This window comes from Panthera pardus, unplaced genomic scaffold (genome assembly GCF_024362965.1).
Source record: "Panthera pardus isolate Hobbes unplaced genomic scaffold, ASM2436296v1 HiC_scaffold_24, whole genome shotgun sequence".
NCBI classification, from domain to species: Eukaryota; Metazoa; Chordata; class Mammalia; order Carnivora; family Felidae; genus Panthera; species Panthera pardus.
In genome coordinates, this window is record NW_026526810.1 from 15,520,414 (window position 1) to 15,592,502 (window position 72,089).

A 72,089-nucleotide genomic window follows, 5' to 3' on the forward strand; every position below is an offset into this window, starting at 1 on the left:
CCCTTGCACCCCAGGCCCTGCCCGAAGCGGCCGCCCCACCTGTTGCCCCGCTGGTTGCCCCTCAAGGGGAACGGGGGCGGGGGGTGGGAAGCAGCAGCTGTGCCAGAACCAGGGAGGCTACAGGCAGCAGCCGTGCCAAGCCCTATTGAAAATGTAACCAACCTTAAAGGGCCAGCCGGCCAAACTCGCCGGCGCACCCAGTGTGAGCCAAGCTCTCGCCTCCCCGACTCCACTGTAGCCCTACCCCTGTGGGAAATAGGACCCCCCCGATGAAACGGGCAATCCCCGACTCCAGTATTGGCCCTTCTCCACCAGTGACCTATATAATTGAAAAACCCAAAATGCTCGGTTTTCTGATAACCCTAGAGATCTTATAGCCCTCCTAGAGAGCATAATGTTCACCCACCAGCCTACCTGGGATGACTGCCAACAGCTTTTGCGAATCCTGTTCACCACGGAAGAAAGGGAGAGAATTCAACTTGAGGCGCGGAAACTGGTCCCCGGGGAAGATGGTCGACCCACTGTTAACCCTGACCTCACTAATGCTGCATTTTCCCTGATTCGGCCTAATTGGGACTACAACACGGCAGAAGGTAGGGGACAACTGCTCATTTATCGCCAGACTCTAATGGCGGGTCTCCGGGCTACAGCACGCAAGCCCACCAATTTGGCCAAGGTGTACTCGGTAATACAAGGTAAGACAGAGAGCCCTGCCAACTTTTTGTTAATGGAAGCCTTTAGACAGTACACTCCCATGGACCCTGAGGCCCCTGAAAATCTGTCTTTTGTAAACCAGGCTGCCCCTGACATCAAAAAGAAACTCTAAAAAGTAGAGAATTTAGAAGAAAAACAGATCCAGGATTTACTCCGCATTGTTCAGTGGGTATATAATAATCGGGACGCTCCAGAGGATAAGCAGAAAACTCGCCCCCCTAGGCGCCCCCTAGACAAAGACCAATGAGCCTACTGTAAAAAAAAAAAAAAAAAAAGGGACATTGGATTCGTGACTGTCCCAAAAAGAAGCAACTGCGCTCGGGGTCAGAGCCATGGCAAACCAAAGCGGCCCCCATCCTATTTACCCAGAACTGAGGAATTCCTGGGGTCTGCGGGATTCTGCCGGTTGTGGATCCCAGGTTTTGCTGAAATGGCCAAACCCCTTTACGCAGTCTCTAAAAACCAACCATCATTTGAATGGTCTGCAGAAGCTGAGCAGGCATTCCAACAGATAAAGAAAACTCTCCTATCGGCCCCAGCTCTAGGACCGCCCGATATCTCTAAGCCCTTCCACTTATATGTGGATGAGCATAAAGGCATAGCCAAGGCAGTGCTAACCCAGCATCTAGGTCCATGGCCCAGACCAGTGGCCTATCTCTCAAAGAAACTGGACCCTGTAGCCGCAGGATGGCCCCCTTGTCTCCGGATAATAGCGGCTACAGCCCTAATGGTTAAAGACACTGATAAGCTGTCCCTGGGTCAAGAGTTACATGTCACCACATCCCACGCCATCGAAGGAGTACTCAAGCAGCCCCCCGATAGGTGGATGAGCAATGCTCGGATGGTCCATTATCAGGGACTCCTGTTAAATCCCTTGCGGACCACATACACCCCTCCCCGAACTCTAAACCCGGCCTCGCTGCTACCCGACCCTGACCTGGACTCCCCGCTCCATGACGGTGCCGACATCCTAGCGCAGATCCAGGAAAGACCTACAGGACCGGCCGTTACCTGATGCTGAGGTCACCTGGTTTACTGATGGAAGCAGCTTCGTCCATCAAGGACAGAGGTATGCGGGGGCAGCAGTGACATCTGAGACTGAAGTGATATGGGCAAAGGCTCTGCCCCCAGGGACTTCTGCCCAAAGGGCAGAACTAATTGCATTGACCCAAGCATTAAGAATGGGGCGGGACCGCAAAGTGACTGTATATACAGACAGCCGGTATGCCTTTGCCACGGCCCATATACATGGGGCAATATACTGTGAGAGGGGACTACTCACTGCTAAAGGCAAAGACATCAAAAATAAAGATAAAATTCTGGCCCTATTGGCCGCTATTTGGGCCCCTAAAAAATTGGCCATAGTACATTGCCTGGGTCACCAAAAAATAACTGATCCAGTCTCTCGAGGGAATAACCTCGCTGACCAGACTGCACGCCAGGTAGCACAAAACCCCATTCAAGTACTCCCTGCGCAGCTACCAGACCCAGGGCCCCGAGATTTACCCCCAGAGCCTGAATACGCAGAACATGATCTTATTTGGATGCGCAAGCTCCCCATGACCCAAGTTACAGATGGATGGTGGAGGGACTCTAGAGACCGCCTTATCCTTCCCAAAAAATTGGGCCACGCAATCCTGACAAAAATACACCACTCTACCCATTTGGGGCCCCGAAGACTTCAGGATCTCCTCAGACGATCTCAACTGGTATTAAGAAACATCTCTGACCAGACAGAAAGGGTTGTGACAGCCTGTTCCACATGTCAACTCCAAAACGCGCACCCACACACCACAGCCCAAGGCCACCGAAAAAAAGGAACCATACCAGGAGCCCACTGGGAAGTGGACTTCACCGAGGTAAAGCCCGGCAAATACGGTTATAAATACTTACTAGTGTTCATAGACACTTTTTCAGGATGGACTGAAGCCTTTCCAACCAAGAAGGAAACGGCACAGATAGTAGCCAAAAAGATCCTAGAGGAAATCCTGCCCAGGTATGGTTTTCCAGTCATGATAGGGTCAGACAATGGACCTGCATTCGTCTCTAAGGTAAGTCAGGGATTGGCTTCTGTACTTGGGGCAGATTGGAAATTACATTGTGCCTACCGGCCCCAAAGCTCAGGACAAGTAGAAAAAAAATAAATAGAACATTAAAAGAGACCCTTACTAAATTGACTATGGAGACTGGCGCTAATTGGGTAAAGTTACTCCCCTACGCTCTGTACAGGGTTCACAACTCCCCATACAAGTTGGGCTTTACACCCTATAAAATCCTGTTTGGCCGACCCACGCCTATCATACCTACCTCATTCAATTAGACCAAGATAACAGCCTCTTGTCTTCTCTCAGGGCTCTACAGCGGGTTCATGAGGCCGTGTGGCCTAAACTAAAAGAACTGTATGAGACGGGGCCCCCACCCACTCCTCATCAGTATCGTCCAGGAGACTGGGTCCTCGTCAAGCGACACCGGCAGGAGAACCTTGAACCCCGGTGAAAAGGACCTTACCAAATCATCCTGACGACTCCCACCGCCATCAAGGTAGATAACCTCCCCACCTGGATTCACCACACCCACGTGAAGCCTGTCGACCCGCTGTCTGACCTCGTGGGACACACTGATAAAAATACTACTTGGACTGTAGACCGGAGTAAGAAAAAACCCCCTCAAACTAACCTTGCGCCGTGCCTCCCCTAGACATGTTCAAGATAGTAACCCTTGTCCTACTAGCCCTCAACCTCAACCTCCTGGAGGGAGGACTAAATGCCCCCGTTGACAAACAGAAATTGTACGGAGCTCTGTATAGAAGGCCCTGTGATTGCAGAGGTGGCGTAGTTAGAACCCTCACCCTGCCACATGGTAACAGACTAGTAGCCGGCTCTGTAGGAAGGGGTGGTCACTATCAGCGAAGATACACTCAAACCCAAGACTGTGGGACCACAATTGCTCACTTAACCCAGACCTATGACATCACGGGACCCCCAAAACAGCAGTGGTTATGTGTTGACAAACCTAAGCCCCTGTCCCCCCACAGCAGAATGTCCTCGCTCTACTTTCCAGGAGTCGATGCATAGCTCTTGTTATGACTCCTATCAGCAATGTATAGGGCCAGACAACTCCACTACCTACTTTACAGCTATCCTACAGAGTAACAGGGCAGCAAAAGCTAGTGATAATAATATACAACTTCAAGCTGGCTGCCGTGGCTCAGTTGGAAAAGCCGTCCGCTGGAACCCCCATGCCCATCCCTAGTTTAAACTTTGCAACTGGCAGATCCAAACGAGCTGTGGTTTTTATCCCCCTCCTGACAAGCCTAGAAATTACAGGTGCATTAACTACTGGGACAGTGGGATTAGGAGTCTCCATACACTCCTATCTGGGACTCTCTCGGCAACTAATTAACGATGTCTAGGCCTTGTCAGGGACAATCCAGGATCTGCAAGATCAACTAGATTCCCTAGCAGAAGTGGTGTTACAAAATAGAAGAGGGTTAGATCTGTTAACCGCAGAACAAGGCGGCATCTGCTTAGCCCTACAAAAAAAATGTTGCTTTTATGCCAATAAATCAGGAATAGTTCGGACCAAAATTAAACAGCTCCAAGAGGACCTCGCACGCCGACGAAAAGAACTAGCCGAGAACCCACTGTGGTCAGCACTCCATGGGTTTCTCCCTTACCTTCTCCCCCTTTTGGGCCTCCTACTAGGCCTCCTCCTCCTTTTTACCATCGGCCCTATTATATTCAACAGAATAATGAACTTTATCAGAGATAGATTAAACACCATTCAGGTTATGGTCCTTGGACCACAGTATCAGCTCCTCGACATGGAAAGCGAGTTTGATTAGGTAGCACTGTAGGACCCAAGATTGGGTCCTCAGGTACTTGAGAAAGGGGGGAATGAGAGGCCTGAGAAAATTAAAACTTAAAAGCTTAAGTTACGGGAAACTGAAACCTAACCAAGCTTAACCAGCTTGTTCCGCTTCTGTACAATTGCTTGGCGCGCCCATGTATTCCTGATCAATCATTGTTGCCTGGCACATCCGTATATTCCTGGTCAACCATTGTTACTTGGCACATCCGTGTACTCCTGATCAATCATTGTTGCCTGGCACATCCGTGTATTCCTGATCAATCATTGTGATACCCATACCCCCGGTTGTGGTCTGACCTAAAGGCAGGAACCAATCGAATACTGTTAAGTGTCCAACTTTAAACACCAACCAATCGCAGCTCTGTAACTGTGGAAAATTCCTGATTTCCCCATGACTTGTTTGTACCTGTCTATAAAAGGGGTGTAAAAACCTCTCTCAGGACCTCTCGGCGTCACCGGCAACGAGGGCGCAGAGGTCCAGGTTCGAACCTGCAATAAATGACCCTTGCTGCTTAGCTTTGACTCTGGACTCTGGTGGTTCGTTTTTGGGGGTCTCTTAGACTCTGGGCATTTCAGAGCCTGCTTCAGATTCTGTGTCTCCCTCTCTCTCTGACCCTCCCCCGTTCATGCTCTGTCTCTCTCTGTCTCAAAAATAAATAAACATTAAAAAAAATTAAAAAAAAAAGCCTGAGCAGCCAGAGAGCCAAGTCAATAACTCACCATCAGGCTTCAATTTTGGTGCTTATAGATATGGATGAATCACTCTCACCTGGAGGTCCCCAATATATTGTGTTTCCTGGGCCTGTCTGGAAGTGAAATTCCTTACTCCCCTGTATAGCTAGGAACCCTGTAAACCATGCACCAGGCCAGGTTTTCCAAGAGGCTTTGTAAGCATTATTTCCATAAGTTCAGCCTTAGTTCTTGAAAGCTGTCTGATCATATCTGATTTCATGCACACCATGCTCAAATATGACATTCTAGTCAAGTCATGGGAAATAACAAATATTTCCAATTGTGCCTGATACAAGGAAGAAAAATTCTTCTTTTTAATGTGTATTTATTTTTGAGAGAGAGACAGAGAGAGACAGAGAGGCAGAGTGTGAGAGGGAGAGGGGCAGAGAGAGAGGGAGACACAGAACCTGAAACAGGCTCCAGGTTCTGAGCTGTCAGCACAGAGCTCAACTCCACATAGAGTTGGGGTTTGGGGCTCAAACCCACAAACTATGAGATCATGACCTGAGCTGAAGACAGACACTTAACCACCTGAGCCACCCAGGCACCCTGGAAGACAAATTCTTTTTGAAATTATAGAACATCAGTATTGTCACAGAAATAAGAATATTTAATAAGAGTTTCTGAGTTCTGAAGGGGTCAGGAAGAAAAAGATACATGATTCAATTTTTGCTTATAAAGATGTGGTCTATAACATTGCTATAAGATATAGATATCTCAAGAGTGCAAATGTTTTCTTAAATATGAAAAACAAAATATTAAAGGACTAGCAATATTTCAAGCAAAAAGTTATTAAAAACTGTAATCGTTGCTGTGACTTTGCTAATACAGCGTTGGTTAAGTAGAGCTCTGCGGTATCTGATGGTGATCCATGGTTTAACAAAAGGCCGTGAAAGAAACAAAAATATAAAATTTATTACTCATGGGTCTTGGAGGAGTTACACACAGCATACCTCAAGGATGCTGTGGGGAGGTCGAGGCAGGGCGTTGGTAGAGAGAGAAAATGCCAAGATCTGGGGCTCATCATTCTATTAGGGTCCTTGGTTTTCTGGGCTAAAGCTGGATTGGTCAATTCAAACAAACAAACAAACAAACAAACAAACAAACAAACAAACAAACAAAAAAGCAGGGTTTTAGTAAGCTTCCCAGAGGTCTTATCCAAGAGCTACAAAAGAGGAAGGCCCAGGGAGGCAAAGGAGACTATTTATCACAAGGGCTGTTGGGAAAGTCATTTAGGGACCTTACATTTACTCATGACTCTACAGGCAGTTAAGTCACACGCTTGCATGAAAGGGGATAGTGTCAGCTCACAACACTCCAGGCCACACAAAATGGATGCCAAGGCAGCAATACCATGGAGTAGCCAAGGTAAATCGTCTACAGTCTACCCTATGATGCCTTGCGATCAGGAATAGCAACCGCTTGTGTAGCAGATGAGTTAAAGGATATAATACATTGTTTTCTGAAGCCATTGTAAAGCACAATTGACCAAAGTAATAATGATGAAGCCTCTGATGAATAGACTCACTACTACTTCAAATCCCATTCTCATCATTGGCCCCAGGTGGATGGCAAGAGCCATGAAAACAAATTGGGAACCCCAGAGAGTGTGGGAATTTGTTGATGTATTTTAGGTATCTTATGCATGACCTCTATAACTTGAGATATTTTCTGGAGGCTGGCCTGTACCTGTTTTGAATTGTTAATGTACATGCAGCAAGAGGGACTCTATATAGAGCAGATTTCACCCCATTCAACAGGAAATCCAACACCAGATACTTATCCATCACTGTTTGTGCTAGTGAGTCATGCTATTGCTGTGTCAGACTCAGAGTATAGCATAGTGTCTACATGTGGTAGGTTAGAGTGGCTGATGATTTCTGAATAGCTTTTAATATTTGATCTTATTGAGCTATGATGGTAGCACTTCTTCCTATGCTTGCCTGTCCAGTAATGATGACCAGTGCCAATAGCAAAAGGATGTAAAAAAAAAATCCCTTTTTGAATGGTCATGAAATGTCTCCAGGTGAGGTAACAGGAGGCTAATGGGTAGTGAGAATAGTAAAAGCAAAATAGTGTAATAAGTGTCATCTTTGTGGACACCTTGTGAATGGGGCAGGGTTATGTGCACTTGCTCCTTTCCCCGAGTCAGGTCCCCAGTAGAATCAAATAAGACATTATTTACCAGTAAGGGTCAGTGAGTGCACATAGTGAGGTCAAGTCTTTGTACTCAATTATAGTTGGTAGAAATTTCCTCCATGGGTGGTTAGTTTTATGCTCACCCACAGGTGCCCTATTTTTGGAGTATTGAATAGAGATTTGGTCTAGTCTAAATGAGGCTTGGTGTGCTTTGGAAGGCATTAGCACAAGGGATCATCACTAAGAGCAGTGGGACAGACAGTGACATGGGGCTGTAGGTCTGGCACTGCATGGGAATAGATCCAACATAATTTTACTTGTAAGGCTTAGGCTGCTATCTCAAAGGTTTGTATTAATATATTTTCCATGTCCAATCTGGCCTACTTGCCTGTGGTGTGAGGCAGGGTCATGGTGTACAACAGGGAAAGACTTATGAATAAGATGTGGAGAAGAGCAGAGGTGGAACTTTGGGGTATGAAGGTGGCACTGGCAGTGGTGATGGAAATAATGAGGGAGAGGGTCTGTCATGGATACATGGGGCAGAAAACAAAAAGCTGTAATCTAGAATCTAATAGTCTGAACAGCAAGCACTGTAGCAAGAGGTCCCTGACCATAAGGTGTAGGAAGGTCAAGCTAAGGATGTTATAAAGAAGTATCTTATTGTGACTAGTGTAGGTTAGAATACATTGTTCATCTTGCCATAAAGGTGAAATGATTTTTAGTGCTTCCCAGAAGTCAGCAGGGAAATTACAGTTTAGTAATCATTTTGACAGAGGTACTGTTCATGCAACAGTTAGCTATTTTAGAAATATAGGACTCTATAGGGTTACCAGAATTGATCAACCGGAGCCACTTTTGCCATTTGGTCTTAAAGTTGACAGTAATTTCCCTCCTGGTACAAAACAATCTGAGGGTGGAAATTCTAATGTCCAGTGAGGTTGGAGTGCATTATCTTTTGTCACTCACTTGAGCCAGGACAACATTGTCTGAAGAGTTAGTGTGCTTAGAGGTAAGGGAGGCCAGGCTGAGGAAAGGTGGACTGCCCAGGTGGAGACCTATGAAGGGTAGGAGTGACTGATTGGTTGTAAATTCTGAGTGTTTGCTAGAGGCCTGGCTCAGAATGGAGATAAAAGTATAATATCTATAGCCTGTTGAGCAGATCTCAGTGAGCTCCATCAGATTACCAGGGGTACACCTTGCAAAGGAGCAGGTGGTGCTTGCAAGTGAGCTTTGTGGGGACTCCATCCATAATGCATATAGATTTTGTGCACATTGATGTCTCATTGTAGATACATTTTGTGGATGGCAGTGTTACGCTCAGAATGCCCCCATTAAAGTACAGTAAGATCATTAGAGTACAAACCTCCCATCTAGATGGAAAGGATTTGGTAACATTGGGAGGGCCATTTTGCCAGGATATAATTTCAGGTGTAGAATGAGGAGGGAGTGACTCATTTGAGCATTACGTCCATTGGAACCCTTTAATGTAGTTAGAAGTGAGCTCCTAACAGGGCCTGCCAGCACCTGGTGCTTAGCCATCCTGTGGTACAGAAGTGCACCTGGCTGATTTTATTCCAGCACATCTCCTGATAGAGGGTTAGGCGCAAGTTATCTACTAGAAACCCTGTTATTCAAGCTTTACACTGTAAGAGTAGCTACCACAACAAAAGAGGGCAGATACATTTGACTACCTTGAAGGGGCCTCTTTGGACCAAAAAATCTGGAAGCTGAATAAAGGCAGATTCTTGTTGCTTTGGATCAAGAGATTTTTCACCTCCTTCTCTAAGGTGGTTAGAGACCTGGACATCCTCTGATTGTCACTGGATTCCAGGGTTCCTCTGTGGATTTCATGTCTTAATGTGACTGGCATCCACTAGGTGGAGGGCTTCTTTTCTGTTCTCTGAGATTCACACAGTTCCATTAGTGGGTCCTGAAGATATAATTTCCATCTCCTATAAAATTTTTGACAAATTTGGTTTAATTAACCAGATTTTATGACGTAGATAATGAGGCAGAGTTGGTGATGTTAGCACTGCTGGTACTGAGCCATCATATATGGGCCAAGAAAATCTGTATAATAATCATGATCTCTAAGCAATTTTGCAGGGGTTTGTTTCTTGGGATCTTTATTATAAGGGGGTTATATTGCACAGTCTGCCCTCAAATGGGTCCTCAATATGTGGAAGGTACTGAGATGATAAAAAAATCAAAATGACAAAGGAAACATCCACTTGGTGAGGAGATGTGAATGGCATCCTATTTAAGGTCAGAGGAATAGGTCTTCACAATAAATACCAGCAGGGAAGTATTTGGAGAATACTGGTAGTTTGTGTGTAGTAGTAAGGAGTTAAGCAGTATTGGGATAAAATTTCTGTCCATTTGGGGGATGACTTACTGTTTAAAAGCTTGAGGAGCATTCCTTGAGTAAGCCATTGTGCCTCTCTATGAGGCCAGCTACTTGGGGCTGGTAAGTTAGGTGGAAACTCCACAAGGTGCCATATTCTAAGGCCCTTGATTAAACTGCTTGGGAAGTGAAATGGGTACCTTGATCTGAATCTATAATATCTGGTGAGCCAAAGGGGATCAGCACATATCTGGTTAAGAAGGAAGTTACATGACGAGGGGTGTCTGGAGGACTCAGTCTGTTAAGCCTCTGACTCTTGATATCTGCTCATGTCATGATCTCCAGGTTGGTGGGTTTAAGCCAGAGCCTGTTTGGGATTCTCTGTCTCCCTCTCTCTCTGTACCTCACCCACTAGTGTTCTCTCTATATATGTATCAAAACAAATAATAAAACTTAAAAAAAAAAAAAGAGATTACATGATGAGAAATAGCACTTCTGGAGAGAGTGTCCTGCTGGAATTCAGTGACAGCCATTGATGATAGTGGTTGCATACCTACTAATTCCAGCAGAGGGCAGCAGAGAACTGATAAAATCAATTTGCCATCTAGACTAGGGTCTGTTGCCCTGGGCAACATGTCCCCAACTGGGTGCCTTCCAGACTTTGAGAACAAAGTGGGTAACTATTGAACACGACTTTGGCTACAGTCAGGATGAAGGGGATGCACACCTGTATGCCCTATCTGTGAATGCAGTTGTTCTCCTATGGCCTGATGTAATATGGGCCCATTTCTGCTAGTGGGGATGGCATCTCTGGAGGAATAGTTGTGTTTAGTACTCTGAGAAGTGGGTCCTGTGGGTCTTTGGAACAAGTATGTAATTTGAATAAGCATTCTGCAATGTTATAGTGTGCTCTTGGTACTTGTTGGCATATGTATGCACAGACATGAGTGACCATAATTGGCATGTGTGAGTTGGATTTTTTTTTCCAAATGATGGCACCCCAGAAAGGTTTTCCTCCAATCATGGAATTATCCTTTTGCCGTTGTTCCAATCAGACTGTGAGCTCATTGGCTACTTCCAAGAAGGCAGTAAAAATATGTGTCCTCAGGAGTCAAAAAGACTTTTGTAGAGCCAGTCACATTACCACTAATTCTCCTAAGTTGGGCAGAGCTAGGAGAGTCACACTAGCAGGATGATATGCCATGGCCTTCCAGCAGGGCTGCACTGTGTAAAGTGGCTGTCCTGCCATCATCAAGAATAACTCCTTTTCAGGGGCACATGGGTGGCTCAGTCAGTTAAGTATCTGACTTTGGCTCATGATCTCATAGTTCATGGGTTCAAGTTCCGCATTGGGCTCTGTGCTGACAGCTCAGAGACTGGAGCCTGCTTTGGATTCTGTGTCTCCCTCTCTCTCTTCCCCTCCCCTGCTCATGCTCTCTCTCTCTCTCTCAAAAATAAATAAACATTAATTTTTTTAAAAAAAGAAAAACCCTTTTCCATGTCAGAAAATTGGTCCCAAGTACCCCCCAAATGCTGAGGGGCTGGCAGTGGAGGTGCCATTAGCTGCACCTCAATGCCAGTGGCAATGGGCTGAGTATGGGAGAAGCCACATTCTCCTATAATCTGAGAGGCCCTTGACATTGGGTTTAGCCCTTTCCTGAGGTATCAGTTCCATTTTAGCAGTGAAGCCTCAGTGGAGCCTCAGTGGCCATGCCAACCAAGCCTCTTCTGGGTTGAATTCCTGAACCAAGGCACAAAGGAAACTTGTGTGCAAAGCAGCACAGGCTATGGGCCCATTAATACCTCTTTTTTCTAAAAGGGCTTAGCAGGCTGCCAAAATTTGGCATTCTAGTGGTATATGCTGGCCTGCTCTTTGGAGAAGACATTTGGTTCAGAAACCCATGGGCAGCCAAGTAGAGCAGTGCTTAGTCCAGAAATCTGTGAGACAGAATCAGAAGTGTCCAGTGATTCACCTCAGAAATCTGAGCCTGCAGTACTAAGTGGAGGAGCTGCCATATGGGTCACTGGGCCAGCCACAAAGCAGTTTGTCAAGGTTCTCTCCAGTGGAAAAAAGAAGCTGATTTGTGTATAAAACCGTAAGAAGGCTTAACTGGAATAAGTAAGTGTAGAATGTGTTTCCTCCAAAAGGTAAAGAGACCTAATATGTGCTGTGCCTGCTGTACTGCAGTGGGAAACTTGATTGTAAGGAGTTGCTGTCTTACAGTGAGACTAATTTCTTAGCCTTTAGCTGACCACACTATGCCAAGAAACTTGACGGAAGTCTGGTCCTTGTAACCTATTTGGGACAATAAGTTGTTACTAGGTGTAAATTTTCCTGCATGGCATCCTTAGAAGGTCCCCATGGTACAATGCCATCTATATAATGTCAAAGGTGGCAATGAATTAATTTGAGTAAATTTAGATCTTGTCTGTATAGGTTATGTGCAGTGGCAGAACTCTTTAGATAATCCATGGTCAGCCAAGTTAAAGGTATACTGAGTGCCCTTGAAACTAAAAACAAATTGAGGCTGTAAGTACAACATGTTGACTAAATAGGATAGCAAAGTAGAGGCTCTGAGACTTTTTTTAATGTTTACTTATTTTTGACAGAGAGAGAGAGACAGAGCATAACCAGGGGAGGGACAGAGACAGAGGGAGACACAGAATCCATAGCAGGCTCCAGGCTCTGAGCTGTCAGCACAGAGCCTGACATGGGGCTCAAACCCACAGACCGCGAGATCACGACATGAGCTGAAGTCGGACCCTCATCCGACTGAGCCATCCAGGCGCTCTGAGGCCCTGAGATTTTTAATGTCATCTATCATCTCTATATATTGGAAATGAGAGCTTTAATGGAAAAAAAATTACACACTTACATTTTGATAGCCAATTGTTCATCTCCATTAATTGGTGGCCAGTTTGTTGGCCAGTTTGTTTTGTTTTGTTTTTTTTTTGTTTTTTTTTTCCCAAGAGGATATAAAATACTTTATTGTTTTAGTTTTTTTTTTTTTTAATATGAAATTGTCAAATTGGTTTCCATACAACACCCAGTGCTCCTCCCAACAGGTGCCCTCCTCAATGCCCATCACCCACCCTTTACTCCCTCCCACTCCGCATCAACCCTCAGTTTATTCTCAGTTTTTAAGAGTCTCTTATGGTTTGGCTCCCTCCCTCTAGAACTTTTTTTTTTTTTCCTTCTCCTCCCCCATGGTCTTCTGTTAAGTTTCTCAGGATCCACATAAGAGTGAAAACATATGGTATCTGTCTTTCTCTGTATGACTTATTTCACTTAGCATAACACTCTCCAGTTCCATCCACGTTGCTACAAATGGCCATATTTCATTCTTTCTCATTGCCAAGTAGTATTCCATTGTGTATATAAACCACAATTTCTTTATCCATTCATCAGTTGATGGATATTTAGGCTCTTTTCATAATTTGGCTATTGTTGAAAGTGCTGTTATAAACATCGGGGTACAAGTGCCCCCATGCATCAGCACTCCTGAATCCCTTGGGTAAACTCCTAGCAGTGTTATTGTTGGGTCATAGGGTAGATCTAATTTTAATTTTTTGAGGAACCTCCACACTGTTTTCCAGAGCAGCTGCACCAGTTGGCATTCCCACCAACAGTACAAGAGGGTTCCGGTTTCTCCACATCCTCGCCAGCATCTATAGTCTCCTGATTTGTTCATTTTAGCCACTCTGACTGGCATGAGGTGGTATCTGAGTGTGGTTTTGATTTGTATTTCCCTAATGAGGAGCGACGTTGAATATCTTTTCATGTGCCTGTTGGCCATCTGGATGTCTTCTTTAGAGAAGTGTCTATTCATGTTTTCTGCCCATTTCTTCAGTGGATTATTTGTTTTTCGGGTGTGGACTTTGGTGAGTTCTTTATCGATTTTGGATACTAGACCTTTGTCCGATAAGTCATTTGCAAATATCTCTTCCCGTTCTGTCAGTTGGCTTTTAGTTTTGTTGATTGTTTCCTTTGCTGTGCAGAAGCTTTTTATCTTCATGAGGTCCCGATAGTTCATTTTTGCTTTTAATTCCCTTGTCTTTGGAGATGTGTCAAGTAAGAAATTGCTGTGGCTGAGGTCAGAGAGGTTTTTTCCTGCTTTCTCCTCTAGGGTTTTGATGGTTTCCTGTCTCACATTCAAGTCCTTTATCCATTTTGAGTTTATTTTTGTGAATGGTGTAAGAAAGTGGTCTAGTTTCATTCTTCTGCATGTTGCTGTCCAGTTCTCCCAGCACCATTTGTTAAAGAGACTGTCTTTTTCATTGGATACTCTTTCCTGCTGGCCATACATTTGTGGGTCCAATTCTGGAGTCTCTATTCTATTCCATTGGTCTATGTGTCTGTTTTTGTGCCAATACCATGCTGTCTTGATGATTACAGCTTTGTAGTAGAGGCTAAAGTCTGGGATTGTGATGCCTCCCGCTTTGGTCTTCTACTTCTTCAATATGACTTTGGCTATTCAGGGTCTTTTGTGGTTCCATACAAATTTTAGGATTGCTTGTTCTAGCTTTGAGAAGAATGCTGGTGCAATTTTGATTGGGATTGCATTGAATGTGTAGGTTCCTTTGGGTAGTAGTGGCCAGTTTTTTTCAATGTTTATTTTTGAGAGAGAGAGAGAGAGAGAGCAAGAGCAGGGGAGGAACTGAAAAAGAGAGGGACACACAGAATCTGAAGCAGGCTCCAGACTCTGAGCTATCAGCACAGAGTCTGACACAGGACTAGAACTCACAGATCACAAGATAATGATCTGAGCTGAAGTCTGACACTTAACACACTGAGCCACCCAGGCACCTCTGGTGGCCAATTTGAAGACTGGTCAGATGCAGCTATTAAAGGGAAGATGGTAGGGCTAATGACCCTAGTCTCATGTGTATCTCTCATTATGGGCTGAAGTCAGTTATTGTTGTATTTACTGTTTTTACCAAAGACGTTTAGTCGGGTAGGTTTTATTTGGCAGCTCTCATGAGAAAGGCCAGAAATTGGGGTTTATTTTACCAGATGTGTCACTGGATGAGGGCATCCATACCTATGACAGGAAAAGAGAGATCCATGGGGGCTACCACCACAGGCACCTATCTTAGAAATATGGTGCTGACGTACACATTCAGCTTAATTTGTTCTCTCTTTATAGTTGTACCTTCTGTTTTGTACACTGTACATAGTTCCCTTGGGGAATGTATAAGGGCTACTTGGAATTACTGTGTCTAATAGATCCAGAAAAGTCTGGTAATTGTCTTTGTCTAAGTAAGCCACCAGAGTTCATAAGTCAGTGATTGTCCCCAGGAGTTGGGACAAACTCCAGGGAGTCACTGACTCCCTAGGGTAAAGCTCTAGGTGGCTGCCAAGCTCAAAGGGGCTTGTTTGGGGCAGAAGAAGCCTCAGGAACCTCTCAAGGCCTCTGAACCATTGGAATTGGACTCCATGGTGAGGTGATCACTTGTTTTAAAGAGAGGAGCTTATACCACTGCTCCAGATATAAACTCATTGGAAAAACCCCACTGGCAGAGCTGCCAGTTCTAAAATGCTCTGCTGTTTAGAATCATCCTGACAGCTGTTTTCTGATGAGGATTACATGGCTCTGGAATCAGGAAGTGCAAAAGGTGCTCTGCTAGGTGGAATGTGGACCTGCCACCTGAGGGCTGGCCTGGAGGTTGTGGGCTACCTTTGTATTCTGAAGTCTGAGAATCTGGATGAGCATCTCCTTCGTGATTGAAGGAAGGGAGGATGTATTCCTTCCAGGGCTTCCTAAAGTTTATGGGTAGTCCCATCACAGTGGAGAATTGCAGCTCTGTAATTCAGGGGGAGCTCCTTTTAAGAAGAATTATCTGGACCAGGTCAACTTTTAAAGATAAAATCCAGGTCATCTAGGTTGCTATATTCAAAAGAAGTAATAGACCCGTTGGATCATACCAATCTTATGAAAAAAGTGTCAGGATTCATTTAATATTTTCCACTGGATTTAAGCCTTTAGGGTAATAATGAGATAGGAGGAGTAGGATTGATACCAAACCATAAAAATCCAAGTATGCAGGACAAGAGATTCTTTTGCTTTGAGACTTTTCCTTTGTGTTTGGACTCCATCTATCTCATCATTGGAAGCCTCCATTATGGTATTGAGATCTTCAGCCTCTGCTCTAGTTCTGGTTGACTTAATCATGGGCAGACCCTCCTGGGTGAATGTTTGAGTCACCCATACCCCTCAAGAATTTGGCCCTTTGTTTCCGGGGATTTTTTACTTGTTTATTTTATTTTTTAGGTTCTGAGAGTCTTTTAAAAGTTTGTACATTTTGGGATACTTATAAATACCAGCTAGTTGCCTTATATCTGCAGTGGTAATAGTTCAGAGCCAGTATCAAACACCCTTAACAACCAGTCATCCCATTTTTCTCCCTACTGCTGTACAAAGTCTTTTAAACCATTTTGAATGTTAAGATGTATACAATTTTGAGTTTCAGTTTCTAATTTTCTATTATCCCTACTGATTTGACCTTACAAATTGTTACCAGGAAATTCTGTCATGGACATCCCCTGTGGCCAGACTCAAACACAGCCTCTTCTTTTTGCCAGGGGATTTGAACAGACCTCACTGGGATTGGGGTCAGCCTCCACTAACACAGTGGTTATCAGGATCACTGGGGCTGGCACAGAGCACACCTTGGCATGTTGGTGTGCAGCAGCACTGAGTAATGAACAGGCTGCTTCTATGGGACATTTGTATTTAGTGAGGAGGCTACTAACTTTTTCCAGTGTTTTAAGCAGTGCAGACACCAGGTTCTCAGGCTGCTTATGTAGGTCCATTAGATCTTGTACCACCATGTGCCAGAGGTGGGGCCCATGTATCCCATAGAATCTGGGGATAAGGTGCAACAGCAGAACAATATACAGCAACAGAGGGTCCACAGGCTTTGGCTGCATATGCCTTTCCCAGAATCCATGATTCTTCAAGTTAGGGTGCCCTAATCACACTGGCTAGGATCCAGAGTCCTCATGCCTTTTGAAAAAACAGCATTCAGGGAAAGGAGAGTCTCCTTCCCCAACTTCCAAAGACATCTTTATCTTCTCCTTTCCTTTCCTGTACCTTTACATGGTAGCCTATACTGAGAGAGGGGTTGACACTCATTTGTCTATTCCCTTAACTAACACCATGGGAGTTTGTGAAAATCTTAGCCAGTTCACCGAACAGTTGGCAGTTGGGTCCATGCTTAGAGTTGGAAACACATGGAAAGTCTAACACCTGCTGGAGAAATTCACCCTTCCCCGGGTGTTAACAGTCAGAAGATATATCTCTAGAACCTCAAACTAGACCCAATGAACAATGCTCTGAGGTTTGGGAGAACTCTGGTTGCTTTTTTAGAGCTTGATTGAACTTTGGGATAGAAAGGTGTGGCAGAGCTCTGAATAGGCAGTATGCAGTAGTGTAAGCCAGTGTAACTAATTGGCAGAAGGCAGGGTACCCCTCCCAGACAGAATTACCCACCTGTGAAAGCCAGTCTGTAACCCATTTGCAGCTAAAAAGGCATTTCCCATAGTTGACCTCAAGTGTGATTCAATCCATCATGCTCCTGACATCATTTGTGACTTTGTTAAATTAATATTTGTTAAGTAAAGCCCCCACATGTTTGCCTTTCCCAGCATCCATGATTCTTCAAGTGAGGGTGCCCTAATAATACTGACCAGGATCCAGAGTCCTCATGCCTTTAGAAAAACAGCAGTCAGGGAAGGAGAGTCTCCTTCCCCAACTTTCTCTGTGATCAGGGCTCCCTCCACTCTACAGCACCTGCAATCCCCCACATGTTGGGTTGTGAGCTGTGGTTCAACAAAGGACCACAGGGGATTAAAACACAAGTGTATTACTTATAAATCCCAGAGGGGGTACACAGTATACCTCCTGGGGCCACACTAGAAGGTCAAGGCAGGCTGCACAGAGAGAAAGGCAGAACCCACAGCTCATTTTTTTATTAGGGTTTATGGGTAGAGGGATTTGGGGCTCCTAGGCTCAGGCTAAATTGGTCAATTCAAAGAGTGGGGTTTTAGTAAACTACAAAGAGGTCTCATCTAAGGGGCTCACAAAGAGCCCTGAGAGGTGAGGAAGAATGCTTATCATAAGGCTGTTTGGAAAAGTCATATCAGGACTTTATTTGTGACTCTACAGTCTGTTATCCAGGAGAGGATAGTGTAAATCTGAGGCCCTTGCAGATAGACCACGCCAATGCCATGACAGCAATATCACAGAGTAGATTAGCTTAACTCTTAAGGATCATTCTCCTCAGTTCATTTAATCCCCTGTAATTAATTTGTGCTCTGCTTGATTTTGAGTTAGCAGTATTGAGTTATGAATCTATCAGTTTTCCATTAAGATTCTGGAAATTCTTACTCAGTTCAGTGGTATGTTTTTTTTTTTAATTTTTAATGTTTATTTTTGAAAGAGAGAGAGACAGAACATGAGTGGGGGAGGGGAAGAGAGAGAGGGAGACACAGAATCCATAGCAGGCTTCAGGCTCTGAGCTGTCAGCACAGAGCCCAATGTGGGGCTCGAACTCACAGACTGAGAGATCATGACCTGAGCCGAAGTAGGACACTCAACCGACTGAGCCACCCAGGCGCCCCTACTGGTATGGTTTTTAAGTTATTAGAAACCTATACTTTAGAGTACTTGTCAGAGTCTCTTCCATCAATTTCTTTGATAGGAAGCACTTTTGGTGTAGTCAATTGCAAAAGCTTTCATGAAAGCATCAGAGTGAAAAAAAAAAGAACTGTCCATGAATGACAGAAGAATTAAAATGGTACTGATTACACATCTTATGATAGCTCATTATGTAGCACACAACATTTTAAAATAATTGGAATTATGGGGAAGCTATGATGGCAGAATTGTACAAGGACCTTAAGCTTGCCTTCTCCCTTGAACACAGGTAGATATTTATCAAAATCATTCTGAATACCCAAGAAATTAACCTGAGGACTGAAAGAACAAACTGCACAAGTAGAGGGGAAGGAGAGGCCACATCTAGGAAGGCAGGAAGTGAGAGACGTGGTTTGGGGGAGAAATGGATTGAAGGTGTTGCAGAGGGGAGGGAGCCCTGATCACAGAGAATGGTGAGAGAGAAGGGCACACAGGAATACTCACAAGGAGAACTTTAATCCAAAGCCACTGGCTGGGAAAATGAGAGGGGCTGATTTTTTTTTTTTTCCATTAGTAGGACTCAAAGACTGGAGTTTTAGAGATATGCAAGTTTGGCTGGGATAGAGCCCTGAGGGCACTGCCCTACTCCAGAAAAAAAGGGCCACAAGCAACCCTAGGGCAGAAGGCATAATCTAAGGATCACCTAAGGCACACAGGGAGAAATGTTTGCTTTTTTTGGAGGGAATCCATGACAGGTGCCACTCTCAGAGTCCCCTCTCTGATAACAAAAAAAAGCCTTCAGGCACCATTTCCATTACCCACCCTTTAGCGTAGGCACAGAGACATCTGCTGAAGGTGGCTAAATCTGACATTGGCTGTTTAGCCTGCTTTGCTCCAAATACCATGCCTCTGCCCTCTGGCATGACTGCCCTTTCTGGTCAAACCTGCATCGATCCCAACAGGGGAAGACTTTCCCCCAGAAAACCAGTACAGGTCCCTGCCTCACAAGGTTTATAAAGTTTGGAGTTTTAAATGGGAGGCTTGGCTTGATAGAAGCCAAAGTGTACTATGCTGCTCCAGGCAGCAAGCAAGGCAGAGACAGACAGAGTGAAAACAGTGAGCTGAAAAATGACTGGGAGTCACAAAAGGAAATTATTTGCTCTTCCAGGAGTGCTTCCCTGAAAGGAGCAAGCACAAGTACCCTCTCTGAAGACGAAAGAGCTGTCTGGTGCCATTTCCCTCCCCCACCCCTCAGCATAAACCAACTGCAGTAAATACCACAGCACCAACACTGGCTGACTAACTTGCTTACACCAAGTCCTGCTTACCTGCACACTGCTGACAATGTTTTCCTCAGGAACTATGCCTAAGGACCAGCACAGTTGCCACATTCTCTCAGAAGACCAGAAGAACACCCCCCCTCCCCACCACACACACACACACAAACCATGTCTACTGACCATAGAGTCCTGCAAGGCTTCAGTTTTAGTGGAAATAGCATCAGGTATCTTTTAAACAGCAGACCAAAACACACTTAGTTAAAACTCACCAAACTCTGGCCAAGATCCAAACACTGTCCACTGCAGACAAGGAGAAGCTCTGTAGATGACTGACCTGAGGGACACAGCAGCCAAAACACAGCAGCAGAGCACATGAAGCACACACCAGACACTCCCTGAAGCACCAGCCCCTGGACACTATATGATCTCTTCTTCATAAAGCCATTACTCTGAGGAGAAGGAAAAACAAAAGGCCTTTCTAAAACACAGAAGACAGAGACATAAACAAAATGCCAAGAAGGGGGAATTCATCCCCAAGAAAGAGCAAGAAAAGGTCATGGCCAGAGATCTAATTAAAAGAGATATAAATAATATGCCTGATGGAGAAAATAAAGCAACTGTCATAAGGGTATTAGGTGGGCTTTAGAAAATCATGGAAGACATCATGGGTACACTTACAACAGAGAGAAAAGAGTTAAAAACTCAGGCAGAAATGAAAAATAATAATAACTGAGATTTGAAACAGACTGGTTGTAATGGCCACAAGAATGGAAGAAACAGAAAAATTAGTAAGTGATCCAGAAGGAGGATAATAGGAAATAATGAAGCTGAACAAAACAGAAAAAAGAATGATGGATAACGGAAGTAGACTTATGGAACTCAGTGACTCCATCAAATGAATAACATTGTATCATAAGAGCTCCAGAAGAAAAAGAGAGAGAAAAGGGATCAGAAGGTTTATTTTAGAAAATAATAACTGAAAACTTCCCTAATCTATGGAAGGAAACAGAAATCCAAATCCAGGAGGCACAGATAATTCCCATCGAAATTAACAAAAGCAGGCCAACACCAATACATATTATTGTTACATTTGCCAAATATAGTGGTAATGAAAAATCCTAAAAGCAACAAGACATAGTAAGTCCCTAAATTACAAGGGAAGGCCCATAAGACTAACTGAAGATTTCTCAGCAAAATTTGGAAAGCCAGAAGGGAGTGGCATGACATATTTCATGTGCTGGAGGGAAAAATATGCAGCCAAGAATACTCTATTCAGCAAAGCTATCATTCAGAATAGAAGGAGAGGTAGTTTCCCAGACAGACAAATGCTAAAGGAATTCATAACAACTAAACCAGTCCTGTAATAAATGTCAAAGGGGACTCTTTCAAAGGGAAGGAAAGACCAAAGTGGCAAAGACTAAAAAGGAACAGAGAAAATCTACAGTGACAACAACAAAACAAGTTATAAATGGTACAAAATACATATCTGTTAATAATTACTCTGAATGTAAACAGACTAAATGCTCCAACCAAAAGACATAGGATGTCAGAATGGATTAAAAAAATCTATAAGCTGCCTACAAGGGACTTATTTAAGACATAAAGACACCTGCAGATTAAAGGTGAGGGAATGGAGAAACACTTATCATGAAAATGAACATTAAAAAAAAGGCTGGATTAGCAATACTTATCTCAGACAAACTAGATATTTTTTATCACTTATTTATTTATTTTGAGACAGAGAGAGTGAGACAGGAAGGGACAGACAGAGAGAGGATGACAGACATTCCCAAGCAGCCTCCATGCTGTTAGTGCAGAACCTGATGTGGGGCTTGAACTCACAAACTGTGAGATCATGACCTGAGCCAAAATCAAGAGTCAACCCTTTAATTGACTGAGCCACCAGGTGCCCCAGACAAACTAGATTTTAAACCAAAGAGAGTAACAAGAGATGAAGAAGGGCACTATATAATAATTAAGGCGTCTATCCATCATGATATATCCATCAGATATAATAATTGTAAATATTTATACCCTCAACATATGAGAACACAAATAGATAAATAACAAACATAAAGAAATTTGATGATAATAATACAATGGTAGTAGGGGACTATAACACCCACTTAAATCAAGGAACATATCATCTAAGCAGAAAATCAACAAAGAAACAATGGCTTTGAATGACACACTGGATCAGATGGACTTAACAGACATTCAGAACATTTCATCCTAAAGCAGCAGAATACACACACTTTTCAAGTGCACATGAGACATTCTCCAGAATAGATCACATATTAGGTCACAAATAAGGCCTCAAGAAATACAAAAAGATCAAGATCATACCATGAATATTTTCTGATCACAACACTATAAAACATGAAGTTAACTACAAGAAAAAAAAAATTGGAAAGACCACAAATACATGGAGGTAAAACAACGTGCTACTAAAGAATGGGTCAACCAGGAAATTAAAGAATAATTTTTTAAAAAGTGCATGGGAAAAAATGAAAATGAAAACATGATGGGGGCATCTGGGTGGCTCAGTCAATTAGGTGTGGACTCTTGGTTTTGGCTCACGTCATAATCTCACAGTTGGTGTGTTTGAGCTCTGCATGAGGGTCTGTGTTGACACTGTGGAGCCTGCTTGGGATTCTCTTCCTCTTTCTCTCTGCCCCTCCCCTGCTCATGCTCTCTCTCTCACTCTTTCTCAAAATAAATAAATAAACATTAAAAAAAAAGAAAAGAAAACATGAATAACCAAAAACCTTTGTGATACAGCAAAAACAGTCATAAGAGAGCAATACAAGCCTTTCTCAAGAAGCAAGAAAATCTCCAATAAACAACCTAAACTTACACCTAAAGGAGTTAGAAAAAGAACAACAAATGGAGGCTACAGGCCACAGAAAAAGGGAAATAATAAAGATTGGAGAATAAATAAATGATATAGAAACCAAAAAAAGAAAAAAAAACCCAAAACAGAATAGATCAATGAAATCAGGAGCTGGCTCTTTGAAAAAAAAATAATAAAATTGATAAACCTCTAGGAAGACATATCAAAAACAACAAAAAAATGATTCTGTGAATAAAATCACAAATAAGAATAGAAATAACAACTAACACCACAGAAATACAAACAATTATGAGAATAGTATTAAAAACAATACACCAACAAATTGGACAATCTGTAAGAAATGGATAAATTCCTAGAAATATATAAACTACCAAAACTGAAACATGGGGAAATTAAAATCTTGAACAGACCAATAACCAGCAATGAAATTGTACTAGTAATAAAAAAAAAATCTCCCAACAACAAAACTTCCAGGGCTAGATGGCTTCATAGGTGAATACTACCAAATATTCAAAGAATAGTTAATATCCATTCTTCTCAAATAATTCTAAAAAGAAAAACTGAAGGAAAACTTCCAAACTCATTCTATGAGGCCATAATTACCCTGGTTCCCAAACCAGACAAAGACTCCCACAAAACAAGGGAACCAGAGGCTAATGTCCTGGAGGAACATGAACGCAAAAATTCTTAACAAAATACTAGCAAATCAATTCTAACAGTACATTAAAAGATCATTCACAAAAGGGAGGGGGGGATGCCTGGGTAACTCAGTCAATTAAGCATCAGACTTTGGCTCAGGTCGTGATCCCATGGCTTGTGAGTCTGAGTGCCATTCTGGGCTCTGTGCTAACAGCTCAGAGCCTGGAGCCTGCTTCAGATTCTGTGTCTCCCTCTTTCTCTACTCCTCCCCTGCTCACACTTTGTCTTTCTCTCAAAAATAAATAACCCTATAAAAAAGGATTATATACCACAATCAAGTGGAATTTATTCCTGGGTTTCAAGGGTGGTTCAGTATTTGCAAATGAAACAACATGGTACACTACATTAATAAAAGAAAGGAGAAGAAACATATGACCCTCTCAACAGAAGCAGAAACAGCATTGGACAAAGAACAACATTCATTCATAATAAAAATCCTCAACAATTTAACTTTTTAAAAAAATTTAATGTTTGTTTATTTATTTTGAAAGAGAGAGAGCAGGGGAGGGACAGAGAGAGAGAGAGAGAGAGAGAGAGAAAGAATCCCAAGCGGGCTCTGCTCTGCCAGTGCAGGGCCCAACGTGGGGCTTGAACTCTCAAACTGTAAGACCATGACCTGAGCTGAAATCAAGAGTCAGATGCTTAACTTACTGACCCACCCAGACATCTTAACAATGTAAGATTAGAGTGAACATACCTCAACATAATAAAGGCCATACATGAAAAACCCACAGTGAATATTATCCTCAATTTTGAAAAACTGAGAGATTTTTCTCTAAGGAAAAAGACAGGCATGTCCTCTCTCACCACTGTTACTTAACATAGAACTGGAAATCCTAGATTCAGCAATCTAACAGCAAAAAGAAATAAAATATAACCCAATCACCCAGAAAGAAGTCAAACTTTCACTATTCACAGATGACATGATACTCTGAATAGAAAAGTCCAAAAGACTCCACCAAGAAACTTCTGTAACTGATATACAAATTTAGTAAAGTTGCAGAACACAAAATCACTGTACAGAAATATATTGAATTTCTATACACCAATAATGAAACAGCAGCAAGAGAAACCAAGGAAGTGATCCAATTTACAGTTACATCAAAAACCGTAAGATACTTAGGGTAACCTAACCAAAGAGGTAAAAGATTTGTGCTCTGAAAACTGCAGAGCACTTATGAAGGAAATTGAAGAGGACAAAAATAAATGGAAAAAACATTATATGCTCATGTAATGGAATAATAATAATTGTTAAAAATGTCTATAGTACCCAAAACAAAAACTATACAGTAAATGTGTAGACATTTAATGCAATCTCTATCAAAATACCACCATCATTTTTTCAGAGAGATAGAAAAATAAACCTAAAATTTATATGGGACCACAAAAGACCCCAAGAGGCTAAATAATGTTGAAAAAGAAAACAGGGGCACCTGGGTGGCTCAGTCGGTTAAGCGGCCGACTTCGGCTCAGGTCATGATCTCGCGGTCCGTGAGTTCGAGCCCCACGTCGGGCTCTGTGCTGACAGATCAGAGCCTGGAGCCTGTTTCGGATTCTGTGTCTCCCTCTCTCTCTGACCCTCTCCCGTTCATGCTCTGTCTCTCTCTGTCTCAAAAATAAATAAATGTTAAAAAAAAATTTTAGAAAAAGAAAACAAAAACACGAGATAACCTAACTCTTGACTTCAAGTTACCTAACAAAACTATACTGATCAAGATGGAATGGTACTTCCACAAAAACATACAAACAGATCAATAGAACAGAACAGAAAACCCTGAAATGGACCCACAACTATATGATCAATCAATCTTTGACAAAGCAGAAAAGAATATCCAGTGGCAAAAAGACTGTCTCTCCAACAAATGGTGTTGGGAAAACTGGACAGCAACATGCAAAAGAATGAAACTGAATCACTTTCTATAGCATACATAAAAACAAATTCAAAATGGATGAAATACCTGAATAAGTGACAGGAACCATCAAAATCCTATAGAAGAACACATGCAGCATCCTCTTTGACCTCGGCAGTAGCAACATCTTACTAGATCTGTCTCCAAAAAAGCAAAACTGAACTTTTGGATTTAATTAAAATAAAAGTCTTCTGCATAGCAAAGGAAATTATCAACAAAACTAAAAGGCAACCTACAGAATGGGAGAAGATATTTGCAAATGACATATATGATAAAGGGCTACTATCCAAAATATATAAAGAACTTAAAAAACTCAACACCCCCCCAAATATAATCCAGTTAAAAAATGGGCAGAAGACATGAATAGACATTTTACCAAAGAAGACATACATACAGCTAACAGACACACAAAAAGATGCTCAAGATCACTGATAATCAGGGAAATTAAAATAAAGCTACAGTGAGATACCACCTCACACTTGTCAGAATGGCTAAAATCAACAACACAAGAAACAATGTGTTGGAAGGGATGTGCAGAAAGGGAAACCCTCTTGTACTATTGATGGAAATATAACCTGGTGCAGCCACTCTGGAAAACAGTATGCCAGTCCCTCATAAAGTTAAAAACAGAACTCCCCTATGATCCAGCAATTGCACTGCCAGGTATTTACCCAAAGGATGCAAAAATATATATTTGAATGGGACACATTAACCCTGATTGTTATAGCAACATTATCAACAATAGTCGAATTATGGAAAGAGCCTAAATGTCCATCAGTTGATGAGTGGATAAAGAACTGTGCCTAATCTTTGGAACACAGCTAAATCAACATCAAATCAGTTTGAAAAACTAGGATATCAATCCGAGGATTAAGAAAACAACCTGCATGATTGGAGGGACAGAATGTGGAAGATGGAAGCTTCAGAGCTGTGGATTAGGGAGAGAAAAGCTGCGGTGTTGCAGGGAGAAGGGAAACCTTTTCGAGGAGAGTGGTCAGGGAGAGAGTGAGAGTGGTAGGGAGTGAGTGACCTGTAGGATATGTGCAAGACTCCGTGGTGTGGGGATCTCCTGGGTCACACTGGGAGAGATCATTCCCCTTCCAGGTATACATTTGGAAGAATGATTTTTGCCTCTCCAAGGACAAAAGTCCTTGAGAGACATTGAGTAGCTTATTCAACAGCAGGGAACAGAGACATGTGCAGATGGAAGATATCCTAGTCACAGCTTTTCACTGTGTGCCACAATAGACTCCAACCACTGGGTGTGCACTATACAACTACTTTTCTGGGACAGAATGGTGAAAGGTGCTCCATGAGTCTCCCTCTGGAGGAGGGAGGTGGGTCTGCATTTTCCTGGGCCCTTTGAGATTTGGAATTTTGAATCTGAGATGCTTGCCGGAGATAAAACACAGGAGCACTGTGGAACTCGGCGTGCTCTCAGGCACAGACAGGTTAAGGACAGGAATCTGATGAAAGCCTGGAATACTTTTCTGTGAGGGTCTCCTGAATAGAGACAGACCTGAGTTTCCATCACAGAAGATTAAGAGGGCAGGATGACGCCATTTTCCACCCACCCCATGCCCACCAGCATGGTCAGACTTCAGAAAAAAACATAGCACTGTCTAGTGGAGGCCTGAGTCACTTACACCAAGCACCACCCACTTCTGCGTTCCAGGCACATCTCAGCAAGGCAAATTAGCTTCAGAACCAGAGGAGCAGGCCCCTTACTCAGAAAACCAGGACAAATCCCTTCCACCCACTTAGTCCATGGATCATAGTGTGCTGCAAAGTCTCACCTCTACCGGAAACTGGATCTAGCTTAATTTAGGTTTCTTTTTCTTTGTTCATTTTCTTTGCTTCTATTTTTATGTTTTTTTCTGTATTGACTTTTTTCCTACCTTTCTTTTTATTTCTTGGATACAGCAAAAGCAAAGATGTTTTATTATATTTTATTTTCTTTATCATTTTTAAAATTAATTTTTAATTTCTTTTTTACTTTTTGTCTCTTTTTTCTCTTTTCTATCAAGCTTCTCTTCTTTAATTTTTTTAATTTTTTTTAAATTTATTTTTGAGAGAGAGAGAGACAGAGACAGAGCATGAGCAGGGGAGGGGCAGAGAGAGAGGGAGACACAGAATCCAAAGCAGGCTCGAGGCTCTGATCTGCCAGCATAGAACCTTATGTGGGGCTCGAACTCATGGACTGTGAGATCATGACCTGAGTCGAAGTCATATGCTTAACTGAATGAGCCATCCAGGTGCCCCTCTGTCAAGCTTCTCTTAACAAGAAGACCAAAAAACACCTAGGATCTAGTTTCCTTTATTTCATTTTTTTTTTTAATTTTAAATTTAATTATTTTATTTTATTAATTTTTCTTCCTCCAAAATGACAAGATGGAGGAATTCATCCCAAAAAATAGAACAGGAAGAAATGATGGCTAGGGATTTAATCAACAGTTATAAGTAAGATGTCTAAACTAGAATTTAAAATGATAATTATAAGAATATTAGCTGGGGTTGAAAAAAGCATAGAAGACACCAGAGAATCCCTCTCTCCAGAGATAAAAGAGCTAAAATCTAATGAAGCTGAAATTAAAAATGCTATAACTGAGATGTAATCTCGAATGGATGTCATGACAGTGAGGATGGGCAGAGCAGCAAATCAGTGATACAAAATATAAAATTATGGAAAATAATAAAGCTGGAAAGAAGAGGGAGACAAAGGAAAAGATAATGAAACAAGACTTAGAGAATTTAGCTACTTATTAAAGAGGAATAATATTCATATCATATGAATCCCAGAAGATGAAGAGAGATAAAATGGGAGATAAGGTTTATGTGAGAAAATTATAGATGAAAACTTCCCTAATCTGGGGAAAGACACAGGCATCAAAATCTAAGAAGCACAGAGAAATTCAATTAAAATTAAATTAAAATCCCATTAAATTCAACAAAAGCTGACTATCGTCAAGGCATACCTTAGACAAATTCACAAAATATACAGACGAAGAATAAATCACAAAAGCCACAAGGGTAAAAGAAAAGTACATAACTTACATGTGAATACAAATCAGATTGCATCAGATCTGTCCACAAACTAGGCAGGCCAGAAAGCAGTGGCAGGATATATTCAATGTGCTGACTGGGGAAATTATGCAGCCAGAAATTCTTTATCCAGCAAGACTGTCATTCAGAATAGAAGGAGAGATAAAGAGTTTCCCAAACAAAACCTAAAGGAATTCATGATCACTAAACCAGCCATGCAAGAAATTTTAAGGGAGACCCTAAGAGTGGAAAGCAGCAAAGACTACAAAAGACCAGAGAACAAAGAAACATGAAATCTACAGATAACACAGTGGCACTAAATTCGTATCTTTCAATAATCACTCTGAATGTAAATGGACTAAATGCCCCAATCAAGACGTAGGGTATCAGAACAGATCAAAAAACAAGGTACATCTCTTTGATGCCTATAAGAGACTCATTTTAGACGCAGATATGTGCAGATTGAAAGTGAGGGAATGAAGCACCATCTATCATGCTAGTGGACAATAAAAGAAAGTTGGAGTAGCCATACTTATATCAGGCATACTAGATTTTAGGCCAAAGTCTGTAACAAGAGATGAAGAAAGGCATTATATCATAATTAAGAGGTCTATTCACTAAGAAGATATAACTATGGTAAATACGTATGCCCTTAACTTGGAGCACTCAAATAAATAAATCAGGTAACAAGAAAAATAAGGAAAGTCATTGATTATAATACAATAATATCAGGGGACTTTAACATTCTGCTTACAGCAATGGACAGATTACCTAAGCAGAAAATCAATAAGGAAACAATGGCTTTGAATGACACACTGGACCAAATGGATGTAACAGATATATTTAGAACATTTCATCCTAAAGCAGCAGAATACACATTCTTCTCAAGTTCACATGGAACATTCTCCAGAATAGATCACATATTGAGTCACAAATCAGTGCTCAACAAATACAAAAAGATCAAGATTGTTTCACGCATATTTTCAGACCACAATGCTATGAAACATGAAATCAACCATAAGAAAAAAATATGGAAAGACCACAAATACTTGGAGATAAGGTACATCCAATAAAGAATGAATAGGTTAATCAAGAAATTAAAAAGGAAATAATAAAAGGGTGCCTGGGTGGCTCAGCTGAAGTGTCTAACTTCAGCTCAGGTTATGATCTCGTGGTTCACAAGTTCAAGCTCTACATCAGGCTCTGTGCTGGCAGCTCAGAGTATGGAGCCTGTTTCAGATCTGTGTCTCCTACTCTCTCTGCCCCTCCTCCGCTCATCTCTGTCTCTGTCTCTCTCTCTCTCTTTCTCTCTCAAAAATAAATAAAACATTATTTTAAAAAAAGGAAATAAAAAAGTACATGGAAGCCAGTGAAAATGACAATATGACAGTCTAAAACCCTTGGGACGCAGCAAAGGCGGTCATAAGAAGGAAGTACATATCAATCTAGGTTTTCCAAAGGAAGGAAGAGATGTCTCAAACAAACTAATCTTCCACCTAAGGGAGCTAGAAAAGGAACAGCAAATAAAGCCCAAAACCAGTAGAATAAGGGAAATAATAAATATTAGAATAGAAATCAATGATACTGACATTAAAAAAGAACATATCAATGAAACTAGGAACTGGTTCTTTGAAATAATTTTAAAAAATGATAACCCCCTAGCCTGACTTATCAAAAAGAAAAAGGAAAGGACCCAAATAAATAAAACCATGAATGAAAGAGGAGAGGTCACAACCAACACTGCAGAAATACAATCATTTTTAAGAGAATATTATGAGCAATTATATGCCAGCAAATGGAGCAATATGGAAGAAGCTGATATATTCACAGAAACATATAAACTACCAAAACTCAAACAAGAATAAATAGAAAATTTGAACAGACCCATAACCAGTAAGGAAATTGAATCATTAATAAAAAATATCCCAAAAAGATTTTAGGGCCAGATAGCTTCCCAGGGGAATTCTACCAAATATTTAAAGAAGAATTAATACTTATTCTTTTGAAACTGTTCCAAAAAAAATAGAAATGGAAGAAAAACTTCCAAACTCATTCTACGAGGGCAGCATTACCTTCATTCCAAAATCAAAGACCCCACTAAAAAGGAGAATTACAGACCAATTTCCCTGATGAACATGGATGTAAAAATTCTCAACAAGGTAACAGAGAATCAAATCTAGCAATACATTAAAATAATTATTCACCACAATCAAGTGGGATTTATTCCTGGGCTGCAGGGGTGGATCAATATCTACAAATCAATCACCAATAAATTTCTAGAACTGACACATGAATTTAGCAAGTCACAGGTTATAAAATCAATGTACAGTAATCTGTTGCATTTATATATGCCAATAATGAAGCAGCAGAAAGAGAAATTCAAGAATCAATCCAATTTTTAATTGCACCAAAACTCATAAGATACCTAGGAATAAACCTAACCAAAGAAGTAAAAGATCTGTATGCTGAATACTATAGAACACTTATGAAAGAAATTGAAAGACACAAAGAAATGGAAGAATATTCCATGCCCATGGATTGGAAGAATAAACATTGGTAAATATCTATATTAACTAAATATGTTAAACTATATGTTAACAAATATATGTTGAAATGTTTATGCTACCCAGAGCAATCTACACATTCAATTAATAACTATCAAAATAACACCAGCACTTTTCACAGAGCTAGAACAAAAACTTATTTGCTATTATTAGTGTCTTAAGAATTTTATTGTAAATGTATGTTATTTTAACAGAGAAAATATAGATTTGTGGAGTTTATTGTTTTATTTTTCCCCTTTAAGTACTAGTGCAGTTAATTGCACTAACAGATTTTTAAATCACTTTTAGAAACACCTTTATTATAACCATTCTTAAATACTTATTTATGTGCATTATAGAATGGATATAGCCTTAATTCACTGACATAACACTGTTCTCGATGCAGTTTGCAAGTAACGTTCTTAGAAACATACTTACTACAAGTGTTCTCAAACAATTCTCTATGTTCATTTCAGAATAGACATCACTTACATTTACTCATATAACAGTGTCCTAAATGCATCATGTGAATTCTGTTGTTAGAAATGTCTTAATTTACATGATTACACAATGGGCATAAGTTTCATGCACTAATATAACACTGTTCTCAGTGCAGCTTGTATGCAGTATATTAGGAACATCTTTACTGCAGGTGTTCTTTAAAAGTTCTCTAAGTGCTTTACAGAAGGGCTATATACTTCTTTCACTGACGTAACACTATTTTAAGTGCAGTTTGCAGTTGGTGTTCTGAGAAATATCTGTGTATGCAAATAAGCTCTTTAATTCTTTTTATTAAGATACACTAAACACACACCATTATATTAGTTTCCAGCAAACAAAAAACATACTGCTTCAATATTTGTATACATTGCAAAATGATTACCACAATAAGCCTAGTTAACATCCATCAACACACAGTTATAATTTTTTTATGAGAACTGTCTTATCAACTTTCAAATATACAATACAATATTGTAGTATTATTAACTATAGTCACCACTTTGCACATTACATCCCCAGGACTTATTTATTTTATGACTGGAAGTTTGTACCTTTGACCACCTTCACCTACTTTGCTCCTTCCCCACCCACTGCCTCTGGCAACCACCAACCTGTTCTCTGTATCTGTGGAGTTTTTAAAATTTGCTTTCAAATATAGACATTATCTTAAATCAAAAGAGTTAACCCTTCTTTGCTGTTATGTATTATCCTTTTATAGACCATTGGACTTTACTGTTAATTTTCTATTAATTCACATCAAAGTTTATGAGCAACAGGGGTCTCTAATGTTTCTTCTTACATATTTAATGGGATTTATTGTGAATCCATCTGGGCCTAAAGTTTTGTAAGAAGGCATTTAATTACAATTACTTTTCTTTAACAGCTAGCAGGCTATTCCTATTTCACATTTACTCTGATTTTACTTTTATAATCTGTGTTTTCTAGGAAGTTGCCCATTTCACCTACATTTTCATATTTAATGGCCTTTATCATCTCCTTAAAGTATATATGAACAGTGGAAATATCACTGTTATCAATTCTTCATATTGGATACTTGAGTAATCCCTGTGTGTTTTTGTTGTTGCTGTTGTTGTTGTTGTTTTTGTTTGTTTTCAGTGAAGCATTCCAGAGGTTTAGTCACATTACTAATCCTATTAAATAGTCAACCTCTGGCTATTCTCTTTGTTATATGTTTGTTTTCTTTTATTAATTTATGTTCTTATTTTTGTTGTTTCCTTCCATCTATTTTCTTTTGGTTAAAATTACTTTTTTGTTATTGTTGTTGTTACTACCCAGAGAGTGAATATATCAGAAATAACCAGAATTTCTCATTTTCTTTTTTTTTAATTTTTTAAGGTTTTTATTTATTTTTAAGACAGAGAGAGAAGAGCATGAGTGGGGATGGGGCAGAGATAGGGAGACACAGAATCTGAAGCAGGCTCCAGGCTCTGAGCTGTCAACACAGAGCCCGACGCGGGGCTCGAACTCACAAACCATGAGATCATGACCCGACCAGAAGTCGGATGCTCAACTGGCTGAGCCACCCGGGCGCCCCTCTCATTTTCTAATATATTCCTTTTAAGGTATAGAATTTCCTTTAAGGAGTACTGATTTCCGTAAATCATAGACAAATTTTTATATAGGCACCTTCATTGTTAATTAAATCATAATGTTTTCTGATTTACTTTGTGATTTTTTTCTTTGAATTTGGGGTTATTTGGAAATATAGGTATCAATATTTCAATATAGAAATGATTTTCTAGTTACATTTTGTTATTGATTTCTGGCTCAAATTTATATTGGAGTAGGGAAATATATTCTGAATTATTTCAATCCTTTGAAATTATTGAGGTATTCTTTAGGCCCAATAAGTTGTTAATTGTCAGAGGTGCCTGGTGTGTAATTTTCACAGACTAAATTTGATAGATATAATGCTTTCATAAACATTTATTAGGTCAGTATATTAATTGTGCATCAAAATCTCTAAAGCCTTGCTGGGTTTTCCCCCTTTTGCTTATTTAATCAATTACATCTCTGCTCTCTAGTGGCCAGAAATATTAATGTGCTTTCTTAAAATTGTATGTGGGAGACCAATGACACTGACTGGTCAGTTAGGTATGATTGTTCACAATTCTCTTTAAAACTACCTAAATATTTTGGAGGAGGAAAGGAACAGGGTAAGAAACTTTGAAAATTATGTGAATATTTTTATATTTAAAAAAATAAAAAGCACTCCTCTAAGAAGCCAAAAGTTAGATGAATTCTGTCCTATTATCCTAGTGGCCACGTTTCGTAGGTCTGAGTATACCTATGGCACAGTCTCTATTCCCTTTTCCTAAAGTGGAAGGTGGCGAGAAGACTCCAATATTACTGTGGGATATTTTCTCCCCTTCTCTGTCTTCTTGTTGACTTTTTTTTTTTTAACTTCTGTAAATGAAGCTTTTCTTTCCTTATTGAGGATAAAAATTTCCTTTATGAGGCTATACATTTAGCCTCTAAGCATGGCTTTAGTTGCATATTAAATATTTTAATATGCCATATTTTCATTGTTGTTCAGTTGAAAATATTTTCCAATTTTCTTTGTGATTTTTTTCCTGAAAGAGATAAAGAAAGCAGGAGAGAGGCAGAGGGAAAGGGAGTGAGAGAATCTTAAGCAGGCTCCATGCTCAACATGGAGCCAGATGTGGGGTTCGATTTCATAAACCTGAGATCATGATCTGAGCTGAAATCAACTCACTCGGTCACTCAGGCACCTTTGTGATTTCTTTTTGTAATTCATGGGTTATTTAGGTTACTAAATAATAATGTGTTAAGACACATTAGCTGTTTCCTCAATCAGCAAAACTAAAAGGTAACCGACAGAATGGGAGAAGATATTTGCAAATGACATATCATATAAAGGGTTAGTATCCAAAATCTATAAAGAACTTATCAAACTCAACACCCAAAAGACAAATAATCCAGTGAATAAATGGGCAAAAGACATGAATAGACACTTCTCCAAAGAAGACATCCAGATGGCCAACCAACACATGACAAAATGGTCAACATCACTCATCATCACAGAAATACAAATCAAAACCACAATGACATACCACCTGACACCTGTCAGAATGGCTAACATTAACAACTCAGGCAACAACAAGTGTTGGCAAGGATGCAGAGAAAGAGGATCTCTTTTGCATTGTTGGTGGCAATGCAAGCTGGTGCAGCCACTCTGGAAAACAGTATGGAGCTGACTCAAAAAACTAAAAATAGAACTACCCTAAGACCCAGCAATTGCACTACTAGGCATTTGTCCATGGCACATAGGTGTGCTGTTTTGAAGGGACACATGCACCCCAATGTTTATAGCAGCACTATCAACAATAGCCAAAGTATGGAAAGAGCCTAAATGTCCATCGATGGATGAATGGATAAAGAAGATGTGGTATATATATACAATGGAATATTATTCAGCAATCAAAAAGAATGAAATCTTGCCATTTGTAACTGCGTGGATGGAACTGGAGGGTATTATGTTAAGTGAAATTAGTCAGAGAAAGACAAATACCATATGACTTTACTCATATGAGGACTTTAAGAAACAAAACAGATGAACATAAGGGAAGGGAAACAAAAACAATATAAAAACAGGGAGGGGGAGAAATGGAGAACAAATTGGGGGTTACTGGAGGGGTTGTGGGAGGGGGAATAGGCTAAATGGGTAAGGAGCACTAAGGAATCTACTCTTGAAATCATTGTTTCACTATATGCTAACTAATTTGGATGTAAATTTTAAAAACTAAAAAATTAAATTAAAAAAAAAAAGGACACATTAGCTGTTTCCTAAGTCCCTCAAGTACTTACTTCATATGTTTGTCCAGTTTCTATCATTGTTGTGTATGGAAATATTGGCCTTATGTAAACTATTTAATCTGGTTAGAAATTGAAATTTAAGTATGTTTTTGTGGATCCTGAGAAACTTAACAGAGAACCATGGGGGAGGGGAAAGGGGAAAAAAAGTTACAGAGAGGGAGGGATGCAAACCATCAGAGACTCTTAAATACTGAGTCCAAACTGAGGGTTGACAGGGGTGGGGGAGAGGGGAAAGGGTGATGGGCATTGAGGAAGGCACCTATTGGGATGAGCACTGGGTGTTATATGGAAACCAATTTGAAAATAAATTATATTTAATATAAAAAAGAAAAAAAAGTATGTTTCAGATCTGTAAAATATATCAATATGAAAATTAAAAAAATTTTGTTACCCATGCTAAAGTATACACATACATGAATTCTTAGCACTTATAGAAATGCATCCAGAAAATTTCTTAAATTTTCAGTACTTAATTATGATACAGATAATTTGGTGTAATTTTATAATGAGAGTAATTTTATGATACCATAATTGAGTTGCTTGAGGAGCATGTGCACCTTTTGAAATATAGTATTGAAATACGGAACCAGAAAGGCATTTTTGAGTAACTTTATTATCTATTTATTCATTCATGATGAATAGATAAGAATTCCTCAAAATAGCCCACCCATTCATAGAATGAGATAACAGAGTCCTGCTCCACGTAGAATTTCATCACAATCATAAGTGGTGAGGGGACAAAAATACTGCACAAAGGCACCTAAAACTGATTATATATATATATATATATAATTTATATATATATATAATACCTAGCTTTAAAGCTTGACTCTTTTTTTCAGCTTATTGAAGTATAACTGATATACAAAACTGCACATAATTGACATATACAATTTGGTGAGTTTGAATTCTGAACTAGAGTTGTCAAAAACCGCCTCTGAAAATTTCAAAATAAAACTCAGTTTGCTTATTCGTGTGAGAAAATAAGTATTAATTCACTGACCTGTGCCAAAATCAAGAGTTGGATGCTTAAGAAACTGAGCCACCCAGGAGCCCCATGATTCTTTGGTTTTTAGTCAAAAGACATTTATGGAGATCTGAGACTATCCTTTTTAACAGGTAATACTCTAATTATTTCCTAAGAATTCACTCTTTTTGCAGCACCTGGGTGGTTCAGTTAGTTGAGCATCCAACTTCAGTTCAGGTCACGATCTCACAGTTCATGGGTTCGAGCTCCACGTCGGACTCTGTGCCGACAGCTGGGAGCCTAGAGCCTGTTTTTCTATTCTGTGTCTCCCTTGCTCCCACCTCCTACCCCACTTGTGTTCTGTGTTCCTCTCTCTCAACAAAATAAATAAACATTAAAAAGATTAAAAAATATATTTATCTCCTTTAATACAGCAAACCTGTGATATAATCACTCATATTGTTATTGCTATTATTACTATTCCTGCCATTTGCCAAATGAAGTAAAAGAGGGTGATTAATTTGCCCAAGATGAATCCTTCAGTTTGAAAGTTGTGGATTCCAGATTTGAACCCCTGATGCCTGAATCTAGACCTTTCCTTTTAATTCCTATCTCCACACCCCACATTAGTACCTAAACATTGGACCTGAAGCAGATGTGTTTGCTGAAGGAAATTACTTTGAGACAATTGTGCATCTTTTATATATGGGTATCAGGTATGTGGGGCTGATCCCAGCAGGCCTGAGATATTTGGAATAAAAGACTGTGAAGACTCCTAGTTTTTTCTATCCATCCCTACAGTCCATTTCTGAACTAGTCTCCTGCTTCCTGGGCTTTTGTTAAGCTGCTGGACTGTGTCTCAGCCCTGCAGTGTTTATACCACCCCTGCAACTGCCCCCCCTCCCCTTCTCATTCTGTGTTTTTAGTGCAGCCTTCTCAAGTGCAGTTTTTAGTGCAGCCTTCTCAAGTGGAACATTGTTTTCATTCATTCCAATTGGATATATAAATCCTGACCAGCGAGGAGCTCTTGTGCTGCCCTGAAGACTGATGTGTGCACAAGTTGGCCTTAGGTCACATTTCCTGAGGCCCTTGGTGTGTTTTTTGGGAAAAGAGCACTCAGCTGAGCCAAATAACTGGAGACATGATCAGATGTGTATTCTCAGAGACTGTGTGAAAACATCAGTGCTTAAAAAAATAAAACATAAAACATAAGAAAAACAGGGCAGGAATATGGACTATGACAGTCAGAGACAATTCTCTGAGAATAGATATGTGACCCAGATGGGAAGAGTCTGCTTATTCTTTCAACATGCCCTGCCCCATTTCCAGTTGTTTCATCTCATATATTTAAAATCATGGGGTACAATTTCAGTTTCTAATAGTGTATATGAAATATTTGCATTATAAAACTAGAACACATAGTTCACTATGAGATGTTAGGAGATGAACACAATTGGGGCCATTGAGGTGGGGGTCTGAAAACAAATGCTGCCCCATGCCAGCTGCATAGCCTCAAGCAGGTTAGAAAATCTCTGTACCCTCATGCCTGAGGAGATGGGATGGTCAAATACTCTATAGAACTTCACTGTCCAATATAGTAGCTCCTAGCTCTATGTAGCTATTTAAATTAAATTTGAAATTAAATATTCAGTTCCTCAGTCATCCTAGCTGCATTTCAAGTGCTCAAGAGCCACATGGGGCTAATATCTACCATACTGGATAGTACATACATAAAAATCAACACAGAACATTCTATGGACAGTGCTGGTCTGTAAAAAGTGGATCAAATATAAATTAAACACCGTGCTGGGAACATATTATCATTTAGGAAATAACAGTTTAATATTCAAGATTCTTGTTTGTGAATCTGTGAAAAGCTTGCTATATAAACCCACTCTATGCTCCAAGTCTTTTCCCTGTGAAAATCTGAGGGGCTGTCAGAGGAACACCATTAACCAATGCATTTATGAGAGGAAAGAGAATGCAAGTTAGACTTTGGAAGAACTGGCATCACCAATACAAAAATCAGTAACTATACAAAGAGGAAAATTCAAAATCACCAAGAGTTCCTACATTCATGGTGGAAAGCAGCAATATTCTCATAATTACCAAATTAGGAAAAGCTTACCTTTTGAAAATATTCTACTGCATGATCACAGTATCCCCTGATTTCTTTAAATCTTCCCAAATAAAAAAATAATTTTAGTTTTTACAATGTTAAATAGTTTAATTTCTGGGGTAGTTAACTTTTTATGTTGCTATCAATGTTAAGAATTTTAAGTGTTTAAATGTCATTAACTGAAATGGAAATATAACTGTTTGGTATATTGTACTTCTATTCAATGTCCTTGTTAAATATGCTTATTAAATCTAATGGCTTATCAATTTTTTTTTAATTTTCTGCTGTCTCCTAGTAATAATTCTTTTACAATTATAACATCTTTTATTTCTTTGCTTGCTTTATGGTAGTGCTAGGACTGACAATAATAAATAAAGAAAATTTTGCCTATTTATTTCAGATAGAAATCTTTAAAATCTTTCATTTAAAAATTATTTTTAATTACAGATTCAATTTATGTAATAGGCCAGTATTCCTTTTTTCTGCTCCTGTCATTTTTATTAATAGACCATATCTAGAAATATGACCATTTTGTACAAATTTTCACACTTAATGGCTTAAACTTATTTCTGATATCCTATCACAATTTTTCATGTCTATTATTAATGTAGTGACACCACTTTTAAAATTCTCAATATTATTTGAGGCTTCTTCATTTTTTTCTTAACAAATTTCATACGTCTCAATAATCCATTTAAAGGATTACACTTGATTCATTACACTACTTCAGGTTTATTTTTTCTTTATTATTTACTTCAATCTGACTTCTGTGCTTTCTCCCATTTTAAAATTTACACCATAAATCCTAAGAAATTCATTTTGGCAAACAAAATCCAATAATATATAAAATAATAAACCATCATAACACAGAAATGCTTATTTCTGAGGGAAAAATAGTAAATTTTTAAATATCTGAAAATCTATCAGTGTAAATAATCACATTAAAAGAATAAAGGAGGAAAATAATGTAAAATAATTTCTGAATGCAGAAAACTACAAGATAAAATTCAGTATAAATCCAGGATACGAACTCTTAGCACAGGAGGCCTATATATATATACATATATATGTATGTATATATATATACCTATATATATTTATTAATCTACTAAAATATATTTGCAAGGGGACAAAGAGCTCACAGAGGAAATTAAAAAGCACCACTTGTGAGCAGAATGATAGAGAATGAATACATTATGAAAGGCTGGCCTGCCACAATACCATACAAACCTCAGTGAAAGAAAGAAAGGGAGACAAAGGACCACCATGAGTTAAACCAGCAAGAGAAAATAAAAGCCAGGGTCACACAGAGGACAGTGGCTTATTATGCCTGCATCAGGATCGTACGGATTCAGCAGCTTCTGCACAGTGGGAAGGGAGAATTGGAAATCACAATAAACTAAGACATCTGAAAGGCACTAAAGTGGTCTCGCCTCCAAAGCACTCTCTGCTAATGGCTTGCTGACAAAGAGCATTTCCACCGTAAGCTTGTAAGAATTTCCAGAAAATAAAGACCAGAAATCTTGTCGCATCTACAAAAAGCATCTCACAGTGACAGTCGTAAGACTTAATGCGCTCGCGCGCGCGCGCGAGCGCGCGCATACGCACACACACACACGATCTCACGTAGACGTAAAATGAAATGAACGAAAAAGAATTTATAATTTATATGGGAGAGTGGGGGGGGAGGGATTATGATTTTTAAAACAGACATATGTGAAAAAACAATCAAATACAAGGTGTCTGAATGAACACTGGAAGAAATTGAATAAAAACCTCAAAGAGTTGTGATTACGTCCTCCAGAGCAGCCTGCCAGCAAGAAGCGTTGGGATCCGCCAGCTGGCATGCAGACTAGCGGGGGCAGAGGCCGGGGAAGGGGCGGGGCAGCCCCGGCTGCGAGAACAAAGGAAGATCCGCAATCACCGTGCACGCTGCACAGACCGTACGGAATGAATAGAGGATTGACGTTGCCACCACAGGAAGTGTCCGCCGCGCCTGCTCAGAGCCAGTAGGAACCACAGTCACAGGAAGAGAGCAGGGGGAAAAGGAAAAAAGATGCACACTTCCCCGAAACAAGGTCCCGGTGCCGGCTGCTACCCTCCGGGCCTCTAGCCCAAAGGAAGGCACACAGGGGAAGTTCCGGTACCTTTTGGGGGGAAGAGGCTGCCATGGAAGAGCCTGCAGCTCCCACTGAAGCCTCTGAGGCACCTGGGGCATCTACGGGTGCCGAGGCAGCAGGGGAGGGTGCACCTGGGCCTAGTCTCCGCACACGCCCGGTCTTCCGGCAATTTGCGGCTACAGGTCCGGCCCCCCTTCGCGCGTCACGTCTGAGGCCTGCCCAGGCTGCAGGGGGCGGGGCTGGGCCCAGTCGCATGCAGGGCCGGAGTGGTGGCAGCTGGACGAAGCAAGTCATCTGCAGGTATTATCTGCATGGGCTTTGCAAGGAGGGGGAGAATTGTCGCTACTCACATGACCTCTCAGGCCAGCAGTTGGCCAGGGAGGGCCATGGTTCACTGCCTCGGGCCTCTGCAGACCAAGGCCCTAGCACGGCTGCGCATACTGAGACCCTGCCTCAGGAAGTGGCGAAAGCCCCCTCTGCTGCGCCTTCATGCTCCTTGCCTGTGATTGGCTTGGCTGCTGAAAGGGGTTTCTTTGAAGCTGAGAGAGACAATGCAGGCCTTGAAGCTGCAGGAGGAGCCAGTGTAGAAGGCTGGGAGAATGCTATTGAATTTGTACCCGGGCAACCCTATAGGGGCCGCATGGTCCCTTTTGTTCCCAGGGCTCCTTTACAGAGCCCAGTGACTGAGAGGGAACAGATTGCAGTGGGCAGGGGTCAGCAGCTTTGCCGTGATGCTGCCATGGGGCAGTGCTTTCGTGGGGAGAGTTGTATGTATATCCATGGAGAGATATGCGATATGTGTGGGCTTCAGGTCTTGCACCCTGTGGATGCTGTGCAGAGGGCAGACCATACAAAGGCTTGCATTGAAGCACACGAGAAGGATATGGAACTCTCATTTGCAGTGCAGCGAAGTATGGACAAGGTGTGTGGCATCTGCATGGAGGTTGTCTATGAGAAAGTCAACCCTAGTGACTGCCGCTTTGGCATCCTCTCCAACTGCAACCACACCTACTGTCTTAAGTGTATCCGCAGGTGGAGGACTGACAAACAGTTTGGCAACAGGATCGTCAAGTCCTGTCCACAGTGCAGGGTTACCTCCAACTTTGTCATTCCCAGTGAGTTCTGGGTGGAGGAGGAGGAAGAGAAACAGAAACTTATTCAGCAGTACAAGGAGGCAATGAGCAACAAGACTTGCAGGTATTTTGCTGAAGGCAGGGGTTACTGCCCATTTGGAGAGAACTGTTTTTACAAGCATGCAACCCCTGAGGGCCCAGGAGAGGATCCTCAGAGGCAGGGTGCTGAGGCATCCGGTGCTCACTGCAGTCAACTTTTGGAGCCTACTCAGGTGGGAGAGGGCGAGATGCCCTTTAAAAGCAGTAAAAAAAAGCTTGTCATGCTTCGGCTGGCCAATCTGTTGTTTAAGTGTTTTCTTTCACTGGGAAAGAGTGCGTTTTTTGTTGTTTTTTTTTTCTCAGAGGACCAGTGGGACTTACTTCATTATAAGCTGGAAAAATATTCCAGTTTGAATCTGTAGCATTATGCTGTGGCATGTGGTCTAGTGTGCTAAGGCTCTGTCTGTCATCTGCTATTGCTTGTTTGTTGTTTATAGACACATCTATCATTTACAGGGGCTATGGAAGCCATTTTTACAAAGCATTCATCTCTGTTTTCTTGTCCATCCTCATTTCAGGGTTATGCTGTTTTACTGTGGTAAACTGTAACAAAGTCCTTAAAGTTATTGTTCGATGAAATGAATATTACTGTAGTTTATGGTTTATTTTGTCATCTCTGTTTTCAACAGGATTGATTCAGTTCTAGTCTAGTGTTTACAGAATTTCCACACTCATTTTGAAGTCCCTCAAGAATAAATGTGACAGGGTGAAGGGAGAAGTCTTAACTGAACAAGGAGCTTTTTGCTACTACAGCCTTAAGAAATGGACCCTCGCAGGGCCTTTGTGGTACAACTGCTCATCTTTGTTGTTTACATGTCCGTTCTTTCCCTCATTCCTCTTCAAGTGCACTCTTTAACATGTGGTTACCTTGTGGTTTTGTGTTTTACTTGACCAGAACCAAGTGCGTATGTTTACATGTTTTTATCCTGTAAAGCTTGATGTGAAATTACTTACATTTCAAAGTATATATTTAAGAATTATATATTTCATATAAATGTGTGTAAAAGTTATATCTTTCAAGATATATATAAAACATATACACTATCATATATCTGGAAGAGCTAGAAGCTGAAAATGGAAGGCTAATAGTATTTGCTGTTGTGAGTGTGAAGTGTGTAAATGATCTTTCTGTCCTTTTCACAGGCTTCAGTGATTAGTATCTAATGAAAACATATTCAAGTGGCTGTGGTCAAATGTAGCAGACACAGATAAAGGACTTACAAATTAGGACATTGGTAATTCCTTTGGTGGCATCGATAGCTCACTCTCCTATTATAAATACACAAATGTGTGTTCCCATGCAATTTAGCACAATCACATTCCTTATAACAGCAGTTAGCCTTGAACTCAGATATACAGTTCTTTGTATTAATATTTTGTATTATCTCTTGACATTAAAAAAGGGGCTTTTGACAAAAGTTTTCAACATACAAATGACAAAATTATGAAAGAGAAAATAGAATATAAAAATATTGGAACCAGTCAGAATATAAGAGTGAAAAGATTAAAAAAAAAGTGAAATGTATAAAGGAACAAAAACTAAACACAATAGTAATAAGGAGATAGTATAGCACAATTACACTATCAGATTAAATAAAAATGGTTTAAAAACTGAAACTCAAAGATTATCAGACATGATTAAAATAAAAATGAAGCTATATGCTGTTTAAAATACACATCTACAGTATAAGAATACAGAAACATTAAAAGTAATAGAATAAAAAGCTAAATAACAATGCTGTGGCTTTTGTAATAGATATAGTTGATATTAAGGATAAACACATTGCTGGAGATAAATATGGTTGGTATATAAACATAATTTACATGGAAGATAAAACTATTCCAATTTTGTATTCATTTAATAATATGCCATCTGGTAATCAAATAAATAATTGATAAGGAGAAAAATAGAAAATTTAAATGGGCAATTTTCATACATCTTTTCAGTAACTGAACAAGCAAATAAAGAATATCAATTGAATAGCGCAATTTTAACAATTTATCCAGTGTAAAATGTGTAAAATGCTGTATGCATCAACTGCAGAATTGTTATCTTGGCTAACATGTGGAAATATACCAGATGCATGAGTTCTAGGAGATTCAGACTGCCCTGACTATTCAGCAAAGACAGGGTCCATTTGCAGTTTGTGACATGTGCTAAGCACTCTCCAAAGCACTAATTTAACTCCTAGACCAACTTTATGAGGTACTTGTGCTCTATTTTTCTCATAACCCTAATGAGGTATAAATGAGGTTATATTACTTGCCCATATAACTATGACATATTGGAACTGCAAATGGAACTCTGTATTTCTACAACACAGTCACCATGCTGCCTCTTTCCTCACCTACATGCTCAGGACCAGCTGAATATTGCTAATGGAAACACACATGCAATCTTTTAGTATGAATGGTTCAGCCAGGTGGGAAAGAGACGGACATAAATAAATTCCTAGAGAATGTGGGGGCTGTGGAGCTTTATCTGTTGGCTTGTGGACTTGGTATTTCTTAGTCCCTTACTCATAACATGCTTTAGCCTCCTATATTTTTACACTGCCTGTTCCTTCTTACATGATTCCTAGTTTTATTGGTAAGTATATTTTTGTCATATTTCTTCCATATTGATTCCTTTTATCCAAAGAATTCACCAATCAAGAGGCTGTAGAAGCCTCACTCTTACTGTCATGCAGCGTGAGTGATTCAAAACAAAATTCAAATGTGCTGGTTCCCCTGAGGCCACCCCAGTACTGCAGAGGAAAGAGGGCTCAGATGACCAAACAACCAAAGAAAAGGACCACATGGGTCACTCACAAAAACTGTACTGAGATCAAAGTCTCAAAAAAAAATGAGCTTTGAATAGTGGCTAAGCTGCTCTCAAGGAGAGATTTTTAAGTTGAGCCTGGAAAGCTTTGAAAACTTTGTCCTAGTATACACTACCTAATGTTGTGAAATAGCATGTTTTTATTCAAATAGCATCTTGAACGATCATAATAAAGTTAAGGAGATACAGTGGAATAAGAATTATCAGAAGATAAAATGGTTTTGGTGACAAAGAATACTTACAATCTTGACTGCTTCTTACCAGCCATGCAATCTGGAGAAAGTCACTTAAATTTTCTATACCTCAACTTTTTTATATGAGAAATGGGTACAGCACCATCTATTTTACAGGGTTGTTATGATGACCAAATGTAATCTGGACAAAGAACTTGAAACATAGCTGGGATTTTTAAAGTGACATGTGTAAAAAATAGGACTTATGTGTGTTTGTGTACTTGAGAAGAGCTTGCACAAGAATTAATACTCCATGAAGTTTTTCTCTTTGAAATCTTTGGAACTTGTGTTAAAGTAACATTATTAGTTTAAGATTTTGTGTAGCATGGAGGCACATTACCTTTATAGTCATAATTTCAAAAAGATGGAGTAATTTTTTCAACCAAAGTCATTCAGTTAAAACTAAAAATGTGCTATTTAATTTCTGATATATAGTAAACAACAACAAAAACATGTATTATTTGTGATGGATGTCTAAATAAGAAAATAAAAAATAAAATGATGTTTAAAAAAGGATTTCCTGTTCCCTCCTCAGCTCATTTAGAGGTCAAATAAAGGGATGTCACTGCCACCATAGCTATACAAAGTATTCCAAGGACTTGTTCATGAAGACAGCTGGGCCACCCCTGTTTCAGTCAGAAACAAAGGAGCCCTTGCCACACAAAAGTTTGTTCTGTGAGTGATTCAGAGTTGTGCTGGCCCCTCCTCCACTTGGATTCATGGACTCAACCCAGGAGTCCAGACAGACGGTATCACTTTACACAAAAAATGCCTGCGCAAAACGAGTCTGATTTGCTTGTTTCACATGACTAAATTTGGTAGATGTGCAGACTTAAAATATGCTAAAAGTTTACTTAGTACCCCTTCCCCTCTAACATATGGAAACCACTTTGTCTCACATGGCATTAGATTCATTTACTGAATTTCAAGATCTTAAAGGGAAGCATTTCCAGTCCATAGTTGATACCCGTATTGTCTTCTACTTTGCACTTTTGTAAACATTTTGGGATCATGGTTTTTGTTTCCACAGCAGATGCTAAACTGCAACCTCAGTGTGAGATGAAGTTGGGGTAGGGATGAGAAAAGGGAGTCTTGGAAATAACCCAGCACTAGTGCAAAAAAAGTAAATTAATATGTGTCAGAATTTTTGCCATAAAAATATATATATCACATTTTCCAGTGTTGAATGCACACTAACAAAAATGACCATCAGATCATAATGAAACACATTTACATGAGAAATTATTAGTACAGGCAATATTTTCCAAGTTCAATACAAGAAAATTTGCCACTACCATTCAAAACTTCTTTTAAATATCTCTTAAAATAATTGATTAAAGAGTGAATTCAAAGTAATTCAGCAATATACATTGTCTAGAAAGACAAATTACATAATTACGTATTCAAATCTGTAAATTTTAAAGAAATTGCAACATACACATACAGAAGTAAGCAGAAAGAATTAAGAATCATTAAAGCAAAAATTAGTGGATCAGAAAATAGAAATATAAAACCTGTTTCTTTGAAAAAATAACAAAACATTAACTTAAAAAAATAAAGGACAAGGTGCAATTGAACAAAATAGGAAACAATAAATAGGAAGAAATCAATGGTAAAAACACAGTAAAGAAATAGATAAATTCTTGTTACACTGAAGTCAGTATACTCAAATGGGAAAGAAATTTAAAATCTATATTAATATAATTTTTCAAACATTAGAAGGCAAAGATCAAACCAACTGCTAATGAAAATTTAAAGTTGTCAGGAATGTACTTAGCCCTGCCCCCAAAGAAAGAAAAGGAGAAGACATTTGACCCAGAAATGTACTAAGTCCTTTAAATATATTGTAATGCTATATAAGCCAGTCCAGAGAACAAAAGAAAAGGGATAGTTAATATAACTTATGCATGACCTATATCATCAGTGTCAGAATGTTACCAACACAGTACAATGCAAAGATAACTAGAGTTCAAAATCATTTGTGAATATTGATGCTAAAACATCTCAAATGAAATATTTAAAAAAATATAAAAATCAGAAAGGAATGGGTTATATTCCAGGAGAAAAAGAATGGAAGAATATGAGACAATACTTATCTTAATATATCAAAATAATAATCATTTGGACATCTTCATATATCCAAATAAAAAACTAAATTTGTGATCAATATGCTTATTTAAAACATAATACAGATGGGGAACCTGGGTGGCTGAGTCGGTTTAGCATCAGACTCTTGATTTTGGCTCAGGTCATGATTTCATGTGAAATCAAGTTCCATCTCAGCTCCCTGCTGGGCAGGAAGCCTGCTTAAGATTCTCTCTCTCCCCTCCACTGCTCACTCATGCATGTGCTTGCTCACTCTCTTAAAAAACAACAAAAAAACATATGCAGATGTATGAAGTATAAATATTTATATATGTATATAGATACATATATTGCATACATATGCAGTATAATGTCTATTTTTTTAACGTTTTAATTAAAATTCCATTTAACATCTAGTGTTATAGTAGTTTCGGGTGTACAATATAGTGATTAAGCACTTACATAATCACCTAATGCTCATCACAAGTGCCCTCCTTACCTATTTCACCCTCCTGTCACCCACCCTTCTCTGGTAACCATTAGTTTGTTCTCTAGAGTTAAGTCTGTTTCTTGGTTTGCCTCTCTTTCTCTTTTTTATTTTTCCCTTTATTATTTGTTTTGTTTCTTAAATTCCATATATGAGTGAAATCTTATGGTATTGGTCTTTCTCTGACTTATTTCACTTACCATAAAACTCTAGTTCCATCCATGTCATTGCAAATGGAAAGATTTCATTCTTTTTTTATGACTGAATAATATTCCATTATATGTGTGTATAGTATGTGTGTGTGTGTGTGTGTGTGTGTGTGTGTGTGTGTATCACATCTTCCATAACCATTCATCAATCCATGGACACTTAGGTCATTTGTGTAGTTTGGCTATTGTAGATAATGTTGATATAAGCATAGGTGTGCACACATCCTTTTGAATTAGTATTTTTTATATTCTTTGGGTAAATACATAGTAGTGCAATTGCTGTATGATAGGGTAGTTATATTTTTAAGTATTTGTGGAACTGGTTTGCAAACAGTTTGTACCAGTTTGAATTCCCCCCAGCAGTGCAAGAGGGTTCCCCTTTCTTCACATCCTCGCCAGCACCTGTTGTTTCTTGTGCTGTTGATTTTAGCCATTGTGACCAGTGTGAGGTGATATCTCATTGTAGTTTTGATTTGCATTTCCCTGATGGTCAGCTGTATTAAACATCTTTTCATATATCTGTTGGCTATCTAGATGTCTTCTTTGGAGAAGACATGTCTTCTGCCCACTTAAAAAAATTTTTTTAATGTTTATTTTTGAGAGAGACAGAGACAGAATGCGAGTGGGTTGGGGCAGAGAGAGGGGAGGCACAGAATTTGAAGCAGGCTCCAGGCTCCGAGCCGTCAGCACAGAGCCTGACGTGGGACTTGAACTCACAAGCTGTAAGATCATGAACTGAGCTGAAGTCGGAGGCTCAAATGACTCAGCCACCCACGTGCCCCACCTTCTGACCATTTTTGATTGGGTTGTTCATTTAGGGGGTGTTGAGTTTTATAAATTCCTTATATATTTTATATACTAGCCCTGTATCAGATATGTCATTTGCAAATATCATCTTACATTCTGTAGGTTGCCTTTTATTTTTGTTAATTGTTTCTTTCATAATGCAGAAACTTTTTATTTTGATGAAGTCCCACTAGTTTATTTTTGCTTTTGTTTCCCTTGCCTCAGGAGACATATGTAGTAAGAAATTGCCATGGCCGATTTCAAAGAGTTGCTGCCTATATTCTCCTCTAGAAATTTTATGATTTTAGGTCTCACATTTAATCCATTTTGAATTTATTTTTGTGTATTGTGTAAGAAAGTGATCTAGTTTCATTCGTTTGCATGTTGCTGTCCAGTTTTCTCATCACCATTTGTTGAAAAGACTGCCTTTTTCCCATTGGCTATTCTTTCCTGCTCTGTTGAAGATTAATTGACCATTTAAGTTGTAGGTTCATTTCTGAGTTTTCTGTTCTATTGATCTATGTGTCTATTTTTGGGCTAGTACAATATTGTTTGATCAATACAGCTTTATAATAGGATTTGATGTCCAGAATTGTGATGCCTTCAGCTTTGTTTGTTTGTTTTTAAGGTTGCTTTGGCTATTTGGGGACTTTTGTGTTTCCATACAAATTTTTGGATTTTATGCTCTACCTCTGCAAAAAAATGCTGTTAGTATTTTGATAGGGATTGCATTAAATCTGTAGATTGCTTTGTGTAGTATATGTCTTTTTTTAATGCAGACAGTCACAAAAATACATAACTAAGAAAGTAAATAAAGGAGATGAAAGAAAGTAAATAATATAAAATATTAAATATTAAGGCTCATTTGATTTTTTCACAATTTATAAAATAAACCATTATCAATTAAGAAAATGAAGAAAAAATAGGAACAAAAAGCACATTATGCAATCATACACACACACATTAGTGATCAAGTTTATGAAAAATGCAAAGTGCAAAAAAATAAATATTAGTAAAATTCAGAATAAAATATTTCAGCATGTTTATCCTTTTAATAAGTCAAAGGAATGTAGTCATGTAATTATCTCCTTTAATCAGGCAAAAACAAGGAGATCCCTCCTCTTCACTGCCAGTTAACATTATAGTTGATCCCTCAACAACATGGAGTTAGGGGTGCCACACTCCCATCCTGTGTAGTCATAAATTCACATACTTCTTTTGACTTCAAAAAACTTAACTACTAAAGGCCTGCTGTTGACCAGAAGCCTTACTGATAACATAAAAAGTCAATTAAAACATATTTTTAATGTTATATGTATTATATACTATATTCTCAGAATAAGCTAGAGAAAACAAAATGCTATTAAGGAAATCATAAGAAAGAGAAGATACATTTATAATGCATACTATATATTTTTTTAAAAATCTGCATATAAATGGACCTGCACAGTTCAAACCTGTGGTGTTCATGGGTCAACTGTATTTTGATAATGCAATTGCATACAAAACCAAAAGAAATAGATATATAAACTTCAAAGGAAAATATAAATTTATTTCTTTCAGCAGATGATACACTTTTATATGTTGAAACTCCAAAACTGTCCAGAAAACTTCAAAGGAAAAAAATAAGTAAGGTGCTTAGAAAAAAATAATATAATAATAATACATTTCACTTATAAAACAGCACCCATGTAGAAAATGTAGGAGGGACACTTGGGCGGGTCAGTTGGTTAAGTGTCTGACTCTAGTTTTTGGTTTAGGTCATGATCTAATGTTTCGAGCCCCACATCAGGCACTGTACTTGCAGCTCAGAGCTTGCTTGGGATTCTCTCTCTCTCTGCCCCTTCCCTGCTCTCTCTCTTTCTGTCTCTCTCTCTCTCTCTCAAAACAAATAAACAATAAGACATTAAAAATGAATGTAAGAAAGACATTTTTTAATGGAAACTAAGTTTAAGTACATAAGAATAAACTTAAATCTGAAAAAATTGAAAAGGAAGGAAGAAAAAGAAAGAAAGAAAGATAAGAAAGAAAGAGAAAAGAGAAAGTAAATTTACTTAAACACATGAAGTATTCTGAGAGTACTTGAAGAAATGAAAACATATACCATAGAATTTGATAGAGAACAAATATCACCATTATGTCAATTATTTGATTTAATTTATGGACTTCACATAATCCTAATAATGTACTGCTTTGGACTCAATTTTTGTGCCCCCCCATTCATATATTGAAGCCCTAATCCCCAGGAATTGGGGCCTTTCTGAGGTAATCGGATCATGAGTTTGGAGCCCTCATATGTGGCATTAGTGTCTTCATAAGGAAAGATGAGAGAGAGGATCTTTCTTTTTTTTTCAATATATGAAATTTATTGTCAAATTGGTTTCCATACAACGCCCAGTGCTCATCCCAAAAGGTGCCCTCCTCAAGAGAGAATCTTTCTCTATCCACAATATGATGGTATAGCTAGAAGGTGGCTGTCTGCAAAACAAAAAGAGGGCTATCACCAAGAACCCAACATGCTGGCACCCTAATCTTGGAGTTTCAGCCTCCAGAACTGAGAAATAAAAGTTAATTGTTTAGGCTGCCCAGTCTATGATATTTTGCTATAGTAGCCTGAAGTAAGACAGAAGTTGGTACCAAGTAGGGTGATACTGTAACAAATTATATGTATATATATATATATATATATATATATATATATATATATATATATATAGTTACGGAACTGGTAATAGGTAGAGACTGGAAGAGTTTTGATAGAAACTAGAAAAAATGATATTGGTGTGAAGAAACTTTTGAAGGTCTTTCACTCTAGTGAAAGTTCAGGAAGGAAAGAGGAGAGCTGTAGGGAAAGCTTGTATCTTCTTAGATAATACACAAAAACCACACAGAAATTGGTAGAAATAAAGACAATGATGGTCAATCTGAGAGGTTTCAGATGGAAATAAAGAATATGTCATTGGACAGTGGAGAAAGTGTGATTTTTGTTATAAAGTGGCAAACAAGTTGGCTGAATTGTGTTTACATAATAGCATTTTGTGGAGAGTAGAACTTGTGAGTGACAAAGTGAATATTTAACTGAGATTTGTAAGCAGCATGTTGAAGGAGCACCTTGGCTTCTCTTGATTTCATATAGTAAAATGTGAGAAGAAAGAAATGAATTGAAGACAGAATTATTAAGCAAAAAGGAACAAGAAAATAAAGATTTCAAAAATTATAAGTCTGCCTATATTACAAAAATAAGTGTGTTCAGAAGAGAAAACTAAGGTGTGGCAGACCAACTATTTGATAACAATATTTATGTGAGTATGAACCATAGGCCTAATCAGCTGCCCCAACAAGAACACTACCAATTTGAGCTTAAGGGAACAGAGAGAGAAGATAGAATGAAGGAACGCCATGAGCGAAATTTGTTGGATTTTACAAGACAGGACTATAAAAACTATTTGGCTCTCAACATGCTCTATTCTTCAAGACAAGACAACATGCTCTATTCTTCAAAGGTCACTCAGAGATCATCAGGGTGCCTCCTCAGTTTCAAAAGTGAGTGTCATCACCTTGGCTTCAACAGGCCAGACAGCCTCTGCCCTAAGCTGTGGGGATAGGGCTGCACAAAACCTTGGGGACATGACATCTACTTGGCAGAGCCCTGGGGGTGTGACTCCCACCTAACTGCTGCAGGGAGAGGACCACTGCCCATTGGGTCCAGAAAGCAGACCATAGAGCCAAAGAAGATTGTTCTCAAGCCCTAAGATATGGAGTTTGCCTTGTTAGGTTTTGGACTTGCTGAAGACCTGTCATCCTTTTCTTGTTTCCTATTTCTTCCTTTTGTAATAGGAATGTCTATCCTATGCGTGCCCCACCATCGTATTTGGAAGCACATAATTTATTTGGTTTTACAAGTTTATAGTTGGAGAGTAATTTTGCCTCAGAATGAGTAGTACCTCAAGTTTCCTCCATATTGGATTTAGTTGATATTTAGATGAAACTTTGGAGTTTAGAGTTGATGATGAAATCAGGTAATATTTTGGGGGCTGTTGAATAGAATGAATTTATTTTGCATGTGAAAATTTTGGCTGGAGATGGAATGCTCTACACTAAATGTTTGTATTCACCCAAATTCATATATTGAAGACATAATCCCCCATGTGATGGTGTTTGGAGGTGAGAACATAAGTAGGTAATTTGGTCATGAGGATATGGGGACACAACTAAAAGGTGACCATATGCAAACAGAAAGAGGGCCCTCACAAAGAATCCTACCATGCTGACATTACCAATCTCAAGCATCCAGCCTCCAAAAGTGTGAGAAACAGATGTTTGCTGTTTAAGCCAACAACTTGTGATATTCTGTTATAGTATCCCAAACAGACAAAGACAAGTAAAAATAGATCATATATAGCTAAAATAAATAAATAAACAAATAAATAGAAAAATAAATAAAGCTATTGTGAAAACTTATATGAAGAAATGCCAGAACTTTAACATTTTAGAATTGAAAAGTAGCCAGTCTTGAACCCTACCAGATCCTAAAACTATCATATGCCACCACCATGAAGAGTGAGGTATTGGCACTTGAATTGAGAGATCAAAAAGTTATATAAAAAGGGTCCAGAAATGGAGACAGACACGTATGGGAATTGAGTTTATGGCAAAAATTCTAACAAAAATAACTTGGATTATTTAATAAAAATTGATAGGTAAGCTCAGGAAACTAAAACATGGGATTCATATGTCATACTTTACACTAGTATAAATTTCACTTATATAAAAATATAAAATATAATTGTGAAACCAAAAATCAACAGAATCAACATAAAATAATGTTTTTTATTTAAATCTTAATAGTCAAAATTCTGTCTATGACCTGATTTACAGAAGCCTTAAATAAATTTTGACAATAACTGTAGCAACTCCATGGAGCTTTACTATGTTCCAGTTTCTATTGTATGATACATTATCTCATTTTATCCTTTCAACAATCCCAAGAGGTAAGTAAGATTGTTATCCTCTTGTAACAGCTGAGAGAAGTGAAGCTCAGGGAGGTTAAGAGATGTGCCCATGGTCACAAGGTTGGTGACAGATCTGACTCTAGGGCCCATTCTCGCAGCCACTGCACTGCCTTATATATGTGACCAACTTAAAATGACCCTAACAAGTTTGACATGAGCAAGACCAGAACAAAATATTAAAGTACAAAATAATGGAATTCATAAAACAAGGAAAGAACTTATTTCCACAACTTATAAGGTGATCCAATAAGACAACAATGAAGGACCAATAACAATAAAAAATTGACAAAAAGTATCAGTAGACCTTGTACAGAGAACAAAATGCAAATAGATTTAAAGGCAAGAAGAGTTGTTAAACATCACTAATCATAATGCTTATTTATTGTTTTAATTTTTAAAATATTTATTCATTTTTTGAGAGACAGAAGGAGACAGAGTGTGAGTGGGAGAGGGACAGAGAGAGAAGGAGACACAGAATCTGAAGCAGGCTACAGGCTCTGAGTTGTCAACACAGAGCATGATGTGGGGCTCAAACTCATGAACCGCTAGATCATGAGCTGAGCCGAAGTTGGCTGCTTAACTGAGACACCCAGGCACCCCTCTGATTCTAATGCTTATTAAAACTACATGGAGTTTCAATCTTCTTTCATTTTGTCAAAGACCCAAACATTTGAAAGCACATTGTGCTGAGAGCTGGGGAAATAGTCACTCTCATTTATTGCTAGTAGGAGTGTAATTGGTACAATTTCCATAAAGTAAAACTTGATCATGTCAATCAAATCATAAATTCACATATATATACTCCTTGACCAACCATTTTTTAATTTAAATGTGATTTACAGGTATATTCTACACGTATGAAATCATTCAAGTACAATGAGTTAACTGCAGCTTTTGTTATACAGTAAAAGATTAGAAATGACTAAAAAAATCCAACAGTCGGTAACTGGTTAAAAAACAGTATAGACATACAGAGGCATATTATGCAGTTACATTTAAAAAATAAGCAAGCAAACAAAAAAAGCATGAGGAAATCTGCATGGGCTGACCTGGAAATATATAGTGGTAAGTAAGAATTTAATGTGCAAAAGTTTACAGAATTATCTATAAAGTCAGTAATAATTATATTAAATGTATATAATATATAAAATTATACTTGCTTTGTTTTGCTTATATATGAATAAAATCTCCTGATAAATCATTTCTATGTCAAAGAATATATGCATTTTAAAAATATATACATATATGAATGCATGTATTTATATAGATAGATAGATAGTTGACACTTAAACAATGCACGGGTTAGGAGTACCAACCCCCACACAGTTGAAAATCCATGAATAACTTTTACTCTCTAAAAACTACTTATAGCCTTTTGTTTTCTGAAAGCCTTACTGTAACACAAACAACACATATTTTATATGTTATGTGCATTACATACTGTATTCTTACAGTAATATCTAACATTTCTCTTACTTTTTCAGTCTTTCTAGGTTACATGATTAATCTGTGAGCTTTTTCAAATTGTCACAAATATCCCCCAAATTTTCCAATTTGGAAAATTGGACCTGTGCCTTTCAAACCTATCTTGTTCAAGGGTCACTATACACATGCACACATATACATATTTGTGTGTAAATATATACATATAATTAAGTAAATATACACAGAGGAAAATATATGTGGGTATCTCCACTTTTTGAGAGTTTGTGTTACAGCACTTGATTTTATAAAAGATCTACATTAGTACCTGTTTTCACTAACTGAAAGAAATCCAAACCCTTTACCAAAAAAGGTGAAAATAAAAAATAGTGTTCAGCATTTGTTTTGCAGGGAGCTGTTATAGAGACAATGCACACCCAGAACAGGAAGAGTGGCCCACCAAGCTCCTTTCCAGGGAACTGCACTCAGCATGTCAGCATTAAGGCTCCATAGCTTTGAGTTGTGTCTGTGAGCGTCTGCACTTGATCTTTATTTATTCTATGCGTCCATTAGCAAGATGTGTCTTATGATATTATAAAAACCCAAGAGAGGTTACTTTTTTGAGTCTGGGAATATTCAAAAATATTTCCATGTAAAGGAATGGTAATGATTTCTTTATGCCATTTTGGTTTAAGAAATTTTCATAGAACACTCTACTTTTAGATAGTGGGGGAAACCTGTGTGTGTGTGTGTGTGTGTGTGTAAAATAAAATAAATGCAGGCCTGAAAATTAAGTGTTACAGGTTAGTACATTTAGTTCCTTTATGAGTATGGGTTGTGTGAATAAAAGATGCAAAGATATGATTAATTAGAGTCCAGTGAGAAAAAATTGTTTAAGTGGTTTCATCCAAACACAGCACATTCTCACTGTAGGGATCCAATAATGACTCATTGCTGGCAATCACTATGGCAACAGAGCTGACTATCAGGTCTCCCACAGATGTAGACATAGGTTTACTGATAAAGCTTGGTACTGTCTGCTATTGACATATAATAATTCAACCTGTAACTCATATGCGCAGGTCTTTATATTCAACATTCTGCATTCTCATGGTCCTCTCTAAACAGGATGTTTTTTTTTGAAAAATTATTAGAATAGTTAACTATAAAGTGGAAAAGGGAGGATAAAAAATAATAAATTTGTAAGAGTGTAAGAAAGAAGAAAAATGGGCATAGCACAAGCAAGAAAAATAGAAAGTAAGCAGTAATACTGGAAATTAAATGCAAGTAGACCAAAAGGAATATTTTCTAAATTTATTTATATCAAAGTTAATTTTTAAATAATTTATTTATTTTTAAATTTACATCCAAGTTAGCAAATAGTACAATGATTTCAAGAGTAGATTTAATGCCCCTTACCCATTTAGCCCATCCCTCCTCCCACAACCCCCTCCAGCAAACCTCTGTTTGTTCTCCATATTTAAGAGTCTCTTATATTTTGTCACCCTCCCTGTTTTTATATTATTTTTCCTTCCCTTCCCTTTTGTCATCTGTTTTGTATCTTAAAGTCCTCATATAAGTGAAGTCATACATTTCTCTTTCACAGAGAAAGTTAATTTTAAGGCACAGTAAAGCAGAGAAAATGTCAATTTACCAGGAAGTTAAAAACATTTTAAATTTGTGGTCATGTGATTACATAGCCTCAGAAAATACAAAGACAAAATGGCAGAACATATAGGGGAAATTCAGGAATTCACAAGGTAGTAGATATTTTTAACACCGTGTGCAGTAACTTATTTAAAATGAACAAATAGATTATTTGAATAAAACTATTTGACTATTTGAATAACACAGTGACCACTACGGAGTTAATTGTCATGTTTAGAATCTTATGGAATCTTTAGAATCTTTAGAATCAAATGGAAAAAAAAAATCACTTCTTTGGGTGCCTGTGTGGCTCAGTCAGCTGAGCATCTGACTTCGGCTCAAATCATGATCTTGAAGTTCATGAGTTGGGGCCCCACACTGGGCTCATTGCTGTTGGCACAGAGCCTGTTTCAGATCCTCTGTCCTCCTCTCTCTGCCCCTCCCGTGCTTGTGCTCTCAAAAATAAATATGTGTTAATTTTTTTTTTTTTTTTACATTCACTTTTCATGGTATAGAGAACAGATAAAAAAGGAATTTCACTGGGCTAGAAGCCCTGACCCAGAAGCCTTTTCTTTTCTTTTTTTTTTTCCGGAAAAAAGTAGATCCTTTCAAGTAAGTTTTTACCTTGTAGTAGACAATGTGTAAATAAGTCTATAAGGATGGCCTCATTCTCACAACACTCAGGGGAGAAGTTAAGTACTTTGCCCATGGACAGGCTCACATCCAGAAAGTTGCAGAGCCAGGATTTGAACCTGGATAGTCTGATTCCAGAACTCTTGAGTTGACTTCCCCCTCCCATTCTTCCCACTCTTTTGCTTTGGAGTAAGTGTATGTGGGGGGTGGGAATGGGTGTCCTAAAAAGAGAAAGATACAAGGAGAAAAGCATATATATCTTCATCATAAAAGGGGACAGTCACAAAGTTAAGGACTGAGCATCTCTGAGCTGCTGGGCATACAAGACTGCAGGATACTCTGGATCTTATCTTTCCTTATCTGTCTCTGGATAAAGGACCAGTTGTACCATTGCCTGGAGTCTGCCTGGTTCATTAGATTTGTAAAACAGCACTCTTCCTGCTATGCTTCTTTGTTTCCTAGGACAATGGTTCAGCCTCAACTTTGGCTTTTCTTATTTCTTCCAACATTGTCTCTTCCAAAAGGATGTTACCCAAATGGTTAACAAAGGGTGATAGCATGGGTCATCTGAGAAGCATGCATCAAGACAGAGTTAAATATGCAAGGATTTTACTTAGGTAAACTTTTATAAGAAAAAAAAATGTGAAGAGGTCCAGGAAGACTGGGAGATACTTTAGACCAACTTTGACTGCAAATGAAAGACAGAGAGAAGGAAGGTAGGATGGAAGCATCCTAGACAGCTGTGAAGTCTAATGGGGGCTCAAAAGGACATCCATAAGTCCTTAAACAACAGTCCATCATCACTAGAGTCCCATTTCTCTCAGAAATAGACCTAGCTATATTCAGCCATTAGTTGGGAGTAGCTCACCGGAAACATGACTTTGATATAAATACAAGAATGGATTTCAAAGAACAGTAGTTAGGTCCCTTGGTCAATTAAAATTCTTATAGTTGGAAGTATTTCAGGTGCATTCTCATGATTGGTCAAATGAGCCAGAGTGCTTGAATGTTTCACCTGTGCTGTGGTGCATGGTGATTGGCATTTAATGAGATCTTAATCATGACCCAGACTTTGATTCTTAATATAGTTTCCCTTTTAGGGCTTTGATTAGCCAAGCAACTAGAAAATGAGGCCAGATTTCATGTTCTCTGAGACTCTGTAATAATAAAAGCAAGTGTTCCAAACCATAAGAGCGGCATAGTAGGCTAGGGCATTTGGGACAGATCTAAAGAAGAGGCATTTAGGCTGAGTCTTGACAGTTTATAGATTTTTCTCCTTTGCTACGTTTCTCATAATTGCTGGTGTCATATTTTATTTTACATATATAATATATATGCATTGTATATATGTAATATATATATATTATAATATGTAATGTATATTATATGTAATGGCACTATATATATGTATATTATGTGTGTATATATATATATATATATATATATATATATATATATATAATTTTTAGAGAGAGAGAGCAGTAGAGAGGGATAGAGGGACAGAGAATCTTAAGCAGGATCCACACTCAGCATGGAGCCTGATAATAGGGCTCAATCCCACGACTCTGGGACCATGACCTGAGCCAAAATGAAGAGTGGGACACTCGACTGTGTAGACACAGTAAACCCACTAAACTGTGTAGACAAAGTAAAGTCATTTTGGGTCTAGATATGTGAAGGATTAAAAGATAACACCATCTATTTGTCTTATTAGCTTTGACAAGTTACTTAAGTGTCCCTACAGCTCAGTTTACTCATCTGAGAGAAAATGGGAATAACACATTTGCAGGGTTGTTTATATAAAATCTGGATGAAGAAAATCAAATGGAATCTAGATACAGTTTAAATGAAGAATTTTTGAGTGTTTGGGGGTTTATGATGAGCATGCTGCTCATACTCAAGGATGTGTACTCCACTAATATTTTTGAGGTGAGATCTATAGAGCTTATTATTTCCCTATGAATAATGACTTAAGAAAAAGGCATGTTAACTCAATGTGCCCCAAAGTTTAATAGTAGGGTATTATTATACAATATATTTACACTAAGATCATAAATTTTGGTGACCCCCACTCAGAATTCCTTTCCTGCTCCCCTTGAATTTTTGCTTTTGGTTGCTTAAGTGGGAATTCTTGACCAGGCAACTGCAAGTCTTCACCAGAGTTATCCCCACCACTTTTATGATATTCTGTACCATATTTTCTTATATAACTTCCACAACACCAGCATGTTTCTTTACAAACACCATTCACAGTTTCATACAATGGGCTGTGAAGGCTACCCACAAATTGGGAGTCAAAAATTGCTGGACTTGTCATTTGGCCCCAATTGCCTGCACCCCTCTTAAATGCTTACTTGGCTCTATTCAATTTCAGTCAACTCCAATGAACAACAATGTTTTTGCCCCAAGTTTACCTTCAATTAGATGCCTCACCCATTTTCTGCCTCAATTTCTCTTCAAGGAGTCCTGTTAGAGTAGCTTTCAAGGCTGTTTTGGTGATTTGGTGCCCAGACACAAAGATCTCTTGGTCTGCAGATCCCTTTAACACACCACTAGGACTCTAACAGCAGAGTCAGTGAATGATTATGAATTCCCCAGTTTCTTACCAGAGGATTCAATGAGTCCTTTACACTGAGAATTTCTGCCTTTGGAACTTATTTCAGGGTCACATCACAAGGCTCTCACCTAGTACATTTTTTCCACCAGCCCTCTAACTGGCTTCCTCAGAGCCACATACTGCACTACACCACATACTATATTGCCTACCACTGGAGGTTTATATTGAGGGTAGCGAACCCCTGCATTTCCTATTCTGGCTTGCTACCACCAACTCAAAAGATCTGTTTTCATCCTTCAGTCTTGGGCGTTTAGGTTCTACTAGGACTGAATGGACTGGGCACAGGTGCAGTGGACTTAGCCACCAAAAATTGAGTAATTAAGATCAACCAACAATTATCAGCCACCCTAACCCGGCACATATAATGACTCCATAAACCCTGTTACTTGGCAACAGTCCCATAATTCTCTTGCTCAAATGGTTTTATGCAACCACCTGGTCCTAAATTATCTACTGGTCCAGGAAGGAGAAGTTTGTGTCTGCTCCAGGACCACTTGCTATATGTATGTCAACAACTCAGAAAAGTTTTATACCTACCTGTACCAGAATGCCTAAGATGTTAAAATAGTCCACAATATTGCCCAAATATTTAAACATACAACCAGAGCCTCTGAGATCACTGACATATTTTTCATGGCTGGACCCCTCAAGTTGGGGAGAATGGCTACAGATGGGATTTCAAACTATTGACTATAAAATTCTTTTTTTTTAATGTTTTTTTTAAATTTTTTTTAACGTTTATTTATTTTTGAGACAGAGAGAGACAGAGCATGAACAGGGGAGGAGCAGAGAGAGAGGGAGACACAGAATCTGAAACAGGCTCCAGGCTCTGAGCTGTCAGCACAGAGCCCGACGCGGGGCTCAAACTCACAGACCGTGAGATCATGACCTGAGCCGAAGTCGGACGCTTAACCAACCAAGCCACCCAGGCGCCCCTAATGTTTGTTTTTGAGAGAGAGAGAGAAACAGAGAGACAGACAGAGGGAGACACAGAATCTGAAGCAGGCTCTAGGCTCTGAGCTGTCAGCACAGAGGGGCTGGAGCTCACAAATTATAAGATCATGATCTGAGCTGAAGTTGGATGCTTAACCGAGTGAGACACCTAGGTGCCCCTTGCCTATATAATTCTTACAGGATTTGTTATTGCAACCCTAAGTAGATGTGTAATCTCTGGGTTACAGTGTGCCCTAACACTGACTTTTAACATATCTGCTTCCCAGGCTGTGTCCTCACCATTAACTCATGCCATGGCACACCAGAATGGATTAGCATAAGTGCCTGACAATTAGGGGTCTTTTAATTATAATGTAAATTCCTGTCATTACACTTTTTATTATAAAAGTATCTATTTATTTATATTTATCTATTTATTTATTTATTTTCAATTCTAGCATAGTGAACATACAGTGTTATATTAGCTTCAGGTGTATAATATAGCACTTCAACACTTCTTACAACACCTAGTGCTCATCACAACAAGTGCACTCCTTAGTCCCCATCACCAATTTCACCCATCCTTTCCCCCCACCTCCACTCTGGTAACCATCAGTTTGTTCTCTATAGTTGAGTCGGTTTCTTGGTCTCTCTCTCTCTCTCTCTCTCTCTCTCTCTCTCTCTTCTGTCTCTCTCCCTCTGTCTCTGTCTCTTCTTTTGCTTATTTGTTTTGTTTCTTAAATTCCACACATGAGTGAAATAATATGGTATTTGTCTTTCTCTAACTGATTTTGCTTAGGATTGTACTCTCTAGATCCATCCATGTCATTGCAAATGGCAAGATTTCATTCTTTTTTTATGACTGGTAATATTCCACTGCATATATGTACCACTTCTTCCTTCTCCATTTGTTACTCAATGGACACATGAACTGTTTATATAATTTATCTATTTTAGATAATGCTGCAATAAACATACAGTGCCTATATCCCTTTGAATTAGTGTTTTCATATTCTTTGGGTAAATATCCTGCAGTGTGATTACTGGATGGTAGGGTAGTTCTATTTTTAGCTTTTTGAGGTACCTCCATACTGTTTCCCAGAGTGGCTGCACCAGTTTACATTCCCAACAGTGCATGAGGGTTTCCATTTCTCCACATCCTTTCCAAAACTTGTTGTTTCTTGTGTTGTTGATTTTAGCCATTTTGACTGATGTGAGATGATATCTCATTGTAGTTTTGTTTTGTATTTCCCTGAGGATGAATGATGTTGAACATCTTTTAATGTGTCTGTTGGCCATCTGTATGTCTTCTTTGGAGAAATGTCTATTCATGTCTTCTGCCCATTTTAATTAGATTATTTTTTTAAGTGTTGAATTGTATTTGTTCCCTATATATTTTGGATGCTAACCCTTTATTGGATATGCCATTTATAAATGTCTTCTCTCATTCAGTAGGTGGCCTTGTAGTTTTGTTGATCATTTCCTTCACTGTGAAGAATTTTTTTTTATGTAGTCCAAATAATTTATTTTTACTTTTGTTTTTCTTACCTCAGGAGACATAGCTAGAAAGATGTTGCTATGGCTAATGTCAGAGAAATAACTGCCTGTGCTCTTTTCTAGTATTTTTATGGTTTCAGATCTTACAGTTAAGTTTTTCATCCATTTTGAATTTATTTTTGTGTATGTTGTAATAAAGTGATTCCATTTCATTCTTTTGCATGTAGCTTTCCAGTTTTCCCAGCACTATTTGTTGAAGAGACCAACTTTTTCCCATTGTACATTCTTTCCTCGTTTGTCAAAGATTAATTGGCCATATAATTGTGAGCTTATTTCTGAGTTCTCTATTCTGTTCCTTTGATCTCTGTGTCTATTTTGTGCCAAGGCATCCATTTTAAAGACATCTCTTTCAAATAAAAGTATTGCCAGCCATTCCAACTAGTAAAGATCCAGTCTGTCCCGCCCATTAAGTTTTCCTTTTTAGAAAGCTGTCATTGACCTAGGTAACTGACCACTTGAGTGACCCTGCTTTTCCTTTACAACACTTTAATTCCCACTATTATGTCTTAAATTGGCCAATAAGCCCACAAAACTCTAGGCACCCCAACTTGGACCCCATTAAAGGCAGAACCATCACCTTTCTCCTTAGCCTACACATCCCACAACATCACTGTGTGATTTGGATGTGCTTTGTACCCTCCAGGAAATGTAACAAATAAACACTGTTTTTTTTTTCAAAGTTCCCTAACGATTGTTGCTGAGGTGAGTCCTGCAATCATAACAGGAACCATAAGGGTGTGTCCAGACACAACATTGACTGCAGGAATATGTCTATGAGGGCTGCCACAAGTAACATGGGCCCAAGTGAGTGCCTCAGGCATTCTTAGCTGACAACATCACTATCACTAGGCTGAGGCAGACACAACACAAAGTGAAAGGTAATAATGGTGTGAAGATGAGGCAATGATGAAAAATGAAGATAATCCTCACAATAGGCATTTCCTAATGAAATAAAGCCTTTGGAGGATACAGGCTAAGACTTAAATGTAAATACATGTATAAGTATTCAGATAGACAAAATAAGAGAGCTAAAAGGGATATCCTATATCTAAATAAATAACTTTCAATAACTATAAAATATAATTTATGACTAAGCAATAAATTGACTAAATGAAAGGTTTGTGAGAATTCAGGGGTCCTGGACCACATACACATGCCATCTGTAAACTGTAAGAATTCTTATTTAATGCCAGGCCCTATGCTGATGCATTATATCCCATTCTTTCTTACATATTCAATGAGATCCTTGTGCAATTGTTCCATCTTTCTATATATCATTAATTTATAACTTATTCATGAGTAATACATTGTAAGGAAAAACTCTTATTCAAACTTCTACTACCAGCTATTGCCTAATTTCTTTGATTCTCTTTGAAGCAAAACTCTTCAAACAAGTTGTTTATACCCACTCACTGTCTCCAATTCTTTCTCTTCTCTTTTAAAGGTGTTCACCACCTCTACTCAATTGAAACTGCTCTTACCAAGTTCAAAGATGACCTCCATGTTGTTAAACTTAATGGTTAATTCTGTCATCATCTTGCTTTAATCCTCATAGCATGTGACACAACTCATTAGGTCCTCTTCAATGAGGCATTTTCTTCATTTGGCTTCCAGAATCCAAATCTCTTATTATATTGTTATTATTATATTATATATTATTATTATATTATATGACCTGAGCCAAAACCAAGAGTTGGAGGCTTAGCTGACTGAGCCACTCAGGTGCCCCTCACTTTAATTGTTTTTTTAAGAGGTTTCTATGGGGCACATGGGTGACTTGGTCAGTTAAGCCTCCAACTCTTGGTTTTAGCTCAGGTCATGATCTCACTGTTCATGGGTTCAAGCCCCACATTAGGCTCTGCACTGGCAGGAAGGAGTGTGCTTGAGATTTTCTCTCTCCCTCATTCTCTACCCCTCCTGACTTGCTCTGTTTCTGTCTCTCTAAAAATAAATAAATAAATAAATAAATAAATAAATAAATAAATAAATAAACTTAAAAAAAAAGGAGGTTTCCCTTTTTCTGCCATTATCTTCTTGTACTCTATTAATAGTGAACCAAGCATAGTGCTTTTTTAAAACCTAAGTCAAATTCTATTACTACTTTGGTCAATGTCCTCCAACAGCTTCCTATCTCACTAACAGGAAGAGCTGTGAAAATGGTTGATAACTATATCTTGACCTTATCTCCAACCACTTTCCCTTCTTTTGGATCACTTCAGTCACAAGGGCCTCATTGTTGTTGTTTGAACACTGAGCATATTTCAGCCTTGGGACATTTATGATGACTCTCCCTCTGACTGGAACATACTGCTAAGGCCCTCACTTTCTTACATTCTTTGCTCAAATGATTCAATATTATTAAAGCTTACCAGAATAACATAAAATTTCAGCCCTTACTCACTCATGGAACTTTTGATACACTTCACCTTAATCTAACTTTTGCTTTATCTATAGCACATTACTTTCTAACATATTGCATAATTTGAATTTTTATGTTTATTGTTAAATGTGTATTTGTTGTTAATTATGTATTGTTAATTGTGTGGTTGACTGTTAATACACTAGAATGTAAGCTCTTTGGCCATTTGGCATATTCAAAGCTCCTAAAATAGTTCCTAGAGCATGCTGGAAAATTAATATATTTGTATTGAATAAATGAATAGTGGAATGAATGAGTTTCTCGGCACTTCACTTTGAAGATAATCAAGGGGAAAAAGCACCTTTTCATGGCATCTAACTCTTGCTTTCCTAAAATCTTTGTCTCAATGATTTAAAATAATTTAATAAAGTCTGACCCAGAAATGGTTGGTAACCCCTAATTTAAAAGGTCTGAAAGAACCCAGAAAGCTGGAAGATTTGAGAAAATCCAGGCTATGGATTTATGACTATTAAGATCATTATAATAATATAGCTATTATAGTATTTTATTTATCATCATACTGCAAATAAGTCAGGTTCCTAATGATGAGTGACAGGATTCTGACATAAGGCAGGATTCTGACACATCCCTGTGTGAATCTCTCTCTCTCTCTCTCTCTCTCTCTCTCTCTCTCTCTCTCTCTCACACACACACACACACACACACACACACACACACACAGTTACTGCCCCTTGGCCTCCATCTACCTTCAGCTATTTTCCTCTACAATTCCCTCTATTTAAAACTCATTTCTGGAACCTTACTTTTTCTACTTATCATTTTTTTTTCTTATGCTTAAATCATTGTTATTAGAATTCCCCTGCTTATTTGCCTTATCACTGCTAAACCCAATGAATGATTTTTTATCACCATCTAAGTATGTGTGCAGTGCTTAATTCTCTGCTTTATGCCTTCTAGATCACCTGAAACACTTTCCAGAATGAAGCAATAAGAAAACAAATAAACTCATCCGCCTATGTGACATTATTTCCAAGATATGTGATGCAAATATCAGAAACTGAAAAAATAACTTATATGCCCACATCAGTGTCTACTCTTCTGTTTCTCCTTTTCCCATTAAGGATGCCAATATCCAACCAGTCACTCAGGCCAGAAAACTTGGCACCACACTTAACTCCATATCTCTCTGTATGTCTCTTGTCCTTGCGTGCAAAGTAGTTGACAAGTGCTCACTCTTAATCTCTGCATCAATTGTTTCTTCTCCATCTCACTGCCACAACATAGCAAGCTTTTACTCTTCACTGAATTATTGGAATGACTTCTGTCTGGATCTCCTGTCTTATTCCCACCCAATACAGGCTCTTCACTCTAGCCAGGATGATTTTTCTAATCTAAGAGGGAAGACCCTCTGTTCTTCCCCTCAGTGTATATCATAAATTTCATCTTGGGGGCAAAAGGATTGAGGGTAGCCTTAGAGCTTTCCAGATAGGTAACTAACCAGTTGGTACTTTTTATTGCCCAGTAGGGCATGAGTTGAGTGAAGTCTTGTACCATGTGATCCCTTGGAGTGGGATTTATTCTACTCCTTGAAGACACAGATTTCTCATCTTCCTTCTTTACACCAAAAAGCTACCATACCATGAAGCATGTTTAAATGTTCTTTTCTGAAGACCCTTCTAATTACCTCAAAGTGATGTAGATTTCTGAATTTGGGGCAGAGACCATGGGTTGTGTTTTAACCATAAATCTCATAAGCAAATTCTTATGTCCCAGATCTGACAGGAAGGCTCACATAAAGAAGGTTCTATTAACTGTTAACTCCCATTTTCTCTATGCCCTTTGCCAAAGTCATCTCCCTTAAAATATTGCCTTATCAAGGATGTCAGTCCTCTCTTCCTCTATCACTTCTGGTATAACATTCTGGCCACCAAGACCCTTTTTGTGCCACTTAATAAGTTCAGTGCCTCTTAATCACTTTTGCTTCAGCTCAGTTTATGCTGAGTCAGAAGCTGGTGGAAAGGAGAATGATTAAGAGTTTTCATTTTGTTTTGTTTTGTTTTTAGTTGTCTGTTGACTGTCTAGGGGAAGGGGAAGATGAACTCCCACTCCATGGGTGGTAGAGAAAAGGGTCCCTTTTCTGAACCAAAGCTGTTTTTTTTTTTCCTAAAAGAATCTTAACATATACAAAAGTATCAAAGCCAACCCAGCTTAGTGCTAATGGTCTTACTATGTTAAGGGAGCATTCACCCCTTCTGAGCCCTTGATTATTTTCAAAGCCTCCCTACAATATTGAAAGTAATTTATGACTTGCCCAAATCAATTATATTTAATCCCCCAGGGTTTTCAGCCACCTAAAGGCACTCTAGAGGGTAGGAAATGAGGAGGATGGCAAGACAGATGTTATTTCATATCCCTCAAAACGTAAATATGATCAGTATGTCGCTGTTTTGTTTTTTGTTTTTGTTTTTTGTATAGACTTATAATAAATACAGAGAACAAATTGATGGTTTCCACAAGAGAGAAGGTGGGAATGAACTGAATAGGTGAAGGAGATTAAGAGGTACAAAATTCATGGATATCAATAATTACTCCGAATGTAAGTTGACTAAATCTTCCAATCAAAAGACATAGGATGTCAGAATGGATAAAACAACAAGACGCAGTTATAAAAAAAAAAAAGTCACATAGATGAATACTACAGCATAGGGATATACCCAATAATATTATAACAATATTTGGTGACAGGTGGTGACTGCACTTATCTTTGTGAGCACTGAATAATGTATAGGATTGTAAAATCATTTGTACACCTGAATCTAATATTGTATGTCAATAATATTGTATACAATCTAACATTGTATATTAACTATACTTCAATAATAAAAATTAAAATAGGTATATCTGATCACACTGTTCACCTGATTAAAGTCCTTCAGAGGCCTCCTCTTGCTATTAGAATAAAGGCTACACCTATCTTTCATTGTATTCCTTCTACTTATGTTTCTAGATTCAATATTTTCCATTCCTAGCACCTTTTTATTCTCTCTCTCACTCTCTCTTTCTCTCTCTCTGTCTCTCTCACACACACACACACATGCACATTTGATGTTTTACCAATAATGATACTCTCTCATTTCTTTAAAAAAAATTATGTTTTTATTTATTTTTGAGAGAGAGGCAGAGAGACAGAGAGAATACTAGTGAGGGGGGACAGAGAGAAAGGGAGTCACAGAATTTGGTTTTTTTTGTTTTTTTTTTTTTTTTAATATATGAAATTTACTGTCAAATTGGTTTCCATACAACACCCAGTGCGCATCCCAAAAGGTGCCCTCCTCAATACCCATCACCCACCCTGCCCTCCCTCCCACCCTGCCCTCCCTCCCACCCCCCATCAACCCTCAGTTTGTTCTCAGTTTTTAACAGTCTCTTATGCTTTGGCTCTCTCCCACTCTAACCTCTTTTTTTTTTTTTCCCTTCCCCTCCCCCATGGGTTTCTGTTATGTTTCTCAGGATCCACATAAGAGTGAAACCATATGGTATCTGTCTTTCTCTGTATGGCTTATTTCACTTAGCATCACCCTCTCCAGTTCCATCCATGTTGCTACAAAAGGCCATATTTCATTTTTTCTCATTGCCACGTAGTATTCCATTGTGTATATAAACCACAATTTCTTTATCCATTCATCAGTTGATGGACATTTAGGCTCTTTCCATAATTTGGCTATTGTTGAGAGTGCCGCTATAAACATTGGGGTACAGGTGCCCCTATGCATCAGTACTCCTGTATCCCTTGGATAAATTCCTAGCAGTGCTATTGCTGGGTCATAGGGTAGGTCTATTTTTAATTTTCTGAGGAACCTCCACACTGCTTTCCAGAGCGGCTGCACCAATTTGCATTCCCACCAACAGTGCAAGAGGGTTCCTGTTTCTCCACATCCTCTCCAGCATCTATAGTCTCCTGATTTCTTCATTTTGGCCACTCTGACTGGCGTGAGGTGGTATCTGAGTGTGGTTTTGATTTGTATTTCCCTAATGAGGAGCGACGCTGAACATCTTTTCATGTGCCTGTTGGCCATCCGGATGTCTTCTTTAGAGAAGTGTCTATTCATGTTTTCTGCCCATTTCTTCACTGGGTTATTTGTTTTTCGGGTGTGGAGTTTGATGAGCTCTTTATAGATTTTGGATACTAGCCCTTTGTCCGATGTGTCATTTGCAAATATCTTTTCCCATTCCGTTGGTTGCCTTTTAGTTTTGTTGGTTGTTTCCTTTGCTGTGCAGAAGCTTTTTATCTTCATAAGGTCCCAGTAATTCACTTTTGCTTTTAATTCCCTTGCCTTTGGGGATGTGCCGAGTAAGAGATTGCTACGGCTGAGGTCAGAGAGGTCTTTTCCTGCTTTCTCCTCTAAGGTTTTGATGGTTTCCTGTCTCACATTCAGGTCCTTTATCCATTTTGAGTTTATTTTTGTGAATGGTGTGAGAAAGTGGTCTAGTTTCAACCTTCTGCATGTTGCTGTCCAGTTCTCCCAGCACCATTTGTTAAAGAGACTGTCTTTTTTCCATTGGATGTTCTTTCCTGCTTTGCCAAAGATGAGTTGGCCATACGTTTGTGGGTCTACTTCTGGGGTTTCTATTCTATTCCATTGGTCTATGTGTCTGTTTTTATGCCAATACCATGCTGTCTTGATGATGACAGCTTTGTAGTAGAGGCTAAAGTCTGGGATTGTGATGCCTCCTGCTTTGGTCTTCTTCTTCAAAATTACTTTGGCTATTCGGGGCCTTTTGTGGTTCCATATGAATTTTAGGATTGCTTGTTCTAGTTTCGAGAAGAATGCTGGTGCAATTTTGATTGGGATTGCATTGAATGTGTAGATAGCTTTGGGTAGTATTGACATTTTGACAATATTTATTCTTCCAATCCATGAGCAGGGAATGTCTTTCCATTTCTTTATATCTTCTTCAATTACCTGCATAAGCTTTCTATAGTTTTCAGCATACAGATCTTTTACATCTTTGGTTAGATTTATTCCTAGGTATTTTATGCTTCTTGGTGCAATTGTGAATGGGATCAGTTTCTTCATTTGTCTTTCTGTTGCTTCATTGTTAGTGTATAAGAATGCAACTGATTTCTGCACATTGATTTTGTATCCTGCAACTTTGCTGAATTCATGTATCAGTTCTAGCAGACTTTTGGTGGAGTCTATTGGATTTTCTATGTATAATATCATGTCATCTGCAAAAAGCGAAAGCTTGACTTCATCTTTGCCAATTTTGATGCCTTTGATTTCCTTTTGTTGTCTGATTGCTGATGCTAGAACTTCCAGCACTATATTAAACAACAGCGGTGAGAGTGGGCATCCCTGTCGTGTTCCTGATCTCAGGGAAAAAGCTCTCAGTTTTTCCCCGTTGAGGATGATGTTAGCTGTGGGCTTTTCATAAATGGCCTTTATGATCTTTAAGTATGTTCCTTCTATCCCGACTTTCTCAAGGGTTTTTATTAAGAAAGGGTGCTGGATTTTGTCAAAGGCCTTTTCTGCATCGATTGACAGGATCATATGGTTCTTCTCTTTTTTTTTGTTAATGTGATGTATCATGTTGATCGATTTGCGAATGTTGAACCAGCCCTGCATCCCAGGAATGAATCCCACTTGATCATGGTGAATAATTCTTTTTATATGCTGTTGAATTCGATTTGCTAGTATCTTATTAAGAATTTTTGCATCCATATTCATCAGGGATATTGGCCTGTAGTTCTCTTTTTTTACTGGGTCTCTGTCTGGTTTAGGAATCAAAGTAATACTGGCTTCCTAGAATGAGTCTGGAAGTTTTCCTTCCCTTTCTATTTCTTGGAATAGCTTGAGAAGGATAGGTATTATCTCTGCTTTAAATGTCTGGTAGAACTCCCCTGGGAAGCCATCTGGTCCTGGACTCTTATTTGTTGGGAGATTTTTGATAACCGATTCAATTTCTTCGCTGGTTATGGGTCTGTTCAAGCTTTCTATTTCCTCCTGATTGAGTTTTGGAAGAGTGTGGGTGTTTAGAAATTTGTCCATTTCTTCCAGGTTGTCCAATTTGTTGGCATATAATTTTTCATAGTATTCCCTGATAATTGTTTGTATCTCTGAGGGATTGGTTGTAATCATCCCATTTTCATTCATGATTTTATCTATTTGGGTCATCTCCCTTTTCTTTTTGAGAAGCCTGGCTAGAGGTTTGTCAATTTTATTTTTTCAAAAAAACCAACTCTTGGTTTCGTTGATCTGCTCTACAGTTTTTTTAGATTCTATATTGTTTATTTCTGCTCTGATCTTTATTATTTCTCTTCTTCTGCTGGGTTTAGGCTGCCTTTGCTGTTCTGCTTCTATTTCCTTTAGGTGTGCTGTTAGATTTTGTATTTGGGATTTTTCTTGTTTCTTGAGATAGGCCTGGATTGCAATGTATTTTCCTCTCAGGACTGCCTTCGCTGCATCCCAAAGCGTTTGGATTGTTGTATTTTCATTTTCGTTTGTTTCCATATATGTTTTAATTTCTTCTCTAATTGCCTGGTTGACCCACTCATTCGTTAGTAGGGTGTTCTTTAACCTCCATGCTTTTGGAGGTTTTCCAGACTTTTTCCTGTGGTTGATTTCAAGCTTCATAGCATTGTGGTCTGAAAGTATGCATGGTATAATTTCAATTCTTGTAAACTTATGAAGGGCTGTTTTGTGACCCAGTATATGATCTATCTTGGAGAATGTTCCATGTGCACTAGAGAAGAAAGTATATTCTGTTGCTTTGGGATGCAGCGTTCTAAATATATCTGTCAAGTCCATCTGATCCAATGTATCATTCAGGGCCCTTGTTTCTTTATTGACTGTGTGTCTAGATGATCTATCCATTTCTGTAAGTGGGGTGTTAAAGTCCCCTGCAATGACCCCATTCTTATCAATAAGGTTGCTTATGTTTATGAGTAATTGTTTTATATATCTGGGGGCTCGGGTATTTGGCGCATAGACATTTATAATAGTTAGCTCTTCCTGATGGATAGACCCTGTGATTATTATATAATGCCCTTCTTCATCTCTTGTTACAGCCTTTAATTTAAAGTCTAGTTTGTCTGATATAAGTATGGCTACTCCAGCTTTCTTTTGGCTTCCAGGAGCATGATAAATAGTTCTACATCCCCTCACTCTCAATCTAAAGGTGTCCTCAGATCTAAAATGAGTCTCTTGTAGACAGCAAATAGATGGGTCTTGTTTTTTTATCCATTCTGATACCCTATGTCTTTTAGTTGGCGCATTTAATCCATTTACATTCAGTGTTATTATAGAAAGATAATGGGTTTAGAGTCATTGTGATGTCTGTATGTTTTATGCTTGTAGTGATGTCTCTGGTACTTTGTCTCACAGGATCCCCCTTAGGATCTCTTGTAGGGCTGGTTTCGTGGTGACAAATTCCTTCAGTTTTTGTTTGTTTGGGAAGACCTTTATCTCTCCTTCTATTCTAAATGACAGACTTGCTGGATAAAGGATTCTCGGCTGCATATTTTTTCTGTTTAGCACACTGTAGATATCGTGCCAAGCCTTTCTGGCCTGCCAAGTTTCAAAGGAGAGATCAGTCACGAGTCTTATAGGTCTCCCTTTATATGTGAGGGCACGTTTATCCCTTGCTGCTTTCAGAATTTTCTCTTTATCCTTGTATTTTGCCAGTTTCACTATGATATGTCGTGCAGAAGATCGATTCAAGTTACGTCTGAAGGGAGTTCTCTGTGCCTCTTGGATTTCAATG

The 72,089-nt window shown here is 38.8% G+C and overlaps 1 protein-coding gene across 1 annotated transcript; it reads left to right on the forward strand.

Annotated features, from left to right (window-relative positions):
- The first annotated feature begins 40,268 nt into the window (after nucleotides 1-40,268).
- On the forward strand, nucleotides 40,269-45,073 carry MKRN3 (makorin ring finger protein 3). Its single transcript, XM_019436154.2, has one exon. The coding sequence runs from the start codon at nucleotides 40,381-40,383 to the stop codon at nucleotides 41,863-41,865; it is 1,485 nt and encodes a 494-aa protein (XP_019291699.1). The 5' UTR covers nucleotides 40,269-40,380; the 3' UTR covers nucleotides 41,866-45,073.
- Nucleotides 45,074-72,089: the final 27,016 nt, after the last annotated feature.

Excerpts from the sequence above, each read along its gene's own strand:
- MKRN3 (XM_019436154.2), top strand. The coding sequence starts at position 40,381 with ATGGAAGAGCCTGCAGCTCCCACTGAAGCCTCTGAGGCACCTGGGGCA.